The sequence below is a fragment of the Syzygium oleosum genome, unplaced genomic scaffold, assembly GCF_021117445.2.
Source record: "Syzygium oleosum isolate NSW1041296 unplaced genomic scaffold, Sole_v2.1 Sole_v2.47, whole genome shotgun sequence".
NCBI classification, from domain to species: domain Eukaryota; kingdom Viridiplantae; phylum Streptophyta; class Magnoliopsida; order Myrtales; family Myrtaceae; genus Syzygium; species Syzygium oleosum.
In genome coordinates this window covers 456,462-527,531 of record NW_026607531.1, presented here as the reverse complement: position 1 = coordinate 527,531, position 71,070 = coordinate 456,462, and the positions used below count along the sequence as shown (strand labels likewise).

General features: G+C 39.3%; 5 protein-coding genes and 3 pseudogenes across 8 annotated transcripts in view; 2 read left to right on the top strand and 6 right to left on the bottom strand.

Annotated features, from left to right (window-relative positions):
• Window positions 1-1,183, bottom strand: part of LOC130136617 (equilibrative nucleotide transporter 3-like) — a 2,784-nt gene extending 1,601 nt beyond the window's left edge. The window contains exons 1-4 of the mRNA XM_056306723.1: window positions 1,097-1,183; window positions 967-1,018; window positions 728-832; window positions 43-198 (exon numbers count right to left, since the gene is read on the bottom strand). Of these exons, the coding sequence (XP_056162698.1) occupies window positions 43-198; window positions 728-832; window positions 967-1,018; window positions 1,097-1,107 (324 nt within the window). The 5' untranslated portion in view covers window positions 1,108-1,183. The remainder of the gene's footprint in view (window positions 1-42; window positions 199-727; window positions 833-966; window positions 1,019-1,096) is intronic.
• Window positions 1,184-7,190: 6,007 nt separating this feature from the next.
• On the top strand, window positions 7,191-9,145 carry LOC115688005 (uncharacterized; annotated as a pseudogene).
• Window positions 9,146-9,579: 434 nt separating this feature from the next.
• LOC115688006 (DExH-box ATP-dependent RNA helicase DExH9-like) lies at window positions 9,580-15,661 on the bottom strand (annotated as a pseudogene).
• An 11,262-nt stretch (window positions 15,662-26,923) lies between these two features.
• Window positions 26,924-33,953, bottom strand: LOC115665549 (cysteine--tRNA ligase 2, cytoplasmic-like; annotated as a pseudogene).
• A 3,672-nt stretch (window positions 33,954-37,625) lies between these two features.
• Window positions 37,626-59,728, bottom strand: LOC115687992 (leucine-rich repeat receptor-like serine/threonine-protein kinase BAM1). 2 transcript variants are annotated; one of them, XM_056306755.1, is made up of 3 exons: window positions 56,792-59,728; window positions 55,672-55,955; window positions 37,626-37,958 (listed from the first exon to the last, which is right to left on the bottom strand). In XM_056306755.1, the coding sequence occupies exons 1-3, from the start codon at window positions 59,364-59,366 to the stop codon at window positions 37,848-37,850; spliced, it is 2,970 nt and encodes a 989-aa protein (XP_056162730.1). In that variant the 5' UTR covers window positions 59,367-59,728; the 3' UTR covers window positions 37,626-37,847. The 2 variants fall into 2 exon arrangements, with proteins under 2 accessions (XP_056162730.1, XP_056162729.1); XM_056306754.1 differs by lacking the exon at window positions 37,626-37,958 and having other exon boundaries at window positions 55,546-55,955.
• On the bottom strand, window positions 41,806-44,791 carry LOC115666890 (equilibrative nucleotide transporter 3-like). The gene is made up of 9 exons (XM_056306756.1): window positions 44,719-44,791; window positions 44,480-44,584; window positions 43,792-43,947; window positions 43,519-43,662; window positions 43,292-43,397; window positions 42,783-42,946; window positions 42,533-42,687; window positions 42,176-42,434; window positions 41,806-42,086 (listed from the first exon to the last, which is right to left on the bottom strand). The coding sequence occupies exons 1-9, from the start codon at window positions 44,758-44,760 to the stop codon at window positions 41,976-41,978; spliced, it is 1,242 nt and encodes a 413-aa protein (XP_056162731.1). The 5' UTR covers window positions 44,761-44,791; the 3' UTR covers window positions 41,806-41,975.
• Window positions 52,486-54,391, bottom strand: LOC130136655 (uncharacterized). Of its 2 annotated transcripts, XM_056306758.1 has the most exons (4): window positions 54,276-54,391; window positions 54,027-54,182; window positions 53,849-53,917; window positions 52,486-53,137 (listed from the first exon to the last, which is right to left on the bottom strand). In XM_056306758.1, exons 1-4 carry the CDS (start codon window positions 54,382-54,384, stop codon window positions 53,064-53,066), a joined length of 408 nt encoding a protein of 135 aa, XP_056162733.1. In that variant the 5' UTR covers window positions 54,385-54,391; the 3' UTR covers window positions 52,486-53,063. The 2 variants fall into 2 exon arrangements, with proteins under 2 accessions (XP_056162733.1, XP_056162732.1); XM_056306757.1 differs by lacking the exon at window positions 52,486-53,137 and having other exon boundaries at window positions 53,153-53,917.
• Window positions 59,729-65,036: 5,308 nt separating the features above from the next.
• On the top strand, window positions 65,037-67,063 carry LOC115687993 (uncharacterized). 2 transcript variants are annotated; one of them, XM_030613728.2, is made up of 3 exons: window positions 65,037-65,394; window positions 65,983-66,449; window positions 66,817-67,063. In XM_030613728.2, the coding sequence occupies exons 2-3, from the start codon at window positions 66,138-66,140 to the stop codon at window positions 66,958-66,960; spliced, it is 456 nt and encodes a 151-aa protein (XP_030469588.1). In that variant the 5' UTR covers window positions 65,037-65,394; window positions 65,983-66,137; the 3' UTR covers window positions 66,961-67,063. The 2 variants fall into 2 exon arrangements, with proteins under 2 accessions (XP_030469588.1, XP_030469589.1); XM_030613729.2 differs by having other exon boundaries at window positions 65,038-65,394; window positions 66,013-66,449.
• The last annotated feature ends 4,007 nt before the right edge of the window (window positions 67,064-71,070 follow it).

Sequence of the window (71,070 nt, the reverse complement as noted above, 5' to 3'; positions counted from 1 at the left end):
GATCACCATGAATAGAAAGATTTATGCCTTCAGACAACTTACAACTATGAGAAAGAGTGTACTTAGAGTGAAAAGAGTGTATCCAACTATATTCCTCTTTCTTGTGTCAACTCTGGATTCATGGTACACTAAGATAGCCATCATCCCAATTGCGAATGGTTGATAAACAACTGTAAGCACTCTCGAATGATGATAATACTTCAGCCAACACGAAACATGTGTTAGAATAGCGCAATCAACCAATGAATTCATATTACACTAAGCAAATTACACAACGAAATAATTAGACGAAAAGATATCAAAGGACAAGTAAATAGTTTGCTAGTTCTAAAATAGCACTCGTAAGATAATTATGTTAATTACCCATCCGGACGTCACCCAGCATAGTGATAGTTATATCAACCATATAGCAACAAACTCTTATTGCTACGAGTAACGGATCAAGAAGATGAACCTTGGCCACGATGACAATGGTGAAATCACGGTACAACAAATCAACTTGATCAGCAAAATTCTCTAGACACACCTGTTTTATAGTCAGACTGTGTTGAATAAACAATTATAGAACTACAATTCTCGGAACTCAAACAGAGTCAAGACTCTTCCAAATCAAATCAGACAGCTAAAGAGAACAAAAAGTTCACTAAATATAGATCACAAAACAGAGAAATCAGGGTATTAACTTTAAAAGAACGTGGGAAGTTGGGAATAATCCGCAATTGATTACGGGGAACACTTTATAGTAATAATCTCCAATGGTCAGAATACTGTTCCAAGCCACAAGAGACCCAAGTCCAAGCACCCAACAGAACACCATTGCCTTAAACTTCCCCTGAAAAACAATTTGGTACATTGACTCCAACATGTCATCAAACAGGCGGAGAGCATCGATCAAGATAATACCCATGTACCAGTTTTCCTAATAAAACTGTAAAACAAGACAAACGAGCGCACGGAGACACAGACCTCAAGTCGAACTGGAAGCCCCGTTTCAGCAGCATTGATCATTGTTGCTTCCCTGCAAAACTCACCAAAGAAAACAAACTCAGCCCACAGAAAAGTTACTTTTGAGTCTGGTCAATCAAAAGCTGTATACCTAAGAGACATTGAACGGTGATCACTTGGGGAGCGACGTGCTTACACCGAACAGCAACTTAGACAAAAGGAAGAATCTGTCTCTTTTTTCTGTACGAAGAAGAGCGCGCGGAGAAACTAAAGACGGCTGGGAGGAATTCAAGGAGGATTCTTTGCCTCTTTGAGGTGACGGAATTTGAAGTGCATCGAGATCATCTTCTCTATTTTTGAAAAACCTTATTCAATCAATAGTCTCCAAGAGTGTCTAAAAGTTCACTTCCTTGTGAATAATGTTTAATCTTTTAGGCTTAAAACAAGAATTTGATAATGAAAGCCACAACTCAACCCACCCTCACTTCCCTTCATCTAATCCGCAAAAGGAGGCCATTAGGAATATAATTGTAACGAACTCACCACGTAGACCTAACATGTTATTTCTAATTCAAAAATATGAGTATCTTATCTATTTTGAAATTTCGGACTCGAATTCTGTAAAATTGGGAAGATTAGGTTATAAAAAGCACGAGACATTTTATAGATAAACATCTAACTATCTTATTAACTTTGAATAACGACACTATCAATTAGTTAGGCATAAATCATAAATTTATCTGATGAATGTATATGAGTTTTAGCGAAACCTTTTGAAAGAAAATTCATGATTAAAATCCTCTTTCAACTTTTCTTTTTATACTATAAAGATATCCCTTTTGGAGTTTCCTTCATGTCAATCTCTCAAGTCTCTGGAGATGTGCATATCTTCCTCTGAAGAAGAAAAATCTTCACGAGCATTCGACACTTTGTGTATCGTGTAGGAGAGAGCAATGTGGTGCGCATACCGTTGGAATTGCGCCCAGGTCAATAATCTAGTGTCGAGGATTATCGCCTTTCGTTCTAGTGTCGACATGAACTCGGAACCCGAGACGATACGCACGTCGCTCGATGCTCTCGGTCCGAAGTAACAGCGAGATGGAGAGATTTCGATTGGGCAAAACCGAGAAAGAAAGCAAGCTCCGCCGTGGAAGGAAGGAACCGGAGCGTCACATCTGAAGGCCAAAGGCAGTGATATGGAAGCAATGACGATGACGACGGCAGAAGACTCCAAATGCGTCATTGTCTTAGCGCCGCGGTGATGCCACGTCATTTGGGTGATGTGGCATTGGCCAACAAAACATCGTCACAATCCCACAAAGTGTGCCCCAAAATATGGATAAGGTAATCTTCGACTTCCCAAATAAATTGAATCGAATTTGCGCTTGGTAATGCAAGGTCTGGACCTAATGACTCAAAGCCTCGCAAGCTTAATTCGAGTGGCTATGATGGTTCTCTAACTTTCTTTCGGTCGAAGTGCCTTTTAACTTAGACTATTTATTGAATCGAACCCACTTCTTTGCATGTTAAAAAATACATGATAGCGGGCTGTCTTGAAAACCTTACAGGCCTCTAAAATACTTACTAGTCTAATGAGGATGCGACCCCTTGAAAAGGTCACGATCGATGCCGAGAGAGTTTGGAAAAACGAATGGCATGGTGAATTAAGTTTGTATTCTTATTAGAATGCTACATCTAAATATGATCAAAAGAAAAGCGTCTGAAGTTTTTTTAGACGAAGGTGAGAGAAAATAATAAAGGAAGGCCGGGTCCCCTTTTATTGGGTCTAAGTGACAGCCCAATGGTCTTACCAAATGGGCTAATAGAAAAGAAATGGGCAGATGACCGAATTGGCTGGTTTTATGGGTCTGGGTCCGCCTTTTTATTGAGTAATTTGTTTTTTAGCTAGTCTTTCTTTCTTTCTTTTTTAAGAATAAAAAATTGAATTGTTCACAAAATTTCATGTGTCAAGACTCCTGGGTCTAAATTGGAACAATAAGTTCCTTACGTGTGGATATCGTTGGATATTATTGGGGAAAATTTTCAATATAGCCCCCTCGACTTTTGGTTCTGTGTTAGCCGAGCCCTTATATGTTTTGATTCTTTCGAATATGTGTCATATGTTTTAGGATTTTATCAATTATAAAATTACTAACACTATATGTGCACCACAATGAGACCTTTGGTACGATCTTGCAACTCTTGGGTCTAAATTAGAAAAATAAACTCCTTACGAGTTAATAAAAAGTTCGATATGATTAACGAAATTTTTCAATATAACCCTGAACTTTTGGTTCCGTGTTGGCCGAGCCCTTGCATTTTTTTTATTTTTCGAGTAGGTGTCATATGCTTTAGGAATTTGTTCCAAAACTTCCTATATACTCTTAGACAAGTTTGTAGACAAAGTTTTGTAAATGGCATGCACAAAGCAAGCAATAGGTCTCTGTATCACTTGGCAGGTTCAAAATGTAAGCAAGTCATGATTAATCCCATTTACCAAAAGTTTAGAAACCAGATTTTGTACCCTTCTCACCATATGGACTTCATACTCTCATCTTACATGCTCCCTCATTCCTATTCTTTCCCTAAGCTCTTTTCTATTTTGCCTAGCCTTCTCACATCCCTCGTTATTTGGAAAGTATTCATCGTGAAATAAGCTACTATCAGACTCGCTCTCACTTTAATTCACATGTTTTTAGTTCATGGAGGTCGCTAGAGTAATCTTGAGATGCAAGTTCACTACTTTCCCTCCAGCCCATTTCTCTATTCCTCCTTGTAAACAAATTTGTTATTGCACGTAGATCACAGTAATGGTTAAGGTTACAATGTAATAGCTATTTCGATTGTAACGTAACTAAGCTATAATACCTATTGCGCTGTTTGAAATAGAGAGAGAGAGAGAGAGAACAAATGTTTACTTTTTTTTCCCATGATTGCTTGTTCAAACCAACTACTTCAGCCAAACCAACGTCCTTTCCTTATCATTGTGCTGGAAATTTCATGTGCAATGTTCTTGAATGCTACAAACATGCGTTTTTCTCGGACATATCAGTTCAGTTCTTTTGGAGAAAGCAATAAAGGAAATGTCTCCTCAACCATCTGAAAGCAAACGTCTGTTAACTGTATGTCAAAAAAGGAAACTTCGCTTCAAATGCCTCCGACGTGGGAACAACATGGACGTTAAAATAGAATATCCTCATAATCTTCGACTTCACATCACGCACAGATCACGGCACCGGAAACAAACTGAAGTCGGTTTAAACTGCGAGCCAAATGCCAAGAAGCAATCCGCAATCAAAAGAAAGTATCGGTCTTGTATGATGCCCGGCGTGGAGGATTGAGAATTTTCCCGGAAACTGTCGCGATCTTCTGGGTTCGGACGGCTCCTCCCATCGTAAGCGCCGGAATTTCTGCTGCTTTGAAGTGCATTGCCATTGCCGGTTGCAAGACGAAAGGAAAAGCTCAACGCAAAGAAGACCGACTAAAAACCATCATTTGCTTTGTTTTTGCGTGCTTGAAAGTGGTCCCCCCAACATCACTATGACCATTTTGTTGAATCATTTAAAAAGCTGATTTCGAATAATTTACTGTATAGGTATATATGAGAGTATCATACTTTATGAAGATCTAAGATCAATATGCGACAAAGAAAAACGTTATAATGTTAAGTTTTCACTGCGCATAAGATATAAATACAAATGATTTTTCAGCATACAATTATGAAAGCCAAGTTTGGAATATGTCAGTAAAAGTGAAAAATTAAATTTAAATAGAATATAAATAATCTCGCTTTAGCCAAATCGCAGTGTAATATCTTTTTTATTTAAAAATTTAATTGCAAGTTTGAAATAAATATTAGCATTGTTGTAATATTTAAAGTAAAGGGAGCTATTTATTCCGTTTAATACCCTTATAATAATTTAATAATCTTGTTAAAGATTAGCAATAGTTTAATATTGGTATTGTTGTAAAAATTTAAAATTTTGTTCAAATTGTTTTATTTATTTCTCAATCTAAGTAAATTACGTTATTCGGTGTAATTTTTCTATTGGACTAAATCAAACTACTTGAAGAAAATCAATTACGCTTTAGTTAGCATTAATATGTTTATCAATAACATATATACCTAGAGTGGGATTTAAATGCTGTCAGTTTTTTTTTTTAGCTTTTTTTTAACTGATTTGACTATGAGATATTAATTAAGAGAGATAGATGTAAAGAAATAGATTATATTCAATTCTAAGCTAAACGAATTTTTTTAATTAAATTAGTAAAGGTAAAGACATAGGCTATATTCGAAATCTTTAAGGTATTAATGGAATTGGTCAAAAAAAATAAAAGACATCAAGTAAAATGTAAAGGTATCTTTATCAATTTATCCAAGTTTAAACTCAAATATTTGAATTGTAGATAAAAGAAAATATAAAAGTTGTGTTACTAAAATTAAAACTTTGTCTTCATCCATTTTTTCAACATACCAAATTAATTGAATTCATTTATTCACTAAATCTAATTGTTAGTGCATGAACTTCTCTCGGTAATCACCCAATGCGTGTTGCGGACACTTGGGGCGATCACTTTTAGGGTTGGTAGGTTCCAAATCAAGAACTTGGATTCTACCATGTTAGTGGAACCTAATCGAATCGGTTCCTAAGGGAACCGATCCGAAACCAAACCAGTCTGTTCTAGAGTCAATTCGAAAATCAAACCTTAGCTTAGAAAAACATATCGTGTAAACAATTTGTGGTATAATGATTAAGGCATTGATGTATTTCCTAGAATTTCCGAGTGGTTAGGAAAATCGACTCAAAATCAGCTCACGACATAAAATTGAGAATTAAAACGGTCAAAGCCGGTTCCCCAATTTTTTACCTAGTAACCCACCTGGTCCTTGTCTTAACTGGCTAGAACTGGTCGGATAACGCTGGTTTGGTTCAGTTTGGATTAGTCTTGGATTGAACTGGCCAATTGCTCACCCCTATAGACACAAGTCTGAAGTTAAGCCAAAGCATCATTTGTTTCACTTTTGTGTTTCTCATCTAGCCCTTATGTATGTATTACTCTGGTTGTTCAACGAAGAGAAAACAAGGTTAAATTGGCCAGAGTAAAAAGACAAAAAGGTAAAAGAAAGAGATTAACCACCCACTTTCTGTTAAGAAACCGCACCTAATAAAATTCTTTCGTTGTCATTGTAGTGCAATAACCAACTTCGTCTTTCTACTCCTTGTCAAGAAGTTCCTTCTAGCTTGTTTACCTTTGTAGAGATTCTTCCGGCTTATGACATCGTCATTCTCAATATCTTGTTTACCTCAAATATCGGTAGACCTGTTAAATGGGTTTTAAAACCCATATATAACCCATTTAAAAGATAAATGGGTTAATATAACTTTGAAGAGCCCACCTTAAATGGGTTTTAAAATTTTAAACCTATCATAAATGGATCTTAATGGGTTGAGTGCGGAACCCATTTTCAACCCACCCATTAAGCCCACACACACTTTCCCCCTTTTTTTTAAAAAAATTAAAATTAAAATTAAAATTATTTTTATTTTTTTCATTTTTCTTTTCTTTCATTTTTCTTTTTTTTCTTTTATTTTTTTCTCTCTCTTTTTCGACCAGCCACCGGCTATTGCCAAGGACGACCTCGTTGGAGGTTGGCAAGCCTAAGGCCTCGCCGGCCTCCGGCGAGGTTGAGCTCGCTTGATTCTGACAAGCCTGAGGCCTCATCGGCCTCCGGCGAGGTCGTCCTCGCCTGTAGCCGGTGGCCGGCCATCGCCATGACGGGCCACCGGTCTAAAAAAAGAAAGAGAAAAAAATAAAAGAAAAAAGAAAGAAAATACAAGATAAAAGAAAAAGAGAAAAATAAAAATAATTAAAATTTTGATTTAAAAAAATAAAAAAAACATTAAAATCATTAAAATGATTGTATGAAGTAAAATCAAATCAGATTTTATATATCAAACGTCGGAAAATATTTTCTGGTTTATTTTTAGGTTTCGGCCAAACACGGGAAATTTTTTTATTTTCTTGGAAAATGATTTCATGGAAAATATTTTATAAAAATATTACATTTTTCAAGAAATAAACGTAAACTCAATTTTAAAAAAAAATTATAAATTTTTTTATTAGTTTTGTATTGTATGAAAATGTTTTAGTAGTATAATTTAAAAAAAAATCAAAAGAAACAAGTTTTCCTATATTGAGTTAAATATATAAGTGTTTTAACAATATGAATCAGGTCGAATATGGGTTGGGTATGGGTTGGGTATGGTATGGGTAGAAATATTTACATTACAAATAAATGAGTCATAAACAGGTTAATGGGTCAATTTGGATCGGACAATTTATGACCCGACCCAAACCCGACCCATTTAACAGGTATAGATATTGGCAATAATCCTTCCACATCGACAAAGTATTGTCGATTGTGACAGACCACTCAACATATTAGGATCACACCCGAAAATAATTATAACATCATTTGTGCTGTGGCTTGTGTATATATCACCTAGTACTACTCAATCAATAAACACATTAGTAGCCTTTGATTATCTCCAAAATAACATAGGGGATTTTCCCAACATGCTAGTTACGGTTTTTGGTTGGGATCTTCATGGGGATAATATTTCCAAAAGTCTTAAACCTATTTTACATCGGCTAATTCAGGAGTAAACTTTTTATTTTTGCCAATTTAATCACAAACCTTTTGACCATTTATCAATATAGCCCTCCTGACCAAAATTGACCGAGAAATGCTTACATGGATACTCAATCAGCGCCAACTGTCCTACGTGATATGACACGACCGGTGCTGATGTGGACGATTTTCGCAATTTTTTTTAAATTTCTTGAATTTTTTTTTCATTTTCTTTTCTTTTCTTTTCTTTTTTCCTTCATTGGATTTCGCCAGGGCCCCGGCTACGGCGAGCAAACCTCGTTGGTCACAGGCAAGGGCCTCCGCGACCTCCCCTGGATCTCGGCAAGGGCATTGGCCGTCGCCGACTGGAAATCTATAAAGGCAAAAAAGAAAAAGAAAATAAAAAGGAAAAAATTAAAATAAATAAAAATTCATAAATTTTTTAAAAAGTTTTTAGAATTGTTCACGTCAGAGCTGGCTGTGCCACTTTGGATGGCCGTTACTGATTAGGTATCCACGTAAACATTTCCCAACCAAAATTGAGCAAGAGAAGTACATTGATAAATTATCAAAAGGTTTTGGACTAAATTTGCTAACTTGAAGAGTTTAAGACTGAACTGACTGCCGTATAATAGGTTTGGGACTTTTTGGATAATTTTCCCGATCTTAATGTGTTGTTTGAGACACTAGTTTATTTGTGTATTAGAATTATTCATCAATGGGAAGAATTAATGGATCTTTACTCATTAGGTACCTTTGATGAATCCTTTCAGCTCGAGCCACTACACTAGGTAGAAGAACGTGAGATATGTTCTAACGACATGAAGTCCAATTCACCTGAATATAGCAGAAAGGTCGTTATGTTAGGACTGATGGAACCTCTGAAGTTCACACGATGGTGGAGTTGCACAGAAACTTGATGAAAAGATCGGTCGATTGAGTTACCCGAGAATTCTCAGTGTCCCGAACTCTTGGAATTGTTTCTAAATTGAAATTTGCAAGCTCAGAACCATTAGACCATCTTTCTTTGATTGCTTGCCTGCTCTTGCAATCCTGAATTTACCTCGAAATCCTGAATTTATTTCAAACTCGGATCAAGTCCTTGCCAGAGCCTATTCAAATTAAGCCATCTAAAAAGACTATTCTTAAATCATTATGAGCTATTAAGGGTGTTATCTCCAAAATTGGAGAACTTCAAAGGAAGTTGCGAAGCAAACAAAGTTCACTTGCTGAGACATTATCTTTTCGTCCACGCAGAAATTGTGGCACAAAATCGGAGAAAGCGAATGCATTGATTCCTCAAAGCACTCTTTCGGCCTCATCTTAATTAGAAGGGTTAAATATTGATGTAAATGCAGAGGATGAGAGGTGGAGACTATTGTGGAAGCTATTGTTGACGATATTTGTGGCTTTAGGCTGGATACACTTAAATTGTTATCAGCACCAGAAAAACTGAAAGACAACTTACATAGTGCAAACTGCAAAAAAATACTACGTAGAAACAGAAACACCCACTGCATATGCGTGCATATATCTCATCTTCCTCAAAACTATCTCGTTTAGGGTAGTCCCCAATCTATAATCCACATAATGATGAGAAAATTCAAGTTTAAGGACAGTTACAGTTCACCCGTGCAAAGGCAACAGAACCCAACTCTGGTTAACAAGGCCACTTTCTTTTGGAATTTTCTCAAGCATTTCTACCAATCGCTGAAGGAAGAAAACGGGACACTTGGAAGTTGTTGCATCGCACATAAAATACATGTCTCAAAGCGTGAACAATAAATTCGAATGCAACGAATATATTTCAAGAGAGATGTGCAGACATCCATAGGAAATGATGCCTCACTTTTCGCAATTTTTCCAGTTCCACAATTGGCTAATAATTTACTCCTAGTAGTAGCAGTAACGCTATGTTTCATGTATCAGATAAGATAACACCATTGAACTATAGTAGTCGCTGCACCTTTACTTTGTCTGGTCTGACCATTGCACCATCAAGTGAAGGACACTTGAAGTAGCGTGTCCCTTTTACCCTACAACGAAATGTCCAGTAAGAATATAAATGCGCAAGGCCAGCCACGGGGAAAAGAACTTACTCATGTTAGCACAAGCAGATGACAGCAGGCACTCACGAAAAGAGTAGATATAACTTTTGCACACACCCAATGTACTTTTACTGAAAATTTCTGTAACCAATCACGTTTACCACTATTTATTTAATGAAGAAGAACCATTGATACCTTGCATTCAAGCAGTACTATGGCAACCCTCCGAGCCGTATCTTGCTTACGAAAAAAGCAAGTCAAGTTCTTCCCTTGCCTTTGTAGCATCCTGAAGTTTCTTCCACCATACAAAACAAGAGAGTAGGGACACCGTTTCTTCCACCTTCACATCCTCTAGAAAACCGTTAAACATTAGCTCTGTCAGGATCAACTCATCTGCACTACTGATCTCGCAGGGAACCTTCCCCTTCAACTCAACTACGTCATCACTTGTTATATATCTACAGTAAGTACAGTCAAGCATTAAATGCTGTAGTAGAGTTTCTGAAGGTGGAAACTAAGTTGAATAAAATCTCAGTAATATTCAATATTGGAAAAGGGCACTGCTAATACAACCAAACACAAATACATAGAGCATTCACACCACCGATCTTTTTCTTCCATTTTCCCACCCCAAACCCAGTCCCCTATAGACAGCTTTACTTAGCATTCTGCTGAATTTCACACCCAGGATTAAGAAAGAAGCCGGTCTCCACTTCATAACAAAGATACAGCAATGACATAAAGAACTTTGATAGGTACCCATAAATCATCATAAACCAGAAGGCCAACAATGACTGCAAAAACAAACACATGCGCCTATAGGAGATGAGCTGCAAAAAAAAAAAAAACAATCGAAGATAAATTTGACATGAATTCAGGAAATAATGGTAGCAATACCATAGGAGAACACCATTGCCCACATCCTGCATTAATCGTGTTTGAGAAGATGGGGGATGGTCTGCTTAAAGTCAAGCTGGCTTTCTGTTCAAGTTATATGATCAATGAAAAGATACTCTGGAAAGTCCTCATGTGCTACGTACAAAGTATGCTCACAGTCATGTCACCAGAGCAATCGCTTGCACATCCGGCTAAATTATGCCAGCAACACCTCTCCACATGTAATGATTCTCAAAGCATCGCATATGGGTACATACGATAAGCAAAATTAAATTTTGAATTAAAGTATATTGTAAGCAACCTGAAAGCAACAAATTGAAGGCAAACAAACAGAAGAAAGAAAAAGGTTACATAAACTATCATGAAAGTTTGTCAAGCTCATTTAGAGCCGCTTTTTTAAGGATATGATGGGACCAATAATTAGATGCAACTCAGCATAGAAAATGATTTTCCTTCCTAAATGACTAGGATCCATATAAAATAACTTTTAAGCTTCTAAAGATACTGGACGCCATCACAAAGAGCCAGAAAGACATTTTTACGAAAGGAAAAAAAATCAAAACGGCAAAGATGGTAAAAGAATACAAACCCCAGTCTAGGAAGAACCCGCTTTTGCGCTTTAAGTTCACCTTTGAATGCCAATACAGAGGACGAAAGCATGGCTTTCTTAATTGAGCTAATCTTGGCTGTCAGCTCTCGCTTCCTGTTTAACACTCTGAGCTTCTCTTCAATAAGTGGAGACTTTGCAATCTCATGCTTGTCAAATAGGCTTCTAGGGCCTCTATCCTCCAAACCGCCTTTCTATACGAGTCACTCTGGACCTGAAAAAGACAAAGCAAATGCAACATGAAACAAAACAAATAAATGATAAGTAAGCTAATTTGGCAGTGTAAGCTGTCCTTGCAGATGTATATGGCATCTTATGACATAATGAAAGCAACACAACCTCAAGGATGATGACCACAGTAATATTATGATGCATATCATATCCGTCGGGTTCTAAATAACTGCTTTTAGTTGCCTATATATAAAAGGTAGGACTATCTATATCCTATATGGAAAACTGCCAGCAAATAAGGTAAGGGCAGTCATAACCCATAGACAATCGTACAAGATATAAAGCCCCAAGAAAAAGACACCCACATATGCCAGCACAAACCAAGTCAAAAAAAGGAGTTTCAGGATTCCTCTTCATACAGACCGTGGCAACAAGTTAACTTAAAGAGGGGAAGGAAAGGGCAAGGTCTCCTTAAGAGGAGACGAGAAAGCAGATATTGAGATATGGCAGTTTCTCGTTGGCATTCACTAAAGTAGTATTTGGGATTTTTCTGGTAGTATGGCAAAAGTATCAGGCAAAGAAGACAGCAATCTGCAGATGTTAAAGCCAACATAGATCTCATGTCATGCGATTGTTTTTCTGTACAAGGTCTGCACACCCTACTTTTGTTGACCTACCCAAAATATAGAACCAAACAGGTTACTAAAGATTTATACCATCATGTCTTCTTCAGGATCTAAGAGCGGCATCCCCCTCCTCTGCAAATCTTGAAAGAACTTCTTCAAAGTGTTTTCCTGGACTTCCAATGGCAAAAGATCTTTTGGTATGATCAAACGAACACTACTTAGACGATTAATCTGTTGGTTATGGACATGAAAATGAGCTAACAACAGACATTGCTTGAGAATGGAATGTCAGCTAACAAGATCTCAACAGGCAAAAGGCAATTACAAAAGCAAATCATCATGAGCACCAACAAGCAAAATGAAAAATGAGAGAACAAAATATGGATGCAGATAAGGGCAATGCCTGGGAAAGAGGGACAGAAACAACAGCCGGTTCTCAGGCTCTTTCAGTGGGACAGCATTTATCGAATTTTTGCAACTCCATCTCGGCTCATGACACAACTTGTCAGAATGTCAACTTTATAGTTTGAATCTTCTGGTTTTGTGCTTCCACTATCTGGATAATGCATAACAAATACATAGTGAGATATCTGCAGAAGAAAGCAACACTTTCACAAAAATCCTGTGTTACTCACCCTCTGAAGCGCTTTTCACCCTCTCGAAATTGATTATAACCCCCAGGTCATCTGGTCCTCCGTCGAGAAAGATGAGCCATTTTTATCACTGGTAGTGCACTCAATACTCACCAGTCGACCGGGCTGCAAGAAGGGCAAGCTATACTTTGGAGAGAGCACAATGTCATGGACATCTTTCTTCAAACTCCTGTATTGCTGTAACAGATCATAATAGCTCTTCAAACTTTCTTCTTTTTCAATAACATTTGAGTCCCTCTCTTCTTCAACGTCCTTTCCTTGTTTCTGCAAATACAACATCCCTTCAGCTTCATGCCACTTTGCATTATCAACTTATCCATATACAAATTGAGATCCATTAATCATTTCAAAAGCAGTCAATCAAACATAAGTTGGCTCATGGGAAAAAAACGTAAATAAACTATATCCATAAACAAGCAAGAACACAAGCTTTTCAAAAGAAAAGCTGAGATCAATAGCAGAATGTGCACTATATGATTAAAGTTCAAGCTATTTTAAAAAGTTTGTGATAGGTCAGTGCCTCGATAACACCAAATTAGCAGTAGCATTCACATTAAATGGTAGTAACAACCAATTACTTGGACTCCGGTACAGTTTTTATGAATAATAACAGTGTCGTCAAACAAATTGCTCTAGTACATCAGTCCCCAGAATGGTTCCTTCTGCTTGTAGTATCGATTATCAGTTTCAATGCACCTCTCTCTACATTCACTCATGTATCAAGACTTAACTGATCTAGTCTTTGATCCTTGAAAACAGAGTCAAACATTGGGAAAATGCTACTATCAGAACTTCTTGCTATTCTAAACTTAAACGTTTGGAAGTAGCACCACATGAAGGAGTTTCCTTTTCCTTTTTCTGATTCTCAGCATGACCTACGAATACTAATGAGGACTAATTCATTCCTTTTTCTCGTTACCAAGATAAACTTTCAGGTTTGGGATCAACTATAACCATCTACCATGCAAATGTACGAATGGTCCCGTGAACAAGGACATCAAGCATTAAGACCCTCAAATTTCAGACTGATTAGTAAGCAGAACGAACTCGCCAATTCTGACGCTATGTCAATCAAAGATCAACCAAATGAGACATCCATCCTTACCCCCACATGAAAAATAAAACGTATCAGTCCGAAAATTGTTAATATAGGCTGAGCATAACGTGCTACCCACAATTAAATTGAACTAATACGTCCATATAGAGCATAGGTTCCCAAATGACAGTACCACTAGCAAACACCCTAGGGATACTCAACAAATAATAAGAAATATATATACCGAGGCATACTTTACACTAAAAACTCGCCTGAAGATCAGGAATGGCACTGTCTGCTTGAAACTGATAAAATGAATTTTGAAGCAAATTCTCGGTGGGTCACCATCCTCACAATGCATTTGATTTAAAAGGGTATTGTAACTTAAATGAAACACACTGAAGCACGAGCGAAACATGCGTCAACAGAGATCTCCAGCAGGCGCCAAAACGACAAGCTTCTGACACCAGGTTTAAAAAAAGTACTTGCAGAAACAAATCCTTTCAGTTAAACGCGGCATTATCAGATTGAAAATATCACAGGCACAAGAGCCAAACTCTATTCAATGGGAATGAGAGAGTATGTAATAAACAGAATGTGCAATCAATTTTGGAAATAACAATCTACTAGTCATTAGCCACGCGATAGAAAAACACTGAAGCATGAGGGATTTCTGAAACTATTTATACAAACTGTTACATTTACGTTAGCAAACGAGAGTTCCAACACCAAAACTCACGGCAGAATTAAATATACCTGTTCAGACTGTCAGCACTTCCTTTAAGCATCATCTTTGCAGTGGAAGGTTCCAACTTTTCATCTACCAAACGAATGGCGATCCCACCTTTGTCAATACCTCGACGACCAGCTCGGCCGCTCATTTGAATACATTCTCCACTACAAGTCCATCTAAACTTACCCCCATCAAACTTTCGAACATTTGTGAACACGACGGTCCTTGCAGGCATATTCAAACCAATGCTAAAGGTCTCGGTGGCAAATGAACACTACAGGGAGCAAAAAAGAAATTAGATATTGAGTGGCTCAGCCACCATAAAGCTTTTTAAAATGAATACCAGGTGTGAATAGATAACAAATTGATATGAAATGAGAAGCCATCTAAGGAGCAGAAAACCAGCTGCACGCAAAGAGCATAAAGTGGAGAGGCAGGTCGAGGTTCATTCATCTTCTTGGCGGGACGGACGCCCACTTGTTTGGGCTTCGGCGTGATAAGCAGCAGGTTCTTGCGGTTCGCGTCATCCGTCGCGGTATCGGAGGAATCGAATCGGGTGATCTGCTCGCGCGCCGATGACGACGGCCGAGTGCAAGGTGGTGGAGAGGGGGCCTGGGCGGCTGGCTTCGGGGGCTTCTTGGAGGAGGTGTTGCTCGAAGATATCTTTATTTCGCATTCGCGTCAACTTCTGGGGAATTGACCAAGTCCAAAGTCACGAAGGAAGGCAGTACCCGAGTTCCTTCCACAGCCTCTTGCCTTCGAAGATCACATATTTCTTTTTAGCCACTCGCAATCGCGCACTTGCAATCTTCTCGGTATTGTCTAAAACAAGCATCAATTTGGATGGAATAATATTAATCAATGATGAACGTTTATCTAACCACTAGTGATTTTAATTGCCAAGATGACTTGATGGGATTAAGTTCGCCGTACCATTTTCCAATCATCTCCGATTCATCATTTAACGTAAACTCTTAGTTGGCCAAAAGCAATTACTTAATTGGTGATCCAAATCACCCAATTGCACAAAATTTGATAACTAATGGATATCATTTCTTCAAACCTATTTTGGATGGTGATGTCGAGATTCCCCTTTCGAATTCACGTTGTTGTTGATACATGTACTCTCTCCAGATTTGGCGCGTCTATTGGTCCCTTCTTAGAGAAGAACTTCATGCCGGGACATCCCCTCGCGATGATATCTTTCAAGGGAGGGAACATCCAAGTGTATCCACTTGAGCTAAAACATCTCGACTCTGTCAACCCATCAAGCTGCATGTACTTCAATTGATTGAAAAGCCGCTCCATGCCCCCTCCTTACCTCCCTCGTCACAAGTGACATTTGTCAACATTTTACAATTTCTTATCCTCAATTACGTGAGTTCTACCAAATTTTTAGCCACTGTCGATGTCAACATATTTAATGTGAAACATCTAGAATCTTTGGATGTTGAAAGTATCTTGAAAAGTGTAATATTGCATTTAGCGATAACCCATCTCAACATGACACACTCTGGGTCATCAAATGTTGAAATTATATTGAAAAAGGGGTGATAGATCCCAGGGACAACCACTTCACCTTCCAGTGCTCCGACATGAAGCTCGTGATGAAGAAGCTTGAAGGGATGAACATCGAGTACGTGACCACAGTCGTTGAAGAAGGCAACATCAAAGTCGATCGGTTGTTCTTCCGTGACCCGGATGGTTACGTGATCGAGATTTGCAACTGCGACAACTTGCCGGTTTTTCCCTTGTCCTCTTGCCCTCTTGCCCTCTCAAACTCCCCAAAACCAGCCGAGACCCATCACCATCCATATAGTATGGCAAGTATGAGAATCGGAGTTTGGACATACAAAGTGCCATAGAAGTTGCGGAATTAGACGGACAACTTGGTGAAGAATATGTTCGACATCTCAATATGAGCCAAATCTAGGATTCGATGTCGAAGCGAATTTTGCCGAGAAATTCGAAGCACCCTTTTGTGTATAGAATTTGACAAGTCATGCTCTCTCTCAATGCAGGTTGCAAAATGAGTGTAAAGATTCGGCACCAGGACTAAAGTTTCTTGCCTATACCAGTTTATGGTTAGTGACCAAAAAAAAAAATACCAGTTTATGGTTTAAAAAATGTACATTTTATGTAAAATCGATGAAAATCTAATCGTGCTTGAATGACTAAATAGGTGGAACCCAAGAGAAAAAAAATGACTTGTCAAAACCCGATGATTTAGCATATCTAGTCGATTGGGCTGGCTCGATCTTAGCAAGCTCCATGCCCACGATTATTTCAATATGATAAGAAATTACAAAAGTTCTTACGGTTGTAATTACCCAAATGGCTTTGCCTTGAAGCCGGCAATTAGCAGAAAACTTTTGTTTTAAATACTTATAACATCGATTGAATCTGTATCAAGGAAACTTCTTGAATGAGAGGGGTAGATTTCACGTCGGGTCTAGAATTTCTTGCCTAGACCAATTCATGATTAAGAAATACATAATTTATGTACGATCGATCAAAGTCTAATCAAATTTAAACAAACCTAATTAAACACATGGAACCTAAGATAAGAATGACGTGTGTTAGACCCTGTAATTATGCAAATTCAGTCAATCGCGCTAGCTCAATCATAGCGGGCCACCATGCCCATGATTGTTTCAAGAATCGACTTCATAAGCATCCCGACATACCCGTACATCTTTTTCAAACGTTCATGTGAATGTAATCACCAATAATTGCAGCTCTATATTATAAATGAAATCACGTTCAACGCAGCTGCTAACTCTCATCTATTGAAATGGCTTTGGTCAACATATCCAACTTATCTCCAAAGGTCGTCAATAGTTTATATGGAGAATGAAAATTGACGAAAGCAAATTCATAGAAAAACATTAAATATCTTCAAGATCTGATTTTTTATTTGTGGTCGAATTTCGAGATCTGATTCGTCGCCCCCACCACTTATCACAAAAATGACAAAGGAGGACTTCCCTCTTTATCACGTGGCGTTCTTGATAAGCACCGGTGGCTCGTCGGTCCTCTCTCCTATACCTTACCAGACAAAATTTTGCCGTGAAGTTGAAATCGGGCTCAAAGATGAAAGTAAACACAGATTTTGACCGTTCAAATTTCCATTGGAAGAGGAAATTTTGTTATATATTATCTTTATTTACTTGAACTCGCGAGAGTTTTTATATATATTTATTTTATATTCAGTTTAATATTTTTTTGGGTCGAAAAAATATTATATTCATTGTTCAAAAGAATACATGAATGAGAAGTACAGTGACTTTCATGACAAAGAAAATAGAAGTAGAGCAAATTCCAGAATACAACAAAACAAAACCAAATCCGGAAAACAATAAGGATCAACAGGGCAAAGTTAAGCATATACTTACTCCTTAAAACGAATCTGTCAAGCAAAATAATCGGCGGCCGATCACTGGATCTCGAATCATCATCAGTGATGAGCACACGCCGGAAAGTCCTTCGCCAATAACTACGGCGTTGCCTATTGGCGGTGCACGCCTAAGTTTGGCTTCCTCTACACCATCGCCGGATGGAGACAACCAAAACGGGTTGAAAAAATGCAGATCCAATTTTTGGAAGAGCAAATTTTCTTGGTTCAGAGAGAAGCCAAAAGCTCTTGCGATCATCAATGTAACTAGGGGCAGAGGACCTGTATATAGATAGAGCATGGGGGTATCGAATCCCCGAAGACATTATTAAACTCCCAAATCTAAATCGGAAGAGAAAGCTCTCAGATCTAAAACTAAATTAGGAGAGTTCAAACTCTCAGATCGAGAATTAGACCGAGAGAAGATAACTCCCTAAATAAAATCAACGGGAGGGGAGGGTGAGACTAGCTCAAACCCTACCCCATGGCAGAAGCTTGAAGAGGACGATGGAGAGACAAGAGAGAGAAAAAAAATTTCGGCTTCTTATTCAGTTTAATGCAACACCCATTTTTCGTTGCATTATTTTTGCAAGTCCTTAACAGATGCTCGGGGCCGCCCATTGCAATCATCCGAAAATTCTTGCATTGCAAAAATCATAAACTATACCCACCGCAATGCAAATATCCTTTTTTTTTAAGGAAAATTACCAAATCGATCATAAATTTATTGTATGGATATTAGGTCAGTTCTTAACGCTTCAATTTTGCCGATTTAATACTAGATCTTTGCGCAAGATTTCTAACGTAGTCTTTCCGGCCAATTTTTGCCGGAAATCGCCATTTAGCGTGGCACAACGCAACATCGGCAATTCTTTGTGAAAATTGACCGAAAGGACCGCATTGAAATCTCGCATAAAGTTCTAGTATTAAATCGGCAAAATCGAAAAGTTTACAACCAAACTAGCATTTAGATAATATGTTTACGTCTAACTGGACAATTCCCTCCCCCCCCCCCCCTTGCTTCACCGAAACCCCAAATTTGTACCAACACGACAAAAATTAAGGAATTTCTTGATCATGCTGTTTTGAGGGTTTAGGTGATGGATAAATTCGGATATTGATGTTACGGTGGGCATGATCTAGAGTCTTTTACGGTATTTTTCGAAAAATGAGGAAAAAATAAAAGCTGTTTGAAGTGGAGCTCTATTATGAACAACGTATGGACAGTAGAGGTGTTAAAATAGGTCTTAAACCCATATATGACCCATTTAAAAATAAACGGGTAATATATGTGTCACTTTAATTTTAAAAAGTCAACTTTAAATGGGTTTTAAACTTTAAAGCTTAAAGATAAATGGGTTGAGCTTGGAACCCATTTCCAACCCATCCACTAGACTCATCCACACACTCTCTCCCTCTTTATAAAAATGTTTAACAAAAATCAAAATTTAATTATTTTTATTTTTTTCTCTTTTTCTTTTTTCTTTTCTTTTCTTTCTTTTTCTTTTTTTTTTATTTCAGCCGGTGGTCGGCCACGACGACCGACCACTGGGACGGGACGACCTCGCCGGAGGTCGGCGAAGCTCGAGCTCGCCGGCCTCGAGCGAGGCTCGAGCCTCGCCGATCTGGCGAGACTTGAGCTCGCCGGCCTCAAGCGAGCTCGACCTCGCCAGATCTGGCGATGTGGAGCCTCGCCCGAGGCTGGCCTCCAGCGATCTGGTAAGGCTCGGCTAGCCGGAATCGGGCGAGCTGGAGCCTCGCTTGAGGCCGGCGAGGCGTAGGCCTCACCAGATCGGCGACAACGAACTTCGCCGACCTCCGGCGAGCTCGTCCTCGCCTGTGGTCGGTCGCCGGCCACGGCGGCCAGCGATCGGCCAAAAATAAAAGAAAAGGAAAAAAATAAAAATAAAAATAATTAAAAATTCGATTTAAAAAATAAAAATATATATTAATATTATTAAAATGAATGCACAAAGTAAAATCAAATCAGATTTTATATACCAAATATCGAAAAAATATTTTCTAGTTTATTTTCAGGTTTTAGCCAAACATCAGAATTTTTTTTATTTTCTTGGATAATGACTTTATGAAAAGTATTTTCTAGAAATGTCGCATTTTTTGCGAAACAAGCAGAACCTCAATTTTAAAAAAAATTATAAGAAACAAGTATTCCTAGATTATGTTAAATATAAAAGTATTTTAGTAATTTGGATCGGGTATGGGTTGGGTATGGGTCGGGATATTTACACTACGAATAAATGGGTCATAAACGGATTAATGGATCAATTATGATCCGATCCGATCCATCCGTTTAACAGGTCTAGTGGACGGACAAGGGACGAAGAGTGATCATTATGCCATGCCGGAGTACACTTCTCACCACACTCCCCCCTTTTTCGCTTTATTTTTTTCGACAGAAATAAAAATATTCAGGGACTCGGCGGTTTTATTTAATTTAATTTATCCGTACAAGGGTAAAAAGTTTCCAAATTTCAAAATCAATTTTCATTTGGTCCCATCTCAATCGCGCACTTCTCCCCGCGAGGGAGAGTACCCCCAAAAAAACTGTACTTTCACCTGCCCTGACCTTGGACCTACCTCTGCTTTTTCTTTGCGGTTGATGGGACAGATGTGGGGGCCCGCGGCCGAGGGGGGTAGAGCCACGTGGCGTCCCCACGCCCCACCCAGTGTTCAGTATGAACGGTCGTGATGGAGGCTGCCCCGAACCTTGTCGTCGCCCCCATCACTCGAGTTTTTTTTGCCTCGGGAACCTTCGACCCGTCTTCTAATAAGCATAGATTTGGTTCCGTCGTTTTATGTTCCTTGTGTTGTTTTCTCAATAAGGTTCTCGAACTTCTTTTTCTCAATTGGCAAGGTTCAACTTTGCTCCCTCTATACTTTTATTCAATTTCACTTGTATAGACCTTCTTTTTTTTGAAAAAAAATTACCCAATCAGTACTAAATTCATTATACGGATGTCGATTCGATCCCAAACATTTCAATTTTGCTCAATTAGTCCTACACCTTCCCGCGAAAATCTAATATAGCTATTCCAACCGATTTTTGTCAGAAAATCGACGGTTCAATCATCACCGGCCATCTTCCGTGGCACACCTCCCAAATTTGTACTTATTAAGGATGAACTTGCCACCGTAAGATCCAACCCAAGTTCGTCTAACACGATCACCTCTGCCTCGGGCACCAACCCATGCCTTTTAGCGTTGCCTTGCCTTATCCCAAACCTCTACTTTTTACTCGCGCGAATTGACTGGCCAGATGCGACAGACATATGAGAAACTAGTATTCATTAGTTTGGTTCGATTTCGACATATACAAAAAGGAGGATAAAAACGGAGGGATGTGTGTATGAGCGTGGCCAGACAAATCAACGGCCGAGAATAGAGAGGAAGGGAGCAAAAACATGGGAAATGGCTCGGATATGTTGACCTTCCCAACCCATCTCAATGGGATGACATCCACCTGAGCGTTTGAAGAAGACAGATGTCCGTCCGGGGTACGTCTGAGATACGGCGGTGGTGACGTCAGCCAGGCCACGTGTTCGTGTACATGGAAGGGGAACTCGGGAGGGAAGAGGGAATGTTGTCGATCTTTTTGCATGCCACGAATGAAGCCACGTACGTGTTCTCATTTTAATAGCATCGTCAAGGTCCGATTACCCAAGCTAGACCCGATCGTATGCACGGCGACCCACGATCCGAGTCACGAGAGATCGAAGGACACAATTTAGGCGGGCTCGAGCAATGGTATTAATTTAGTTAAAAAGGCATAGAGAACCCCGTCTCCATATTTGTACGTTTTGGGATGAACGGGGTTTGATTACAGAGTTAAGCATCATCGTAAAATCCGATCCAAGTCCGCCCAAGGATCACCTCCGCCTCGGGGCACCGCGGCGACTTCCGGATATCTTTCCATGTGACCGCGACAAAATGCTCTATAAATAAATTGTTTTTTTTTTTTTTTATATGAGCCAGCGATTATTGCTTTTTATTTTTTTTTATTTTTTTCCGAATATATTTTCGCATTGGGCTGTCGCGTGATGGAGGCGTGTCTCCGATGTTGACTCGGTCCTATCCTGGGTAGGGGTGAGCATGGTCCGGGTGGGCGGTTCCCACCTCACCTCGGAATCATGGACCGCCTGCTGAGGACGAGTTCCAAAAAATTGAAACCAGGAGCCGCCCGTCGGTTCCATTGGACTGCCCGGGAACTGGACCGCCGATTTAGTCCGGTTCTCAGGCGGTCCAATAGAACCGGTCGAGAAGGAGACAGGGAGGTTTGAGAGGTCCAATAACAAATGAAAAGCTGGGCAGGGTTGCATTTGTAATGAATTTTGCATTTCGAGCTCTGAGTTGGGACCTCTCTTCAGCATGCGGCTTCTTGCTCGTGCCTTCTCTTCGGCCTTTCGCTGTTCCTTGCTTCTACCGTATGCCATCATTTTCTTTTGCTTGGGTTTCATTTATAGATGAACCGAGTCTGCTCCTTTTTCCCCCTCTTTTTGGTCAACGATTAATGAAGTCCGTTACTGTTGGTTACACTAGAATTATAGTTTTTTCATCTGATCATACCAGAAATACGGTTTGGAGTTTAAAAAATAAATAAATAAAAATAATCGGTCTGAGCGGTCCGGTCCGGTCCGGTCCGGTTCCTCCCTTGGAACCGAAAATCGGACCGTCCGAACATCAATTCCGAGCCGGTCCGATCTAGCTACGGGCGGTTCGGGCGATTTTCGATTTCTTTGCACGCCCCTGATGCTGGGTGCATCCCACGGATCTAATAAGGTACATTGCCCCTGCTTATCACTTATCGAAAGAAGGCCAGGTGACAAGGAGAGGGAAGCCCTCTTTTTGTCTTCTTTTGTTGTGATAAGTAATGCCGCTACCTATCACTTAATCCCGAGCGATGGGAAGAAGTCCTTTTCAATGTGTCTTTATATTGAATGGGAAAAAAAAAAAGAAGAAAGAAGAAAAAACACAGGACCACATGTGGAATTTTTTTCTTGAACGACAACTGCCGACACTTGTTAATTATCTAATCAAGAAAAATTTTGTAATTTTTAATGGGATATATATTTTTACAGTAACGTGTGCCCACTGCGTTATATACTTAATTTGGATCTTTATTTGTGATTAATTTGGCTGCTCTTAACCTTTCTTAAGAAAATGGTTCTATTTCAGGTTTAAAAAATTAAAAAAATCAAAAAAATCAAAAATACCATTTGGGCACCTAAAAAAAAATCAAATTTCACTCAAAGTAGGTGGCTAGAGGCATTTTAAGTCATTCTGTGAAGTTTTAAAATTTTTGATTTTTGATTTTTTTTTCACCTCCAAAAATTAAAATTTCACTCAAAGTGGGTGACCACGGGTATTCTAAGCCATTCTGTGAAGTTTTGAAATTTTTGAGTTTTTGAATTTTTTTGGGCACCTTAAAAAATTTAAATTTCACTCAAACCACCACATGTATTCTAAACTATTCATGAAGTTTTGAAATTTTTGATTTTTTGATTTTTTGGGCACCTAAAAAAATTTAAATTTTCACTAAAAGTGGATGGCCACAGGTATTTTAAGTCATTCTATGAAGTTTTGAAATTTTTTATTTTTTGATTTTTTTTTTGAAAAAATTCAACAAATTTCCTAATTTCCCGAAATCTGAATTTTTTTTTATTTTTTGGAAATTGTGATGAATTTTTCTAGAAATTTTCAATTTTTTTGGATTTTTTGAATTTTTTTGATCATTTTTTAAAACTAAATACGAAAAATATACGTTTCATCTAATTATAAATCAATTTACACATTTCATCTGTAAAATTGAGTTTTCTGCTAATGAGTTTCAATTTCGATGTAAAGTGTTTGATAAATCACTTTATTGGCTAAATAAAAAAAAGAAACTATCTTTAATTAATTATTGTAGTCAATCTAACTAACAAGTTAATATATTTTATTTTCAAAATTTAAAGACGCGATATACTCTTAATGACCCTCGTAATCGATGAACATCCCGTTTGATATACCCTTAATACAACTGCCAAACAAGAACTCTAAAAACTTTCCGATTTCCACAGATAATATAAATGTCTCAGCAATTTTGCATGCGTGGCTTGGACATTGCAAGCACACATAGGTGGGTCCCCTCGTCCAAAGTTCCTGCAAAATTGTCCTTTAATTTCAGACGCAATTTGAGAAACAGTGTCAAGAAAATGTGAAATACTACTACTACTAATAATAAGATATATACTCGTTTGGGATAAAATTTTTTCTATTTATAGTAAAGACTTATTACTTAGACGTTTTCTCTAAGTTCTAAAAATAAATCAGTTGTACAATTCAGTATTTGATGTTGAATATTTTTGAAAATTTCCAAATATTTTGGTGATAAATAAAAGTCAAGATGTCATAAATGGACCAATTGTACGCTATAGTATTTGATATCTCAACATTTTCAAAACTTTCGAGTATTTTGTGACGACGTTTGACAAAGTTTTATTGTAACAAAGTGCAACAATGAATTTTTTTTAATATTACGGTTATGACAGTATACGAAGACTTTCCAATTTTATGGTGTAAGTGCAAAACTTTCTAAAATGTGAATATCTTTATTTACAATATGTAAATTTCTAACGTTTGACTACGTGATATTAATTTTTTTAATTTTGGACCAATATTGACCGTCTAAAATTGCATGGACTTACGACTTTTTACTAGCAAGGCCAAACAAAAATATGGGTTATTTCAAATTTTCGATACGGAGGAAATTGTGTCCACAGTTACACCGTATTAAATCTCGGTTGATTTTGTAGAGAACCCATGACATTCGAAAATCGACATTTCAGGTCCCTAAGTTTGTTGTACTTATACCATGCACATAATGCAATAAGTCCGAATTTTATTTGGCAACACCAGAAGTAAAAGCAAATTACAATCCTGCAACCATGTCTATAAATAAATCATCACCAGCACGTATTTGCAACATAATTGCTACGAACAGACCCCCATTTTTTTTTATTAAAAAAAAGTAGTTTTGAATTTTCGCACAGATTAAAGGATAATAATAGAGGATGAAATTGGTTTTACGACTTGTTTCCAGTAATTTAGGGCTGATAAGAGGAAACGGGACCGTTGCGGTTAAAAAAGGCACCGTTATTCTTAACGGTGCCGTAACTGCCGTGGGATTTATCCCCTTGTCCAATCAACGTCTCTCGCTTTCTTCACAGTTCACACTCCTGAAGCCCTAAGCTAGCGAGAATCCTCCTCCCCATGGCGTCTCCTCCGCCGCGTCCCGCCCCAGCGAAGGCGACCGCCGGCCGCTCCGGTCCTCAGCCTCCGCCGCGTCCCGCCCCAGCGACGGCGGCCGCCGCCAGCCAACCCGGTCCTCAGCCTCCGCCGAGGGGACGTCGGCCGTTTTACAAGAAGGTTTTCCTGATGGTTTTCTTGGGGATCTGTTTCATACTGGTTTTGGGTTCCATCTTCTTGTTTTCCGTTGTCCCGCCCAGTTATCCGGCGTTGACGGTGGCCGGCCTGACCTTGTCCAACCTCACAGTCGCCGCACCCACCGGCGCCACTTGGAATGCAGCCCTCTTGGCGGAAGGATCATGGATCTTCGGGAGGCTCTTCTTCACCGAAGTGGAATGCTTCCTCTACTATCACTGGGACGCGGCGCAACGGTTGGCGGTGGCACCGGCGAAGCCCTTCATGCTGCGGAGAACGGACAGGACCGTGGTCAAGGTGAGGATGACGATGGGGAGGCCCGAGGAGGCGGCGGTGGCCGAGGACATGGACCGAGAGCGGAGGTCGGTAGGGACGGTGGTCGTTGGGCTGGGGCTGAGGATGCGGGGCGCGTACGCGTATGCCTCGTGGGCGAAGAAGAAGGACATTGGCCACATCGAAGTGCGTTGCGACAACCTCAGGATCGCCTTTGCGAACTCCACGACTGAGGGAAGCTTGGTCACGGGCACTGATATAGCAACCGAAGATCACCCTGCGGTCGACAATCTTCCCTCGTGTTCCTACTGACTGAATCCATCCATCCGCGACCCCCACTGCTTAGGAGCTTGCTAGGTTCTTGGCCATAATGGTCTTTTTTCTTCTTTAGTGATCCATGATTTAGTGATCATTTCTAGTTAGTCTATTGTCAAAACTGCTTAGGAGCTTGCTAGGTTCTTGGCCATAATGGTCTTTTTTCTTCTTTAGTGATCCATGATTTAGTGATCATTTCTACTTAGTCTATTGTCAAATGAATGTAGCGTCGGAGCTTATGTGGAATTGTTGTGCACATGGTTGATGAACAGTTAGAATTATAATGCAATGCACAGTGTATTTGTGAAGCAGCAGATATAGGAAGGTTAAAAAATCAAGATGAAATTGCTCGACGTTTCTACTTATCCTCTAAGTGTGTGTGGCCGACGCTTTGTTAAATGCGTAACTCAGATTAACAAAGATTGCGATTCAATAATTGTGATGCGAACAATTTCGAACACATCCACAAATTGGAGCACCTCGAAAACTCACAGCGATCCAGTACTATGTACTATACTGTCAAGAAGAAACTCTCGCTCCTCACACAAGCTAACAATCACTGGTTCACTAGATTTAGACGGCTCTTTTTCCAGGCCACCGTCCACAAAATTCAGATCCAACATGCTGTTAGACAAGTTTGCAGACAAGTTTTGCCAATGGCATGCACAAAGCAAGCAGTAGGTCTCTCTGTGTCACTTGGCAGGTTTAGAATGTAAGTAAGTCATGATTAATCCCATTTACCAAAAGTTTAGAAACCAAACTTTGTACCCTTCTCACCATCTGGACTTCATACTCATCTTATTTAGTTGAATAAGAAGTCTTCATCACCTGAAAGCTTATATGAGGCAGGTCAACTAAGGTTGATTTAATAGTTTTTGGGGTAGTCATGTATATTTTAGCAATTTTTGTGCATGTACATTACCAAGACATACAAACATCAAAGCGTGCAAAATGTCAAAGAACGAGTCTTACATATTTGGAGCAACATCAGCCATCAGATGAGCAGTACCAAAATGACAAAATGAAGCCAACATAGTATCCACTAACAACAATGGAATGAAGAAATCAGATTTCACGGGTAATATACATATTTAATGTTACTCCAAAAGACTACAAAAAATGCGAAGAACATCTTCCCGTAAAGCTCCTCAAGTTGAAACAACAGTAGCTAAAAGAAAAGATTCAAGCACTGGCCCCAAGAATACGTCCAAAACAACCTGAAACATCACTATCGCTGATGAGTTCACTGGTAAGTTTTGGACTTCAGCTTCCGCCTTTCGGAATAAAGGAACACACGGTCTCCAAATAGTTTCCGTTCCAACATCCATGAGCGCAATCCCCCTTTGCAGTTAAGTCGGCCCTGATTCGATCACTTTTTGCAAAATCCTTCTGCCTTCTGGCTAAAATTCTTTCCTCAATCAGACGCGATATTTGCTCTTCTGTCAAGTCAGCCCGTATCAATGCCTTGCCTTTCAACTGCTGCAGAATCTACATTGAAGAAATTTCACATTTAAATCGAATTTGATCCAAGAAAAACTCAATAAGTACTCATAAGAACTTGCATCACCTCAGAATAAGTGAAAGGGGGCAGCAAACCCAGAATATCTAGAACACCCTTTACTTCTTTCTCTATCTCAGTAAGGGATTGAATTATTGCTGCTTGCCGTTGCTTCTGTTGCTTCTTCTGAAGTGCATTAGAGAACCAACCAATTTTAAAAGTTAGAGAAAGTAAAGCACAAAAGATACACAACAGAGAGAAGGTTTGAAAAGGTGCAGCTTCTTTTATGGAAAAGAAACAGTACAACTAATTACCTTAAGGGTGTTCGCTTTATTGTTTATGAACTTCAAGGCATCCTGAAAAGCACCTGTCAGCACATGTGAAGTGTTCAAGTCATCGGTCATTTTGTCGTGCAAATCCTTCCGCAAGCCTTTGATGCATTTCTCGGCATCAGGAAGAACCCGGACCGTTTTGCCTTTTGGTTCTGTACCCTCACTGGGAGTTGCCTCTCTGAAGGACGACAGAGTATCTTACCAGTCTTGTAATGTCTAACATCGAGAAGACATCCCAAGTTGATTTTCTATAATTTTATATCAGATGGCAGACCATGCTTGCGCGCATGTCACTCATACATATACATCCAACATAATCAAGAAAGAGCAATTCAGAGTGACCCAGACTAGTGGCTGCTGGCAACTAGAACTAGGCCAAAACCGTCCAAACAATTCATACAGGTAATTACAGAGACAATAGGAATGGTTTCTTTTCTAACAGCATCAAATCCCTAGCATTTCCAATTAGTTAAATCAAGCAAGCCCACCCTTCTACTAGTTCCACATGAGTCTGAGACCAAGTATGAGTAACCAGCCAGAAAGATGAGAAGTGATTCGCAGTTAACCAAACATGATTTATACCTGATATACATAATAAACAGCCTCCGATGCACCCTCCAACTGTAAGACTGAATAGTTGAGAGGAGATCTATAGTGTGCACTTATCAAGAAGTGTCTCAAAGCCAGTGGATGGTAGCGCTCTGTAATCTATAGTTATACAAATCGAGGAATTTTAGACACCAGGAATGATGAGAGCTCAAGATAAATGTTAACACATCAAGAAAGAAAGCGGAACAAATTTGCAAATACTACCTGACGGATCGTAAAAAAGTTACCCAGTGATTTTGACATTTTCTCATTGTTGTTGGTCACATGGCCATTATGCATCCAATAACTCACACAGCTCTCCTGGCATGCAGCTTGACTCTGGGCGATTTCATTCTCGTGATGGGGGAAGATCAAGTCAATTCCACCACCATGGATATCAAATTTAAAAGACAGATAATGAGCACTCATTGCACTGCATTCTATATGCCACCCTGGTCTGCCAAGACCCCACGGGCTCTCCCAGCTTGGCTCGCCAGGCTTTGCAGCCTACAATAACCGTTTACCGTCAGAGTTACATACCCAGATAAAATAAGAATTCACTGGTAGTACAATGCAATGCACACCTTCCATAATGCGAAATCAGCAGGATTGCGCTTTCTAGAGTTCACCGCAACACGTTCACCTGCTCTGTGATTTTCTAGCTTCTGCCCCGACAAGCAGCCATAATTTGAGATCTTATCCACAGCAAAGAACACATCTCCATCCACCACATAAGCACAATCATTATTAATTATCTGCAAACAGCCATAAGGAATTTCATTAGTTAAAACTCTCTCTCATGATCCTAGCGACTTTTAAAATGTGAGGTGCCGAAGATGCTACATGTAAAACTAGAACTTTACAATAAATATATAAATATAAAAGAGACATAGGCAGACATTTTCATCTGGCTGTCACCTCTAAATACCTTATTACATGGGAATATACAGTCAAAAATTAAATGTATGAAAGTCAGTTGTTTCCTCTTCTAATTTATTACATGGATTATTATTATAGGTTTCCAGCATATCGGTGACTCAAATTACCAAATCAGTGAAAGTATCTAGTTTTGAATATTCTTGTGAAATCATTTTCTTTAGGAAATGTATGAACTCAACTTTTTTTTTTCTTGGAAGTACTTAACTTCAAATTGTTCCTCTTTATACGTGCATCCTTTCCATGTGGAAAATAATAACATTTTAGAGAAAATTAAACTTATGCATATTGGTTACATCTCTGCATATTCATGATTCAATTTACCTAATAACAGCGAGAACATCTAATACAGTATCGAATAGCTCTGAAATCCTTGTCTTAGCCAACATCAACCAAATACCACTATTCTAACTTCAAATTCATCTCTCCTCAAATTTACATACGTTCATATAAAGGAACATTTCTTCAAACTAAAGCCATACCTTAAGATACACGCGAGTAAATGAAAGATGGTAACATTTGTTCTATGACAAATGGGAGAAGAAATTACCGAATCAAACGTGAACAATTAAACTTCAGAATTCTTCAGCGACATCATTTTTTCTCAGCAATAGCAGCTAAATTGGTAACACAATTATATAAAGAATTATTTCATATAACCTTACCTTCTGAAGTTCACCACAGAAACCAGAAAGTAAGGACATTTGCACTACAATATCAGAGAAATTATGAGAGAAATATAGAAAGGGTGTAAACTACATACTGTAGCAACAGCAGCTCCTTTCTACATACTCTAGCCTATGTTTATTCTTGCGCTTATTGAACCCCTCTAAAATTAAAGCAGCAGATCTAGAGTTGAAACTAGAAACCTGGGTTATCATGTCCTTAATCTGTTCCATGTGATCAGAAACCCGTGGTTGGTGGGTAGGGAGGATACACTGCAGATCGGCCATGTCAATTAAATACTCTTGGCAAAAGTGGTTACTTAAATCCAAGGGATTCTCCCCGGTCTCATTTGCCCGACGAATAATCTGCAGATATCCACATGTTAGCAATGTCCGACTAACTGATTCGGAAACACCAAGAACAATCCAGGTATCCTCAGCATCCACACAAAATGATGGAATCTCTAAAACAACGCATGAAAATTACGAAAGTCTAACTTTAACCATAAAATGCCAGAATTTCATGATAACCACAGAATTAAGTAATAACTTGAACACTACACTTCAGTGAAACGGAAATGCTTCTCTCCAACATAAAAGAGCGCTACTTCCATTATTGGAAACTGCCAGAGTTAAGTTGATGAAACAACATTCTTCTAAAGCTACTTTCAGCGACTAACACTTCAACAGGTGGCCACTCGTCAAACTTAAGAGAAGTAAATCCCCTTTACTTGTAAAATGGTGAAACGTTATGCAAGCGTTAGTAATGAAATTTTGACTAAAAATCTGAAGGATCATACTTACTTGCCGATAGCATGACACATATTCCTTCAAAATGTGCATAGCTCGTATCACAAGATTTTAAAAGTATAAGAAATAAAGAAATGAATTCAGCTAGTTATCCAGTGTACCTAATCAGGTGGAGTTTCCTCGCAGTTTCTCATCGTTAAATTTCCAATGTTCATATAGCAGTTCACGAAATCAAAGTCACCTCGGAATTTAGAGTAGATCATAAAATCTATTAACAGCATTTGATGATGCACCGAACAGTTGTGTAATGTATAAGTTGCTAGTAAAATGAAGGAAAGAAAGAGAGAGAGAATCAAATGGCAACCACTACAACAAACCATAGTTCTACTGAGTTGAAAAGCATCCAAACCAATTAATTCTATATGACGTAATAATTACTTAACTCTCATGTCCATGTATAGAAATGTCAAAATACCAATTTTTCCGGGTTGAAAATTGCATTTCCACACCATGAAAATTTTAAAATAATTTTTAAATGGTTGATCATGATTTTCCCCTCACGCCTACTCTATTTGATACTTGACTTGTTCGACAGGTAATTCTCCGAAGTTGGTCATATACCAATATTGATATATTAAAAGTCGGATACTTTCACAGACCACGTTGTTCCTTTACATTGAACAGATCTGTCACTTTACACAATACGCAGGATATAATGTCCTCGATGAGAACCAAATCAAACTCTCAATTCTCCACAAGAACAATGTACAACTCTGATTTTCCTGTGCAAAGCTAGGCAAGTAAAGCAGACAAAACTTTAGAATATATAGATGATCCTTTGATCTTCTGATAATAGCCTCTATCTTCTCATCACATAATAATTCCTATGGCAACCAGTCAATTAGCTCCCTCACTTTTCAAATGAAATGTCGGTAGTCCATAAGAAGATTTATATGCATGCTTATGAGAATTACTTCAAAAATTCATGTCTGCATATTTTTTTTCACGTCAAAAAACATCGACAGAAAGACAAATAAAGTTAAGCATGATCACAATACCATATCACAAGATCACGCATGAAGAATCTAATTCAACCAAAAACACAATGTACAGCCATGAAAGAGTTTACTTCTGATATTTATATGGGCCAACATTCAGACCTTGTCATCAACATCCGTAAAATTGCGTACATAGGTGACTTCATAGTCCAAGTGTAGGAGATATCTGCAAGAAATCATTTCAAACAATAGAAAGTTAATATTCACCAAAACCCTGCAAGAGACAGCATGTTATGCTACAAAAGTAAACCTGCTAGGTCATGAGTTCAGTCAGCAATTCTTCATTTCAACGAGGGGAATCGACCAAGCATGACCTCCACCTGTACACAACTAATCTGATGTACGAGGTGGAGTTTACTTCAGATATAAAGAAACGTCCTTTCTATTTCATCTTCTCCACAATCCTCGATAAGGCAACCAGTAAAGGAGAATAATCCGCCACTACTCCTGTATATTCATTCACTCAACCCTTTCCCCATACCCAAACAAAGTGAGCTTTCCAACAGCATACTATCCTCGTGCTATCGAGCATGTCAATTAAGCTTCAGCATGAACCAAAATGCGACAGCTAAAGTGATCGTTCGGCATTTATGAGTGAAACCTCTCACCTTACTAAACTAGGATATATGATAAACCTACATTAAATCTTTGAATCAAGATCTTCACTAAATAAACCCCACAAAAGGGTTAAACATACCGGCAAAGACCCATTACACATAAATCTCTGCCCGTGAATTTCTCTTTTATGATACCCCCATCTTCTTGCTCCTTTAGTCGAAAAAATTCCACAACAAGCAAACTTCAATCAATTCCGCAAGAGACCCAAATGGCAAGAGATGGCTACCAATCCAATAAATTGTGCGACATCATGAACCCTACACCACAATCGACCGCCGCCAAATCGGAGAGACCGGCGGTTTACCTGTAGAGGACGTCGAAGGCGACGGCGGCGCGGGCGTGGCCGAGGTGGCTGAAATCGTAGGACGTGACGCCGCACACATACATGCCCACCTTGCCCTCCATCGCCGGCCTGAACACCTCCTTCTGCTGCGTCATCGAGTTGTACACCCTAAGCTCCTTCCTGTCGGCCATTGCTGAGCTCACCTCTCCTCGATCTCTCACCCGAAGCTCTTGTCGAGGGCGGTCACCCGGTCCTCGGCCTCTGCCTCACTCCCTTTCGGGCGAGCGAGGGGCGGCCTTAATGTGCGTCGTCGGCGACGGCGAGGAACCGCCTCTTGACGAACGCTGGAGCAGAAACGAGCGGAGAAGTAAAATCTGAGAGCAAAAAAGGAATTCAAAATTTGAAAGCGTGTTTGCCGGAAAGAGAGACGCTGGAGAGGAAATAACAGGGGTGAGCCGTTCTAGGTTCATCAAAGGTTTCGCCTGGAACCTAAAAGGTTAACCAGCTATCGGAACGTAGAACGTGGAACCTACCCTATCATAAGTTTCACTATCGATTTCAGGTTCCAATAGGTTTTTTTTTTTTTTTTTCACTTTTAGTTAAGCAAAATGAAAATGAACAAGAATCATAATCCACAGTTGCATATGTCCAAACATTTCTTAAGGCGATCTGAAAGTAATATTCCAAAGCTAGAAGGTTGCAAAGAAATCATTAAAAAATAATTGGGAACAAACCTAATTGAAGTTCTCCTCTTCCTTGAACATCAAACGAATCTGATAACCCCGGAAGCACATTTATTGCAAGATTTGTTATTGCTTCAGCCATAAATCGGTCCCCAATTCTTCAACCAGTCAACTAAGAAAAAGCAGAATCATCTAGTTAACGTTAAAAAATGCAAGAGAGAAGGGTGTAAAATCTGGATACTCAACATCTGGCCCATAACTTAGAGAGTCCTGAAGAGGCTATCACCATAATATAACTATATACAAGAAAATGAGACGACAAAGTCCTCAAAGGGGAAAAGAAGCATCTACAGCCTCACCTTCCACATCACAAAGAAACATGTATGACAGTTCACACAAAGAACAAGATATAAAGCATCTTTTTTTAAAAAGCAGCTTAACTTCTCTAATCAACCCAGGTAGTACTTAACATTGTGGCAATCTCTGCATGACAACGTGTCGTATTAGAGTTAGGCCCCGTTTGGTTCAGCATTTGGGAAAAGCCTTTGGCCAAATGCAAAGGTCTTTAGCCTAAAAGACTTTGGAAAAATGCTAGACTGTTTGGTAAACTATATAACTGAAAAGAGCTTTGGGGAAATACTAGACTGTTTGGTAAACATATATTTGCAAAGCTCTTTGGTGTGACCAAATTAAGTTTTTTAATTTTTAAATTTTAAAAATTGAAAAAAAGAAACAATGATCGTAACTTTTATATTTTCGCGTTGAGAGCAATGTAAAAGATACATATTAACATTTATAGAAAAAAAAATCACATCCTACAAATTTGATCGTAGCTTGCACACAACTATTATGATATCTCATCTCATACAAATTTGATTAGAAGAGAGTTTAGTCTGCTTCCTAACAGTCAACTTGTGCTTCTTGTAATGGCTAGGGAAGGAACGTAATGTGCGGGTGCTCACTCTGTCTCTATTTAACCAGTATAAATTGTCTCATTGCTACTTAGTGCTACTTCTTTCCTATGAAATGGTGAATCACACCCCACGGACACAACGTTTTTGTAGTTTTACATGGAAATTCAAGGCTACCAAAAACGTTGCAAGACATTATTGTACTTTGCTCTGTCACTATTTAACCACCAAGTGTGGATTTTTTTGGGACGATTGGGTTGTGGCCGTGTAATTTGATTCATTCAGGAAGGTAAAATTCATTTGCAAACGAAACCAGGGAGTCATTTTCTTTGTTCTTACACAAAAACCCCTACAAACAATACCGTGGCTATCTTACACGAAAACCCCTGCAAAAATCTTTCACTGCTGGGGGAATTTGACTAGAAGAAAGTCCTTTCATTACAAGACTAATGACCGGAATACGTAATGAACATGTATTCCGTATTACGAAATACACGACCCTGAAGCAAATTTTCATGTCTCAATCTCAAGCATGTATCATTTCCAGTTCATCAAGTTCATATATCTCCGGTACAAGAAAAAGTTAATATTTCTCCAAGGTTCCACAGGGCCTGTATAAATTTGGTCACCTCATACCATATTCAGTTCTATATGCAACAGGGTACCTCATGCGGTGAAATTTAATGTGGAGCTTGCAGAATGTGTTTCACTCTACATGAGGTGAAATTTAATGTGGAGCATGGTTCTCTATCTTCCACAACTACTCATGCACCAGAAACCCATTGAAAAAGACGAACTTCCCCAGAATTTGCGTTAGTTTTGGGGTCATCCTTTCTTACCAATACAGGAAATACCAAGCAAAGCACATAAGCAATTGAACATATAGAACCGATTTGAGCAAAGCGAATCAGCAACAATACGTCTGAATCTTCTGATAACAACACACTCTCAATCCGTCTCGCTCAAGAACTTCATTAAGAACAACAACAGTAGGCAACGGAATCAAAATCAAGCTTTTACAAGTTATGCTCAACACGAAGTTATCCAAAAATCGGAGAAACTACCATACCTTTAGGGAAGAGAGGCGAGCGGCGAAGAGTGGCGAGCGGCGTCGCGAGCGGGGAAGAGAGGCGAGCGGGGAAGAGGCGAGCGGGGAAGAGAGGCGAGCGGCGTCGAGGCTAGCGGCGTCGCGAGCGGGGAAGAGAGGCGAGCGGTGTCGAGAGCGTGGAAGAAAGGCTAGCGGTGACGTAGCGAGCGGCGTGAGGGAAGAGAGGCAGCGACGAAGCGGCGAGCGGCGTGAGCGAAGAGAGGTGGGTGGCGTCACAGCGAAGATGATCTGTGGAGAGTGAGAAGAGACGTGAAAGAGAAGAGTGGTCTTGAGGGTTTGTTTTTGGGAAAATTCAAAAAAGGGACCCGAAGTGAAACATTTTATTTCAAATAAGTACTTGAAGTAGCTGTTGAGTCTCAAATAAGGGCTCAAAATGACTGATGAATCTCAAATAAGGGCCTGAGCCCTCCAATCGGCCAAATGTTCACCGGCCGGCGAGCAAGTGAATTTTCCGGTGAACGAAACAAGGGCACTTTTGTCCAAAAAGAAATCAGAATTTAAAGTTACCGTCCCTAAAAATAAAAAATCTGTTCTTCCCGTCTTCTTCGTAACCTTAGGAGACAACCCTAATCCTCCTCCGCCATACGCACGACCTCGTTCACCACCGTTGCCGGGTCTGTCCAGGCACTTCTTGACCGGCTTCGGATTCACCGCCGGATCTGTCCAAGTAGTTGCCGGCGAAGAGGTCGCCGAAGTGCGACCGGCTCTCCTTCAGTTTCCTCAGCACCTTCGTGGACGAGACCCTCAATTCCCTCACCAGCCTTTTCCGAGTCTTCAAGGATGTGCAGATGGCCGACGCAGAGACCTTCACTTTTCAGGCGGAGATCAACCAGCTCCTGAGCTTGATCATCAACACTTTCTACAGCAACAAGGAGATTTTCCTTAGCGAACTTATCAGCAATTCATCTTATGTACGTCTCTCTGCTTATTCCTTTTTATTTGCCAATATGTGTCCGTGATTGTACGTGTGCCCTGCATCGCATTGAGCAGTGAATGGGACACCTGGTGCGGAATGAATTTCAGCAACCCACAGACAAAAGCGGAATTCCCATTCTATCAGAGGGGAGATGCGAGACAAGAAAGAAGCCACACGCACCGTAAATCATCGACCAACTTCCAGCGCCGGTCGTACGCATTGAGACCTCTGGTGCGAGCTTGGTATTGCCAGGAAAAGATAATAAAATAAAAAAAAAACGAAACAAGATAGCACATGAGAAGTGCACGAGCACGAGGACGAAAACCCAACATCGGAGGAGGCAGAAAGTAGTGGGAAAACATACTGCTTCCTCTCTTCTCTGTCGAATGTCTGCGACTTGAGAGAGCCAAAAGACGACCATCTTGTTTCTTCTTCCTCGGTCGCTCCGAATCTCGTTCATTCATCGCGAGAAGAACAAAAGAATATCTGCGAATGTCGAATATCTCCGAGGATCGAAACGTACGATCTGCCTCATCAACGCCTTACACCTTCTCGTCATCTTGAACGGAAGATTGGGATACGGCGATCCTCTGCTCCTCACTTGAAGATGAGGGACCAATTTATCCAATCTTTCTTGTTTTTTGGGGGCTGATTTGAGAATAAGAGAGGTGCCTCTTCTAAATTTTAGACCCCATATAGATTTTTTTTCTCCCCAATTTAGCCCTTGAAGAGAAGGTTTTCAAGGCATAAAAAATTACTAAAAAATTGTCACGTTTAGCGTTTTTTGTCACTCGAATTAGACGGGCTTAACAGAATTATTACCCATTTACACGGAATAAAAAAAATTTATAACTTAATTACCAGATTTATAAATTTGAAGAGCTTAATTGCACTTTAATTACAATTTTTAGGACTTTACAGGATAGAAGAAACGATTTTATCAATAATTATTGCCGTTTTCTTATACCTTTTTATCCGTTGACCGACGCTATATGTGCACTCTGATGAAATATTTGGTACAATATTGCCACGCCCGAGCGCACATTAGAAAGATAAATTCCTTACGAGCGGATAAAAGTTCCATATAATCGAGGGAAGTTTTCAATATAGCCCCTAGAGCTTTTGGCCCCTTGTGATCAAATTGACGATGGTCGGTCTACATATCTTTGGACCGACAATTGACGTTCCTCATGGTTTTCGTTCAGGAGCTCATCCTTGGAAAGTTCATACATGACTCTGCTCTTCCCGTCTCTGCTAAAGTTGCATAGACTATGAATGATTCTAAATGGTGTTCTCCTGGGGTTTGATCTGATGATTTGGTGAATGTATTGGCTGCCATTTGATGGCACTCTTTGACCACATTCTGATCTGGAGGACGGAGTTCTATGTACAGCTTCTGTTACTCTGGCCATCGCAATTGCCCGACTCAGTTCGAAAAAAAAGGGATTAAGGTGGATTAGTGCATAGAAATATGGTTTACTCTCAATGTTCGGAGATCTGTCCAAAAAGTAAAAGAAACGAAGACTGGATCTTGTTACTCATAATGTTGAGAGCTCACATAATTAGTGCAGAGTAATATGGTTTACTCTCAATGTTCGGAGATCTGTCCGAAAAGTAAAAGAAACGAAGATTTGATCTTGTTACTCGTAATGTTGAGAGCTCACACACTTGGTTATACAAAAATCCCACATTGACGCTCTAAATTAGATGAACAGATATTTTCTTTTTAGCTCGTGAAGTACTTGGCAAAGGCTGCTGAAGAAGAAGTAGAGCAAGAAGAGGAGGTGAAGTGATCTTGAGGCTGGTGACGAGGGAACTCCGAGAGCATTTGAACCACCTCCCTCATCGTGGGACGCTCGGTGCTGTTCTTTTGGACGCACAGCATGGCGACGATTCAAATCTGTCAGCTCGAGCGAAACCACGCATACCCTCGAGCATCTAATCCCGGACCATAAACCAACTGAGCTCGAGTTTGAAGAACTCCAAGTGCTTAAAGCCGGTTCGGGGGACTGGAATCCTTGCTTCAGCGAGAGTGGGACATCAACATCGCTTACAGAAGAAGATGATCCAGGAATCATAGTGCACAAGAGTGCAATTCCTAGAACAAGGAATCGGACCCTCATTGTTTCTCAAAGAAAATGTTGCTTTCAAACATAGGTCACGAGTGTTTAGACAAAGTGCTTGTACGTTGCTGGGCTTGAAGAGAAGCTTCAGATGGGTGTGTGATCAAAGCATAAAAAAACTGAGTTTTATCGGGTGTGTAATCCCCCCCTTTTTTTTTGCTTTCCCCATGCCAACTTAAATATAATTCTTTATAGTTAATTAAAGTTATCAATCTTATTGTCAATTCTTTATGGCGTTATGGGAATTGAAAAATAATCGAACCATAGTGAAATCTTATTGGACAAATGTGAATTCTCTGCTCCACATAGCCAGGGATGCCAATCGAGACGCGGAATTAGATTGACTCTCTTTGCCCGAATTGGCTTGGTAGGCCTCCCCAGTCTCTTTGGTCTTGTAATGTTTCGACTTTGAACCCTCGTTTGATTTATGTTTCGATTATTAATGAAAGTTATGCCTTTTACGACAAAAAAAAAAATGAAGGTGTCGCAACCACTGATACAAAAATCATTTATATACCTTGCCAGTTGATAATTGATTAATACACCAATAAAATTTCAGGGCAGATGATCTCCGTTCTCATTGGACATGTCAATGAAGTCTTTTTATCTTGTGCTTGAAAGTTGAAATCACCCTCTAATCAACAACCATCAAAGTCGTGTTACATAACAATCCGTGTAAAATAAATTAGTAGCATTGCCTTTTGTTCCATGGACGAAAGGACTCGCACATTTGGAAAGAACTAAAGGATTCAATTGCACACGTCAAGAAAATTAGAGGACTCAACCGGGAAAGAGACCGAAAAACCCAATTGCCTGTATACCAGAAATTATACGACCATTGCTTAGCACGACTAGACAACATAACTTAACTTAGGATACTGACCATAAAAGTGTTGACCGTTGATCTTTTATGTATTTTGCAGACATTAACTTTTCCACGTTTTAATTAATGCAAGGAATAGTAGCAAATTATGCAAATACATCAAGGTCGATCTCTAATTTCTAATGCATTACATCCTAGTTATCCTTGGGGGCAGTGAGGCCAACCGTCCTTTGATAATTAACTGTACGGTCGAGCTATTTCTTTTTTTTTTTTTTCGAAAACGAATTTTATTCAAAGAAAAGAGTTAAACATCAAAGCCCACATATTGAGATTCATGATTAAGCAAATGCAAAAGAGCTGTGGATGTGTGTAGCTGGTGTGCGCACACACTCTTCACCTCAAATACAATGGCAAAGCATATTCATAGGTTCTATTCCTTTTTCCACACCACCCCCGCTTGATTATAAATACTCAATATCTTCCCAAGCTTTGTGCATAGAAGCGATTGCACTTAACTGCACTACAAACTATGCTGTGCACTTTCGCTCTTGAACCACAAAAGATTAGCTATCCCCATCAGTCCGTGAGATCTGCATTGTCTTTTTAAACCTGTTCAATTATGACCAATAACTCATATTTGCATTTCTTAGTTTGTTATCCCGTTCATTCACATGCTTTGCCTTTTGTGAGTCCTCACTTGTGGTCTGGAACCAAGTTTAGGCAGCAGAAGTGCAAGAGGGACATTCGAATTTGGGAGGACCTCTGTGGTGAGGCCGAAAGGGAAACAACAGGGCGCAATCTTTGTTTTCTCGAGTGGCTAACCTTAGTTTTATTGTTGTGATTGCTCAATTGTACTACATGATTCTTGTTCTCTGAGAATTATTTTGGCTAATGTAAGGGCTTCACCGCTCTTCTCGAGAAAAAAAGTATAATCATTTCGTTTGAGTCATGTTTAATGCTATGTTTTTTACGGTTTCAAGTGACTTGAGAAATCTCATATCAAATTTGCAAGCTCAATTCAAACATCTCAAGGTCGCTTTGGGTCACGCATTCTCTTCTAGGTATGTTGAAATATGCTTCGTAATGATGGCATGAGAAGTGTTTGATAGAATTATTCGCACTTGGTGGACTTTTGCCTCCAAAAACTAGAAAAAAACAAAAGGGTACGTGACAAACTCAATTTCTTGGGAATTTGCATGTTTTGTCCTTTTGGGGTGCCGGTGGTCCATGCTAAAGTTTTTCACTCACTTCCTCTTCCCAATGTAAGCATGGAATATCATCTATTATTTATGAGCTTACGCATCCTAGTCTGGACACATACAAATAGTATTGCAGCATCAATAAGTGAAGGAAAATATCGATTGACAGGAAATGGACTAGGAAACATTACACGTAGTTACTTTATTTTTTTGAACAAAAATCATCTGAGACACGACAGATTGCTTTCCAAACGATCAATAACACAAAGCAAACAATCACAAATCTAACAGATGCATTTCGTCAAACAAATGGTGAGCATCTCGGAAAATGATTTTATACGCAATATTAATGCAACGTTTCAATCCAGATGCTTCTAGAAAAGGTTTAATTCATATCAGTGAAAAGTAGTTTCAATCCCGATCACTTTCCAAGCAAATAGCGACATCGACTTCAAACTCAACTTTCATTTAGTGAAATAAGCAATGCAGAGTGTTTCGAACCTTACGCTCATATATCATACAAACAGTTTACAGGTAAAAATTCACACAACCAGCGAACACAAACTTCAAACACGAGAACATGTTTCAATGACTTATTTGCACATGAGTTTCGCTCAGGCATTTCAACGAACATATGGAAGGCATCTCGGTTTAGTGATCGAGATGACAGAGCGAAGCAGCGATTTCAAACCATACGACCACAATATCATCAAATGAGGCTCAAATCAATAAATGGATCGTCAATTGGAGACTATTTTCACGTAAAACACAACTAGAGTTCTCGGCCTCAGTCTCGCACACATAAGTAACGGAAACAGAGCATAACCAATAATACCTTGAAGAAAAGCAGCAACAACAGACCATGTTGAACGGACGATCAAATCGGAGGGAGAAGTCGTTGGAGACAATGACGATGGGAATGAAAGATAACCAGAGACTTGGCTTCCTTGCAGCAGTCGGAAGATTAGGAGCTTCAAGTGAGGAGTCGGAGTCCGAGGCCGATCGAGCTTCAGCCATTGCTGATTTTTCTCAACTCAAGGTAAGGTGTGTTTGACTGTGAAGTAACAGCGATACGTACAAACTTTTTTTCCTTACTTTCGACCATGACATACATCGCTAATCAAATGAACTGAGCTAGAGGCGGGCCAAAAGCAGAGTGGGAGGCACAAAGATGGGAGCATGTTGTACTTTGACAAATAAGCTAGAAATCAAGCTTTTTCTGTGCATGATCGATTCATCTGAGCTGTAGGAGAACTAGGAAGGCTGAAAAGGCTGTCATACATATCGCATCCAGTTGAAGAGTGTTCTAGGCGACTTGTACTAAAGTTCAAAGCAGCTATAAGATTTGAAATATACCCCAAGTGAGGCTTTTCAAAGATAAATACTATATAATGACAAAAGAAGAAGAAGATAAATACTTCAATGTAGTGAAGCTATAGGGTTTTCCTTCCAGAGGTTTGAGTGTGAAAGTACAAGCAGCATTGTCGCCGTAACAAAACATTTACTATAATTGATAAATTCAAATAAAATACCATTGCATTCTACTTGCAAAATTAATGGGCATTTACATATAGAGAAAGGAAAATGTGACTTGTACTTAGCCTAACAACTAAATGTGTCCTTTTCAATATATGCGAATCGAAAGAACCTCGAGTGAGATCATTTCCTTCCCTAACGAAAGTCATCCTCATGAAAGTGATGACTGCTCTCTAAAACTTGCCGTTGCCTATCATCCACAACCAGCCTAGAGCAACTCCCGTAAATGTCCCACCCAAGAGAAACAACACAAGCAAGTTGCCCAAGGTATTTTGCTCCGGTCCCTGAAAAAAGAGCTCGACCCATTTTGAATTGTAAGAAGAAATTTTGCTAAAATGAACACAACTCAAAAGAGATAAAGTTCGGGTCAAACCTTGTAGCCCTTGGGTGCTATTGTCATAACAGAGACAGTAAGATAACCATGGGTCAAGCCCAAGAAAGAAACGAGCATTATCATCCACCCCTGATCACCATACTTTGCTGTGAAATAGAATGCAGGGACAAAAAGGAAACGTGCAAGAGTCGCTAACATGAAGCCCTTTCGGGACTCTAACTTGAGCCAACTGATAAGGGGAATGTACTGAGCTATGAAATCCCATACATTGTAAATAGCAATCAAAACTAGTGAGTACCTGAAACGGAAGTGATGAAGCAAGATTCTAGTGAGTGCACAAACCTTTGCAGAGGGCGACATTCATTAGAGAAATCGGCCTCTGTTACTAGTACTCACCATGATCCCAATTGGTGTGTTCCGGTGTTCTCATAGAAAAAGCCCGGGAAGATTGTCAATGTCAAAACATGTGTAAGATATAGACCAATGGCATAATCTATATTTTGAAACAACAATTGTTTGTTGCTCAATAGATCATCTTTAGAGCCTTCATCCTGCCAAAATTTCAAAATTTTCAAGGTTTCAGATACATTGAAAGGAACACAAATTTAAGAACTACAACAGAGAAAGTTTCACCGCTATGATGCACCTGTCTTTGAATTCCAGCAGCAGCAAGGTCAGCCGACACAGATTTACACCCTTCCGAGGCCGCCTTGGAGCGGCAGGACTTTACAACTGGAATCTTAGCGAACCAAGTAGCATACAGAATGATGCATATAAACTCGAAGAACGTAGAGATTGCCAGAAACAACACTGAAAAATAAATTGAAGATTGATGAGAATAATTCTGCATATTGCTTTCACTTGACAAAGCTGATTATTGCACCATGAGTTTCCTCAGTGTATAGTCAAGGCACAACATAGGAAAGTGGGTTTTACCTACTTATTGATAATTCCTTAAAAAATGAGATAAACCATGGTATGACATAAAGCCTAGGTCCTTAAGGATTACATGATATACGCACGTGATCACAGATGCTATCAAGTCAAACCAGACTTTCTCGAGTGTTAAAATTCCACAAACAACAAGACTTCTACATGACCGGAAGAATTTAGAAATTGATAAAGATTTTCTAGTGACGACAAGGAATTACATACTAGCTCCCTTGCGAAGACCGTCATGAGTCTTGTCAAAGGCTGCCTTTGTCATCAACCTCAAAGCAGATGTTAGTGCTCCTGATGCAGCTGAACCAGCGAAATACGACTGCATAAATGAAAATCCTTCATAATTTGAGGTAGAAAGACCAAGATCCAACTTGAAAAGATGTATCTTTAAGGGAATAATTTGCAGAAAGAATGAAATAAAACAGTAGGAGACTGCCCACCTGCATGAATTGAGGACACATGAAAGACAGATCGCCGACCATACCACCCTGAACTTGAGCATTGGCCACTCCAAAACAGGCAACGAGCACACATATACCGAAATAAAGCCCAATTCCCCCTTTCCCTGATGTGGCTAAGTCCAACTATCATGTATGAAATCCAGCAATGGAGTTAATGTAAGATACCAGAATTCATGGAAAATAACATGAATTAGATAATTGCGCTAGTAGGATCACCAGGAATAGAAAGACTTATGCCTTCGGACAACTTACAACTATGAGAAAGAGTGTACTTAGAGTGAAAAGAGTGTATCCAACTATATTCCTCTTTCTTGTGTCAACTCTGGATTCATTGTACACTAAGATAGCCATCGTCCCAATTGCGAATGGTTGATAAACAACTGTAAGCACTCTTGAAGGATGATAATGCTTCAGCCAACACAAAACATGTAGTTAGAATAGCGCAATCAACCTATGACTTCATATTACACTAAGCAAATTACAAAACGAAATAATTAGCAGAAGAGATATCAAAAAGACAAGTAAACAGTTTGCTAGTCCTAAAATAGCACTTGTAAGATGATTGTGTTAATTACCCATCCGGATGTCACCCAGCATTGTGATGGTTATATCAACCATATAGCAACAAACTCTTATTGCTACGACTCAAGGGATCAAGAAGATGAACCTTGGCCATGATGACAATGGTGAAATCACGGTACAACAAATCAACTTGATTAGCAAAATTCTCTAGACACACCTGTTTTCTAGTCAGACAGTGTTGAATAAACAATTATAGAACTACAATTCTCGGAACTCAAACAGAGTCAAGACTCTTCCAAATCAAATCAGACAGCTAAAGAGAACAAAAAGTTCAATAAATATAGATCACAAAACAGAGCGATCAGGGTATTAACTTTAAAAGAACGTGGGAAGTTGAGAATAATCCGCAATTGATTACCGGGAACACTTTATAGTAATAATCTCCAATGGTCAGAATACTGTTCCAAGCCACAAGAGACCCAAGTCCAAGCACCCAACAGAACACCATTGCCTTAAACTTCCCCTGAAAAACAATTTGGTACATTGACTCCAACATGTCATCAAACAGGCGGAGGGCATCGATCAAGATAATACCCATGTACCAGTTTTCCTAATAAAACTGTAAAACAAGACAAACGAGCGCATGGAGACACAGACCTCAAGTCGAACTGGAAGCCCCGTTTCAGCAGCATTGATCATTGTTGCTTCCCTGCAAAACTCACCAAAGAAAACAAACTCAGCCCACAGAAAAGTTACTTTTGAGTCTGGTCAATCAAAAGCTGTATACCTAAGAGACTTTGAACGGTGATCACTTGGGGAGCGACGTGCTTACACCGAACAGCAACTTAGACAAAAGGAAGAATCTGTCTCTTTTTTCTGTACGAAGAAGAGCGCGCGGAGAAACTAAAGACGGCTGGGAGGAATTCAAGGAGGATTCTTTGCCCTTTTGAGGTGATGGAATTTGAAGTGCATCGAGATAATCTTCTCTATTTTTGAAAGACCTTATTCAATCAATATAGTCTCCGAGAGTGTCTAAAAGTTCACTTCTTTGTGAATAATGTTAATCATTTAGGCTTAAAACAAGAATTTGATAATGAAAGCCACAACTCAACCCACCGTCACTTCCCTTCATCTAATCCGCAAAAGGAGGCCATTAGGAATATAATTGTAACGAACTCACCAACTAGACCTAACATGTTATTTCTAATTCAAAAATACGAGTATCTGATCTATTTTGAAATTTCGAACTCGAATTCTGTAAAATTGGAAAGATTAGGATATAAAAAGCATGAGACATTTTATAGATAAACATCTGACTATCTTATCCACGTTTAAATAATGACACTATCGATTAGTTAGGATTAAATCATATATTTATCTGAAGAATGTATATGAATTTTCACGAAACCTTTTGAAAGAAAATTCGAGATTAAAATTCTATTTCAGCTTTTCTTTTCATACAATAAAGATACCCCTTTTGGAGTTTCCTTCAGGTCAATCTCTCAAGTCTTTGAAGATGTGCATATCTTCCTCTTAAGAAGAAAAATCTTCACAAGCATTTAACACTTTGTGTATCGTGTAGGAGAGAGTGATGTGCTGCGCATATCGTTGGAATTGCGCCCAGGTCAATAATCGAATGTCAAGGATTATCGACTTTCATTCTGGTGTCGACATGAGCTCGGGACCCAAGACAATATGCACGTCGCTCGGTGCTCTCGGTCCAAAGTAACAGCGAGATGGAGAGATTTCGACTGGGCAAAACCAAGCAAGAAAGCAAGCTCTGCCGTGGAAGGAAGGAACTGGAGCGTCACATCTGAAGGGCGGAGGCAGTGATATGGAAGCAGCGACAACGATGACGGCATAATACTCCAAAATGCATCATTGCCTTAGCGTCGTCGCGGAGCCACATCATTTGGGTGATGTGGCATTGGCCAATAAAACATTGTCATAGTCCCACAAAGTTTACCCCAAAATATGGATAAGGTAATCTTTGACTTCCCAAATAAATTGAATCAAATTTGCGCTTGGTAATGCAAGGTCTGAACCTAATGACTCAAAGCCTCGCAAGCTTAATTCGAGTAGCTATGTTGGTTCTCTAACTTTCTTTCGGCCGAAGTGCCTTTTAACTTAGACTATTTATTGCATTGACCCCACTTCTTTGTATGTTAAAAAATATATGATAAAGGGTTGTCTTGAAAGCCTTACAAGCCTCTAAAATACTTACTAGTCTAGAGAACGCGACCCCTCGAAAAAGTCATGGTCGATACTGAGAGAGTTTGGAAAAACGAATGGCATGGTGAATTAAGTTTGTATTCTTATTAGAATGCTACATCTTAATAAATATGACCAAAAGAAAAGCTTTTGAAGTCTTTTTAGACGAAGCTGAGAGAAATAATAAAGGAAGGCTAGGCCCCCTTTTATTGGGTCTAAGTGACAGCCCAATGGTCTTACCAAATGGGCTACTAGAAAAAAAAAATGGGCAGATGACCGAACTGGCTGGTTTTAAGGTCTGGTCCGCCTTTTTATTGAGTAATTTGGTTTTTAGCTAGTCTTTCTTTCTTTCTTTTTTAAGAAAAAAAATTGAATTGTCGACAAAATTTCATGTGTCAACACTCCTGGGTCTAAATTGGAACAATAAGTTCCTTATGTGTGGATAAAGTTGGATATTATTGGGGAAAATTTTCAATATAGCCCCCTCAACTTTCGGTTCTGTGTTAGCCGAGCCCTTATACTTTTTGATTCTTTCGAGCAGGTGTCATGTATTTTAGGATTTTATCAATTATAAAATTGCTGACACTATATGTGCACCACGATGAGACCTTTGGTGCGATCTTGCAACTCTTGGGTCTAAATTAGAAAAATAAACTCCTTATGAGGGAATAAAAATTTTGATCTGATTGAGGAAATTTTTCAATATAACCCATAAACTTTTGGTTCCGTGTTGGCCGAGCCCTTTCATTTTTTATTTTTCGAGTAGGTGTCGTATGCTTTAGGAATTTGTTCCAAAACTTCCAATATTCTCTTAGACAAGTTTGTAGACAAAGTTTTGTCGATGGCATGCACAAAGCAAGCAATAGGTCTCTCGGTATCACTTGGCTGGTTCAGAATGTAAGCAAGTCATGATTAATCCCATTTACCAGAATTTTAGAAACCAGATTTTGTACCCTTCTCACCATCTGGACTTCATACTCTTATTTTACATGCTCCCTCATTCTTATTCTGTCTCTAAGCTCCTTTCTATTTTGCTTAGCCTCCTCGCATCCCTCGTTATTTGGAAAGTATTCATCATGAAATAAGCTACTATCAGACTTGCTCTCACTTTAATTCACATGTTTTTAGTTCATGGAGGTCGCTAGAGTAATCTTGAGATGCAACTTCACTACTTTCCCTCCGACCCGCTTCTCCTCCTTGTAAACAAATTTGTTATTGCACATTTGGTTTGATCACAGTAATGGTTAAGGTTATGATGTAATAGCTATTACAATTGTAACGTAACTAAGCTATAATACCTATTGCGCTGTTTGAAAGAGAGAGAGAACAAATGTTTACTTTTTTCCCATGATTACTTGTTCAAACCAACTACTTCAGCCAAACCAACGTCCTTTCCTTACCATTGTGCTGGAAATTTCACGTGCAATGTTCTTGAATGCTACAAACATGCATTTTTCTCGGACATATCAGTTCAGTTCTTTTGGAGAAAGCAATAAAGGGAATGTCTCCTCAACCATCCGAAAGCAAACATCTCTTAACTGTATGTCAAAAAAGGAGACTTCGCTTCAAATGCCGCCGACGTGGGAACAACATGGACGTTAAAATAGAATATCCTCGTAATCTTCGACTTCACATCAAGCACAGATCACGGCACCGGAAACAAACTGAAGTCGGTTTAAACTACGAGCCAAATCCCAAGAAGCAATCCGCGATCAAAAGAAAGTATTGGTCTTGCATGAGGCCCGGCGTGGAGAATTCAGAATTTTCTCGGAAACCGTCGCGATCTTCCAGGTTTGGACGGCTCCTCCCATCGTAAGCGATGGAATTTCTGCTGCTTTGAAGTGCATTGCCATTGCCGGTTGCAAGACGAAGGAAAAGCTCAACGCAAAGAAGACCGACTGAAAACCACCATTTGCTTTGTTTTTGCGTGCTTGAAAGTAATCTCCTCCCCCCCCACAAAAAAAAAAAAAGAGGGCGTGATCTAAATTCTAGTTTGACAAGAGGAAGGGGGAAAGTTAAAGAAAAATTTGAGAAAATTTCCGTATTTATATAAATTTTTTTGGAAGGTTTGAATTTAGGATAAAAATATTTCGAGATTTGAATTTTTTTAGGAGGCTAGGAAAAATTAGATTACAATTATAAAACATGTGAGAGATTAGAGAATTATAATTCACACATTTGCTCACAAAATCAATATTTGCAAAATAAGTGTTCAAGGCTATTTAAAATCCTTTAAAAGTAGAAGATTTTTTTCCCCACTTTGTATAATACTATAAATCATGACTAACACCAGAGAATCTAATGCATGTGGCATTGCATAGGCAAATTCAAGTGAAAGAGGCCGCACTATGACGGAAATAGCAGCTAGCTCTACTCTCAATGACAATCACGGGTGCGTAATGCAAATTGACTTTGGTATTCTACGAGCTGAAATTGTGAAATGTTTGCCACATTTTCAGTTCCAAATTATGGTATGTTAGGACAATATCGAGAACTCTTTTAGAGAATATTTAGCTGCTATTTCATCAAGGAGTTTGTCTGATCATAAGGACAAGAAGTTTGTCAGATGATAGAAAAACAATTCAAATAAAGTATTCTAAAAAGAAAGACGCGAGTTAGAAGACTGATATAAATTGAAGATACAATAGATTGATATAGTGGAACACTATCATAAATACTATAGTGATAACGACATTTTCCTTAGAACTCTGATTTATTTGTAGAGCCTCACCTTCAAAAAAGAACCTAAAAGTGAAGGCTACTAGACCAATCATGCTGACGATAACATGTGTGTTACATTTAGATCTACAAAAGACTAGAGTCCTATAATTTGTAGCCACGCAGGCATCATAATGTAGGCTCATATGGTATTATGCACACAATCACATCTGTGGCGCGTGTGCTTGGGAGACATGTCTTCACTTCATATGCTTGAAAAACGACGTGGAAACCTTAACTTCGCCCTTAACATCGAGTTCCGATGATATGCTTAAATCAGATGCATTGACCCCCAGACTACACGGATCACAATGTCAAGAGACTCCACAGGCAAGTAGCAACATCAATGAGAATCATAATCGTCAACATCACACAATAGGTTGGAACTTGCATTTTGGCATATCATATGCCCAATTGTGAACAGGAGAAGACTGACGAGATGCCATTTCAAAGTTCAGTTTACAGGCATTTGCTCCTGCAGCAACAAACGAATGATGGAGCTGATGACTTCATTGCTAGCAAACATATCCTGAAAAACATGGAACTGCATCAGCACGATGTGTATTACCATGTGCAGTAATAAAGAAGTAGAGATAAGAAGGATACTCTACAATCTGCATCTATGCACATCTAACGAAACTATATGGTAGATTCTGAGCACAAAATATGCATATGCTTGCAACTAATTCTTCCAATTCATGTGAAAAAAATGTATGATGCTCTTATGTTCGTATCTTCAGTGAAACATCTTTAGCTTTAAAGAAAGCAATAACGGTCATTTCTTCCGACTTTTGGTGCAATAGACCAAAAACGAGTGTTGTCCACATTTTGCTACGGACTTCATTGCACAGGTTTCTTGTGCAATGATTTAACTGTGTAACGGCCAATCTAAATACATCTTATGAACAGTAAAGTGGTCGATGCTATACAAGGCAAATGTGGTCCACTTTGTCACGGTCAGCATCAGGATAAGCTTCCAAATTCAGACAAAACTCATTTTGAATGAAAGGCCTGTTCTATCGAGGCTATCTCCTATGATGAACTAAAGAAGTTGCGAAAGTCGATGCATCAGTATGGTCTTGGCCTACAACTTTACACTGAACTCTTGCCTTTAAGAATAATGATGTGCTTATCAGATTGTTGAGGAAAAGGACAAAGCAATGAGGAAAAAGGAATAAGCCATAATTTCATCTTTGGCATTATTGCCCTAAGAAAAGAGAGGTTTGTGGCAAAGGACGGAGTTACTTTTATCAATTGTACTTTTAAGTAATGTGGTATCAGATTGCTTACTTTTTCATACGATTTTATTTTGGAACTCACTAAATCTTGTTTGAGCATGCTTTGAAACATGAGAATTTTGGATAGACTTAGAAGCATAAGTGAACATTCCACACAGATAAATTCATTCAAAGGCAGTGCAGGTAATGACTTAGAAGGTGGTGACTTAAATTGAAATTACGTCTCCAGTTCAAAGTAATCTCGAATTGGAGGCCACACCGACCACTCTTTCAGAGCCTTATTCGATCTACATGAATGTATTGATTTATGTGCATTTAGGCCTATTCGATAATATTGAGGAATCAATGCTAAGAACTTAGGAACTTATCTTTAAGTGTTAATAATCTTTAAGTGTTAAAATAGAAAGAAAGAGTTGTTTGACAATCACTAGATATCTATAATTTCTTTCCAAATATAGATTTGCGACCATGATTGGAAGGTCCTAACCATATAGTTGACAAGATTATAATTATCACCAATTACATCTTCTACTAAATGAATTAGGTGACCCCCTTTTTTTATGTATTAGATAAGTCAAATTCTAGCTTAATTGAATCTTTTAAGTCTAAACTAATTAGAGTTATCTAACAAGCTGAATAGCATTAATTGCTAAATCTTTAATTTTCAGCACAAGGGCTATCAGCCGGTTGACAAGTCAAAAGTTTGAATATCATGTGTTCTTGAAAATAATAATAATAAATGCCACTAATTTGGTATGTGGTTTCTTAAAGAAGGTTTTGTATTGATTAATCAGGGAGTAGGTACTGTTTTATAGTTTTGCTCAGTAGTCGTTCGATGGCCCGTTTGCCTTGATAAACACATCCATAAGTCTAATCTAATGGACAAGGTCTCTTATGTACTTTGCTTGTATGTATTCCTTTGTTATCTTAGCTATTAACTAATGTTTGAGCATTTAAAAAAATAATTTATAATAGCTATTACACCAGGTGAGGAGGTTCACCACTTGAACCGATTCGTCGGCGCTTTTCAGCCGGAAAAGCGCCAATCGCTCGGTTCAGGGAGCCTCAACTCACGTCTTTCGCTCTCTCTCTCCTTCTCGCGATCGTCCTCTCTTTTCTCTCTCTCTCTCTCTCTCTCTGTGGCATTTCACCAAGCACCTTCTATTCATAATGATCAGTTTTTTTTTTCTTTTTGTTCATTGATTTCCCACCAAATTCTTGTTACAACCGACCTCCAAATCGGTTATGATGAATAACCGATGATGGCTGGAGATTCTCCAGCTGTTAAATCGGTATTTCGCACGTGTTTGTGGTGGGATTAAGGCCGGTGAAGTTGTGGGCATGAGCTGACTTTTCTGGGTTTGTAATGCTCTAGGTAAGTCGGGTAAGGAAGAAGACTGACCCGGGTCGGGTTGGGTTGACCCGGTCGACTCGGCAGACCTGGGTTGGTCTAAATTCGCAAATTAAGCTCAATTTTGACCCAATTTTCAAAATTAAACCCCAAAATTGAATTCCGTACCGCATTTTGAACCCAAATATGTAGTTTTCCCCAATTTTCGACAAGATCATGTCCTAGATTTTTAACTTTTTGTAATCGGGTTATTGAGGTTTTGTTCAATTCGATGTCCTAATGACCTGATTAGGAAAAATTGGTGCCAAAATTGAATTACCCACATCTGATTAACCCTAAAAATGATGATCTCATGGTTCGACAATTTCATATTGGGCACGATTTCCAATTTGAACTCAAAATGTCTAATTTTTAATTGAATTTTGGGGTTTTCTTATTTCTTTGACAAATTATGCAATTGGACCGACCATTATGTAATTCAAGGTCCCAGAATCATTTGTTGTGAAGACACTATGACTTAAAAATGACTAGAAAAGATTTAATTGCATTTTTGGTTCAATTCGGGTTTGATTTTGCCCAATTTTGGGAAAAGCCCATACTCGATTGAAATTTTTCAAAATTGATGATGAATTAATGAAATTGGAGTTAAAATAATACTAATGAATATTTTTATGGAATTTTCTGATTCCATTTGCTATTTTTATTGATTTTCTCACTTATTTTGACTAAAAGAAATTAAAGGAAAATGCAGGAAAATGCTAAAAAAATTATTTTTGGTTTAGAAGTAGGTTTCTAGGCTTGGCCAAGATTCCTAGTCCTAATTTTGAGATTTTTGAAAATATAAAAAAATGAGCTAAAAATCAGGTTTCAACAATAAAGAGCGCCGAAATCGATAAATGCATACACTGAAGTGCAAGAGAAGAAATGTCAAAGATAGTTGAAAAGACCATACATATGAACCGAGCAAACTCCCAATTAATAGCTCATGATTCATAGCAAACTGTTAAGGGATACCAAATGGAAGAACCAGTAGCAGTTCAAAACATCGCTTCATTCAATCTAACCTACATAGCATAACAACATCATACAAGACTTGCACAAATGATACCATAAGCTTGTGAACATCAGTATGCATCAAATCCCCAAAAAAAATAGGAAAGAAAGGAGAAAAACGGTTTACTTATACAGTAAAAGTCATCGGCAGTGGTACGTTCTATGTAGCCTCTGATTCACTGATGAGGAAAACGAAATTTAAGAACCATGAGTCATGGATGAATTTTTATAAAGATGGAACGCCTGCCAACATTGATGCGTTTCGCTTTGATCATATGCCCTCTCTCTTAAGTTATAGTCCTCAATAAAGGTATAATTAGTGCTTCAAAACGAAATAAGCATAGCTAGCGCTCTCTGGCTCAAAATAGAAATATTGCATATACAAATTGCTATAAAACGTATAGGGACACAAGATGAAAATATCCGTAGCCTTATCGTAAAGTATCTTGATCAGTTTTTACTGGCAAATTAGCTTGTGCCGATCTTTCTTTGCCATAGAAAGTAACTGCAAAACCCCGTAAGATGGTAAGCTGGGACTTTGCCTACGAAGAAATATCAAGCATACCTCCACAAATTGGAATGCTCGAATATGGCGAACACCCGTATCACCATAAGAATTAACATTGCTGAAAATAAGAACCTAAGATGAACTCTACCCAAAAGAATTAATATATGAGGATAAGTGTAGACACCTTCTCCTTCACAAAAAAGGACCATTCTTCATCCATTTTACTGTAGGACACCATGAACCTACAAATAAGGAGCTCGATATTTGCACTCTTTGTTGACATCCAACTTCAGCAGACAACTAAGTACCACTCAACTAAATCCTCACAAATAATTATCGTAGATAATAAGGATAGAAGGCCAGTCGGAATTCCATCGACATCGAAGACGAGGCTACGAGGATGACTGTAGTAGTCCCCATCCTTCTAATTGGAGGGGACTGTTCATCATCCTATTCATATAGGACCACGGGGATACCACACATCAATAGCTCTCAATGTGCATCGTTTCATGTAGTCCCAACTCCAGAGCAAAGCATACGGCTAACCCAATCCCACCACGAACTGAAACTTGAGCTGTAACTAGCTTAGTACACAGAGAACTTCCGCGGACACGACATTACCCAGCAAATTTCAGCAACCCACAGACAAAAGCGGAATTCCCATTCTATCAGAGGGGAGATGCGAGACAAGAAAGAAGCCACACGCACCGTAAATCATCAACCAACTTCCTGTGCCGGTCGTACGCATTGAGACCTCTGGTGCGAGCTTGGTATTGCCTGGAAAAGATAATAAAGAAAAACGAAACGAGATAGCACATAAGAAGTGCATGAGCACGAGGACGAAAACCCAACGTTGGAGGAGGCAGAAAGTAGTGGGAGATCATACTGCTTCCTCTCTTCCCTGTCGAATATCTGCGACTTGAGAGAGCCCAAATACGACCATCTTGGTTCTTCTTCCTCGGTCGCTCCGAATCTCGCTCATTCATCGCAAGAGGAACAAGAAAATATCTGCGAATCTCGAATATGTGCGACTTGAGGTACTCTATGTACCTCAAGATGAGCAGGATGGTTCAGCTTCTTCAATTCTTTCAGAACCGCAAGCCAATCGGCTTTAACCGGGCTTCATCATCCTCACCCCAAGCAGCCAAAACATCCGACAAGCTCGCCCTCCGAGGATCGAAACATACGATCTGCCTCATCAACGCCCCACGCCTCCTTGTCATCTTGAAAGGAAGATTGGACATGGCGATCCTCTGCTCCTCACTTGAAGATGAGGGACCAATTTATCCAATCTTTCTTGTTTTTTGGGGGCTGATTTGAGAATAAGAGAGGCGCCTCTTCTAAATTTTAGACCCCGTATAGATTTTTTTCCCCCAATTTAGCCCTTGAAGAGTATTTTTAAGGCATAAAGAAAATACGAGAAAATGCAACGTTGCTTGTCACTCAAATTAGACGGGCTTAACAGAATTACCCATTTGCACGAAATTAAAAAAAAAGCTATCACTTAAGTTTGAAGAGCTCGATTGCACTTTAATTACAATTTTTAGGACTTTGCAGGATAGAATAAACGATTTTATTTATAATTATTGCCGTTATCTTATACCTTTTATAGATTGACCAACGCTATATGCGCACTATGATGAAATATTTGGTATAATCTTGCAATGCCCGGGTGTAAATTAGAAAGATAAATTCCTTACGAGTGGATAAAAGTTCCATATGATCGAGGGAAGTTTTCGATATAGTCCCTAGAGCTTTTGGCCCCTTGTGATCAAAGTGACGATGGTCGGTCCACATATCTTTGGACCGACAATTGACATTCCTCATGGTGTTCGTTTAGGAGCTCATCCTCGGAGATTTTATCCATGACTCTGCTCTTCCCATCTCTGCTAAAATTGCATAGATGATGAATGATTCTAAATGGTGTTCTCCTGGGGTTCGATCTGATGACTTGGTGTATGTGTTGGCTGCCATTTGATGGCACTCTTTGACCACATTCTGATTTGGAGGACAATGTCTATGTGTAGCTTCTGTCACTTTGGTCATTGCAATTGCCAGACTCGGTTCGAAAGAGGGGATTAAGGTGGATTAGTGCAGAGTAATATGGTTTGCTCTGAATGTTCCTAGATCTGCTCTGATCTCTGATCTCTGATCTCTTCTTTGTTTTCTTCTTTTGGTCGAAAGAAAATCTCTTCTTTGTTTACTTTGCGAGTGATGCGATGAGTCTTGAGCGCACCTTTTGCTTTGCCTGTGGTTTCTCTTGACAGCTGCGGAAAGAAAGAGCGCTTTAGCTTATATTAAAGAAACGAAGACTTGATCTTGTTACTCATAATGTTGTTACTCATAATGTTGAGAGCTCACACACTTGGTCATACAAAAATCCCACATTCACCCTCTAAATTAGATGAACAGATTCTTTTTTAGCTCTTGAAGTTCTTGGCAAAGGCCGAAGAAGAAGAAGTAGAGGAAGAAGAGGAGGTGGAGTGATCTTGCGGCGGGTGACGAGGGAACTCCGATAGCATTTGTACCACCTCCCTCATCGTGGGACGCTCGGTGCTGTTCTCTTGGACACACAGCGTGGCGACGAAGAAGACGTGCACAGCCTCGTCCTTCGGCACGAGGCTCAGCCGTGGGTCCACCACGCGGGTTGCCTCCTCTCTCCGCCAGTTGGCGGTGGCTATCTTCGTCCACTGGACGATGTCCACCCCGTCCCCGAAGTCGCCCACGGGCCGCCGCCCCGTCAGGAGCTCCAGGAGCACGACCCCGAAGCTGTACACGTCGCTCTTCTCGTCCACCCGCAAGGTGTATGCGTACTCTGCAATAAGAACGGATTTTTCCGTTATGAAATACGTTCAGTCAGTGACCTTGAAACATTGGTGGGGACGATTTTAATGTTATTTTGTGTTGTGCTGTGTTTTCTTCGAAGCTTTCAACGCTACGAATGATGATAATCATGTCAAATAGGCACGTTGTCAAAGTTCCACTCCATTTGGGTGGGTCTAAGTAGATGGAAAACGGCCACTTTGGATAAGCTTTTTGCTAGTCTTGCCGAAGTGAATCAACATGAATTGGCACGCATTGATGTTTCTTGATCTTTTGTCGTGAACTGTATGATTATAGTTAAAGAAACCACACCCCACATAGCAATAAAGCAAAAGGGAGTCAATTAATTCAAGACAAAAGCCAAAAAAAAAGGGAAAAATAAAGAAGAGAAAAGCAAAAGGAGCCAAAATCATAAATTATTGTTCTTTTTTAAAGGATTGAGTTGGATTGCGCAATGCGCATGTCTGTTTGCTCTCACTGCACTCAATGCTCTGTTTAACGTTAATGATACATCAGGTACCTAAGTTGACGCACTTAGATTCCGATTTACATGAATTTGACTGGACCATGGATCCCGCTCTAAGTACTACCATTGACTAAAGATTTTGAGTGACTGTGTTGTTGAGTGACAATTTCCATTTCCTCTCTTCTTCGGGTCAAACATATCAGAAATGTTGCGTAGATTTCAGAACTCAAGACTTTAACTATGCAGAGACTTTGGGTCAGAGAATTGTTCTGATAGTGTCAATGTGGTTGATCCGTAAAAATGAATACTCTAGTGAATTGCCAATCAACGAATGATAATGAAAGATTTTAAGCGTGGCATACCAGGGGCAATGTAGCCGTAGGACCCCGCGATCGCTGACATGCACTCCGACCCTCCACTGTCCGCCAAGAACTTGGCCAGCCCGAAATCGGCGACATGCGCCTCATAGCTGGAGTTCAGCAGGATGTTGTTCGACTTCACGTCTCGGTGAAGGATCAGTGGGCAGCAGTCATGGTGCAGGTAGCACAAGCCTTTTGCGGCTTCGACCGCGATCTTGTACCTCAAGCTCCATCCTAGGAACGCGCCTTTCTTCCCGTGCAGCGTCTCACCTAGGCTCCCATTTTTCATGTACTCGTAGACGAGGAGATTGGTTTCTTTGTTCGAGCAGAATGCCAGGAGCCTCACGATGTTCCTATGCCGGATGTTGCCGAGCGTTTGGATTTCTGCTCGGAAGCCACGGTCATGGCTAGTCGTGCCAAATCCTAGGAGTTTCTTGACGGCGATCTCAGTGCCGTTTGGCATTTTTCCGTGGTAGACGATCCCGGCTCCACCTCTCCCTATCTCATTGCCGTCTTTGACGCATTCCAGGACGTCTTGCACCGAGAACTCGAGCTTCTGAAATGTCGTCATCTTCCACGAACCGGCGCCAGCCTTTCTTTTAAAAGACCTGGCTTTGATTATGGCCACCGTGGTGAAAGCTAGGGAGCATATCAATAGGCCGACCGCGAACATTAACTTGAAATTGAAATGACTTCTGGCGGATGTGCTTGTGAATGTGGTGAGATTGCATCTGATGTCTAGGATAGAACCACAAAGCCCTGGATTGCCCACGAAGGAAGAGGCGTTGAACAAGGCAAATTGCCCAGATTCAGGTATTTTACCCGAGAAATAGTTGAAAGAGAAGTCTGCAATCGTGAGGCTCTGCATTGTACCAATCTTTTTGGGTATGCTCTGGTTTAAGTGGTTCCTAGAGATGTTCAGGTAACTGAGGATAGGAATCTTGGAAATCGTGAGCGGGATCGGACCAGAGAGGTTGTTCTGGCTGATGTCTAGGTACGTGAGATGGTAACAGTTCCCAATATCCGGTGGAATCTCGCCTGACAAGAAATTCTGCCTCAGGTCGAGCTTAACCACCTGCCTCAAGCCCCCTATAAAAGCCGGGAGCGGACCTGAAAATTGATTCCCACTGATGAGTACGATTTGGAGGTTAGAAAAGTTCGAGAGTGAAGACGGAAGAGGACCCGAAAGGAGATTGTTCAATAAATTGAGCTCGTTTAACATCTCAGGCTTCGACGACCTGTCGCCATTCTCTGGCAAAACTCCTGACAGGTAGTTGTTCTGCAATTCCATGAGTTTGAGCCGAGGCAAGTAAATGAAGCCATTCGGAATGCTTCCATTCAAGTAGTTCTGCCCCAATCTCACCTTAACTAGGCTAGAGCATGAGCCTAGAGCTTCCGGGATCGGCCCAAAGAGGAAATTGTCAAACAGGATTAAGATCCTGAGCCGGTTATGTGAGCACAAATCTCGAGGGATCGTGCCAGTGAGCTTGTTGGTGGACAAATCGAGATCCTGAAGCTTCCCATTCCTGCCAAGATTCTCAGGAATCACACCAGTGAAGTTGTTTGTCCATAGGCTTAGAGTTTCCAGGTTCGGAAGGTCCGCAAGGAACTCAGGAATCGACCCATGTAGCTTGTTCAAGAAGAGGTTAACAAGTTTCAGCTTCCGGAGACTCGCAACCTCCGATGGTATCTCTCCGGTGAGTGAATTGAAAGAGAGATCAAGATTCACCAAGCTTGTCAAGTTGCCAACTTGCTTCGGGATCAGACCCGAGAGAAGATTGAATTGTAGATACAATGTGTATAGCTTCTTCAAATTCCCCAACTCAGGTGGTAACATGCCGTCCAATTCACACGAGGAAAGATCCATGTGAACAAGATTTATCAGATTGCCAAATTCTCTAGGAATGCCTCCTTCAAAGACATTGTAGTAGCCCAAGTAAATCTCTCTGAGCTCTGTCAAATTTCCCAACTCGCTCGGTATTTTTCCATTCAGCCCATTCCCCGCGAGTGACAAGTACTCCAGAACCACTAATTCCCCGTAACTTTCTGGGATTTTTCCCTGAAAGTAGTTGCCTCCGAGGCTCAGATACCTGATTTTCTTCAAGTCAAGAACACCCGTTGGCAATAAACCCGTGAAGTTGTTATTATATGCATCGAACACTTTCAAATTCGCAATACTAGAGAAGTTCCAGTCCAAGTTCCCACTGAACTGGTTGTTGGAGATGTTCAGGAACTTCAAACTAGTCAAGTTGGCGATCTCGATCGTGCCACTGAAATTGTTCCCAGCGAGCGAGAGCTCGACAAGGCTATTGAATCTTGAAACAAGAGGAGAGACGGAGCCGCCCAAATTCAAATCCGTCAGCTCGAGCGAAACCACGCGCCCCCTTGAGCATCTAATCCCGGACCACAAGCAAACTGAGCTCGAGTTTGAAGAACTCCAAGTGCTTAAAGCTGGTTCAGGGGATTCAAATCCTTGCTTCAGCGAGAGTAGGACATCAACATCGCTAACAGAAGAAGATGAACCAGGAATTATAGTGCACAGGAGTGCAATTCCTAGAACAAGGAATTGGACCCTCATTGTTTCTCAAAGAAAATGTTGCTTTCAAACTTAGATCACAAGTGTTTAGACAAAGTGCATGTATGTTGCTGGGTTTGAGGAGAAGGATATGGGAATGACATGATACTGAGTAGCTTCAGATGGGTGTGTGATCAAAGCATAGAAAAACTGACCTTTATTGGATCAAGTGGCTCTCTCTATCTCTCTTACTTTGGCTTCTCTATCTATCCAGCTTCTTTAGACAGAGGTTGAAGGAAGCAAATGCAGCAGAAATGAAAAGAATACCAAAAGCGGAGCTGCTGGCTAAATTGAAGGTGAAACGAGAGAGAACATAGAGTGAGGTAATTGATTGGGCATGAAAAAAGAAAAAGGCAGGTTGGACATCATAAATTTAAAGTAGAGAGAGAGAGAGAGAGAGAGAGAGACAGTGAGAGGGAGAGATTACAGCATTGCCGTTTTAGCTTTTGCTAAAGGGGGTATCTTTATTCCTTTGAGTTGGATGAGGGACAATGGACTTTGCAACTTTGATGCACCTGACACTTTTATTTCCCAACGACCCTTTAAAGCATTCAATCCCATGCCAATGACACTGGGGAAGTCCCAGTCCCGGAGCAAGAAGATGCTTTCACTGATGGCAACCTACACTAGATAATGCCATGCTTTCCTTTTTCCTTCAATTTTCAGTGATTCAAACAAGGGAGTTGATTTTGGAAAACAAAATAAATATATAAAAAAGTGATAAAGGGTTATTTTTAGAAGAGGATTTGACCAAGCTTAAGCCAAGGTACAATTAATAAATCAAATTTGAGGACCCAGCTGCAAGAACCATACAAGTTAAGTATAAAATGTAGCTTTATCCCTATCTATTAGCTAGTATGAGGATTACAGCAAGAGTCATGGTTGAAAATAAGTACTTACTCAACATATAAACTTACTTCTTTGACCAAAAAAAAACATATAACTTACTTTTGTTAAGAAAATCATTTTAATTATGAATGAAAATAATTATAGATCAGACAGACTAAAATTGATAAAAGTTGAAAGAAAAATGAGAGAAGGGAGATGTTTTGTGCATTTGCTTATGATTAAGTCATTTGTACCCACCCAGTCATCTTGTTCACGCACAAACTTACGGATTTAAGTGGGGTCGTGGCGGGATCGTCTTTGCATGGCATCACCGCCGGTTTGAGCCCTCCAGCTTCGCGACACCTCGATTATCAAAAAAAAAAAAAGTCATTTGTTGCACAATTACTGTCTCTTGCATCATCAATACTTAATCATGATTCATGAAAATGTCTGGAGCTTTAACTTGGTGATTCGAAGAAAATTGAACGGCAACTTCAGCAATAGCAATGAAGAAAAGGATAGAACTTTATATACCATCGATGTGTCACTAACTGTTCTCAAATGTGTATACGAAGAAAATCATTTCACTTTTACTAAAATAAAGTCCTGAACACGTGTCACATTGTAACACACTACTTGTCAGAAAATCAACATATAAAATAATAATGATAATCTATTATAATTATAATCATTTTTTTTTGGTAAAGATTATAATTATTTTTATAATCATTGTTAGTCCAAAAATTTGTTTTTGCTGCGGGTCACATGGAAATGTAGCAAACAGCGTGCATGGAGAACCATGATTTCACATGGAGTAGAATTGGGACACCCATCATCATTCATAATTCATCCTCCATATCATAGCACCATGAATCATTGCCGGCGACATGTGTATACAAGAAGTGCACGTAGGAATCAATCATATGTACGCAACTACGCACGAACAGACTAGGCATTGTCTGTCAAGTGATGATGAAATTTGACTCTAAGCAAGTCATATCACATTCTAAACCTCCGACAGAGGAGACCGGGTGCTGACACATTTTACTTTTCAAGCGATCAATCGGGTCAACTTGACTTTTTAGGTCGGGTCTGATATCCACCAAATTTAGTCCACATCCTTCTATCATAAGCAGGTCATTCACGTTAAACCGATGATAACCAACTCTTTGGTATCTCCCTAATCCTTGTAAATATCTCCGAACATAAGTCAAGCTTACTCAGGTTTATGTCATAAACGTATATTTGTGTGTTTCGACGTATCTACACAATGGAATAATCTTGCAAAATAGAATGCTCTTCTAACCTTCCCTGGCCCCAAAAATTCTCGAATGACATGGAGATCCGTTGCCTCCAACCAGAGTGATCTAACTAGCAATTACAAGATGATCATTATATTAGTACGGGAGAATCTCACCTATTGTTGTTGTGTTAGGGAAGGACACTTAAAAAGAAGGGTTTTCCTTCACCGGACAGGACAAGACAATGCTTCTAACTTTTTTCAATTTTTATGTCTTTATCCTTATAAACAATTCTTTCTAGCTTTAGTAAAAGAAAGAAGTGGTCTCAAAGGCAGTGCTGGGAAAAAGAAAAAGCAGGGCACACATGTATCTTTGCTTTTGATCCTCCACTTCAATTCCAATCCTGAGAAAAAGCTCAAGGGAAACAACTCCATGCGTGAGCCTGTCGTTCTTGGAGAAAAGTGCTGGGTATTGAAGTTCTTTATAAGATTCATTTTTCTCATAAGCAGTTATTTGCGCATAGTACCCGTAGTTAGCACTATAGCTTGTTTCCAATATTCAGAGGCCAGATCGAACCAAGCCTCCGCAATTTTCAGAATCTCATTGCCGAGTGGCCTATTATCCCTGATCTAACAACGCAATTCAAACAAAAATGGAATTATGATTCTGGGATCTTGGGTAGAGTGGGGCGATATTTCAATAGGTAAATTATGTAAAGAGTGATATACATATTGCTTATTCTAGCAAGACCATCTGTTAGAGCCATTGTTAACCATTAGTATCCAACTTGTTATTTGAGGTGCAAAACAATCGATGAACAAGTGAAAACCGTCTTGTCCAAACTCATTTTGGTTATCATAGTAAACTAATTTCGAGTAACCGTGATGGGCCCCGTCAAAAGTCACCTTCTTCGAGACTACTTCATTCATCATGATTGATTCATTCCCCCGTATTGGTTACGAAATAAGATCATACGACTCAATGAAGATCATCTATAAATTCTTGTCTCTTGGGTAGCTATGCGTGATTTATGCAGACAAGAGATCACCAATCATGGGCATTCCACACATTGGGCCAATCGACCCATGTTTTAGTGGGCTGGTCCATTTCTACTTTTTGGGGTCAAAAAACCCATTTGAGTTAATTAAGATTAAGAAGCATAAAAGCTATTTCGCACTATAGTAATTTTTAGAGTCCAGTAAAATATCCGAGTCCGATAAGGAAGAGGTTAGATTCTTTTTCGGCCATAAGAGAAAACTGTCCCATTTCAATAATTTATCAAATACCAAAATAGAAATATGGGCCATGGGCCTCCGGCCCATCTCTTCGTAGGGTGGAATATGGAAAATTGGTTTTTATTTCACATTTTATATTCGTATTTCTTAATATTATTATTTGAAGGGGTACATTTTCTTTCACGCAAATAGGCGGAAACTTTCCTCCCTTTAGTTTGAGGGTTGCAAATTATAAATATCATCATATGCAAACTTGAATACAATTAAAAGTGGGTGATGTCCATATTTGTAACCCACCAATCAAAAATATGATTGGATAAAAATATGACCCTTACTTAGAACATGTAAATCTAGCTACATGTTGAGGTAAAAAATTGTGTGCAGTTTCAATTGCAAACAATCCAAAATGAAGTCTACCTCTCTAGTCAAATCAAAGGCATACCATCCACTCTAAAATTAGAGAATTCACAAAGTATTACTTTTTCGGAGACTCCCTTGGAATTACTTCACAGTGTTCTTGGCACAATGACCCAAGGGGCTTGTGTCAAGTAAAGAGTGGAACATGAAACCTCGCTCTAGTTGAGGTGCCATATCTCGATTAGTTTACCTCGACCAATCCTTTTGGTTACCATGTGCATTATCTATTACCGATTAACCTCGAAAGCAGTTTCAACTTCAAATTTTATTAAAAAAATTCCATAAAAATTAATGAGTATTATCAAAAGAAGAATTATGATCCTACACTATGTTATAAGGGACCAGACCAGATTCTAAATATGTCCGGAAGACAAAAAGTTGATTACTTAATCTTTTTCACTTTCTAAAGTGGAAGTCTGATAGTTATTTTGTTACCCAAATTAAGTTCATTGTGCAAAACAAACACAATGTTCAACCCTTTTTCTTTTTCCTTTAAAGCGTTACTTTTTTCACTTTTTCTTGTCAGAGACAACAGGCGTACCCTTCTGCTGGTTTTATTAACTAAGCTTCTAGCAATTCAAGGACCTGCGCATGCCTAATCAAACCTAATAAATTCACTTGAAATTATAAGTACATGAGTAATAATAGGTCAACTAGTGTTCATAGAAGAGTCAAATAATCTCATAACCTAGGACCAACCATCCTTTCATCCAAAGTCAAATAATCCATCCGACACGTATGGCAAAACAAACCCCAATCTTGTAGCCACCCTCTCTAAACCAAATTTCATAACGACAAACATCACTTGATAAGCGATGATTTAAGTGATATTACCTTGAAATAGTTTAATTCCTTGAGCAATGAGCCTTTACCTAAGTCTCAGACAAGAACAAAAATTTGGGGAACAATAATTGTGCGAAAGAAATTACAAAAATAGGTAAATGATTGTGTGATCGTACACAAACTCACCTATACACCTTCTTTTATAATGTCTTTTTTCACGTGCCCATTTTCTTTCTTGCAACTAATCATATCATTTCTGATAGTGCATAGCTGGAAAAAAAGAAAGAAATAAAAAGTACCCAACATTGATTCTCTCTCCCCCACAAAATAGCGACCAAAATAGATAAATAAATAAATCTGTAAATTCATAATTTACCATAATAGATTATTAGTTATGACTGTGGCCTTCTATAGAGGTCCATGATTAATAAATATATTAATGCCACTATTTTATCCTTAATTAAACACATGTTTATGTACATTACAGAGAGCCTTTAAATATTTAGTTTAGCTTGAAGCTGAATGCTATTTGGCCATATTAGCTTTTCCTTTCTATTTTCCTCCTCTCTTTTTCTTTTTTTTGGCCTTTTGATGCAGTGGAGAGAGAGTAGATAATTGGGCAATGTTTGATTCTGCCACATATCTTATGATGATACCCTAGAGATTATGCCGGATTTGGATTCGATAGCCATTAATGGCCCTAACCAGCCCTACAATCCAAAGAAGATTATAATAAGGAAGTTTCACAGCATGGTGATGATGATTCATTTCAGCTCATAATGAACTGTAACTATGCTTATTCACCATCACACAAACCACCCATTAATCCCTAATGATACATTAATCATACTTTAATTTTTCTGTAACTACATAATCAGTAAGGTGTCTGCAAAAATAGGTTGAATTTAAGTGAGTTAATGACCTTAATTAGTCCTAAGGATCATGCAGCTTTTGCTTTATTGTCATTTCGGTTGAGAACTGGTGGGGATCATGTGGTCTGAATGCTATGAAGTGATAGTTTAGTTGACCCAATAATGTACTAATTGAATTGTCTTTATAATAAAGGACAATATGTATTATATCAAACGTAGGATCATTCGTGTTTAAGGATTTTCAGACAAGAAGGTCCTCGGCCCAAAAAAAAATAAGAAAAAGAAGGAAGAAGAAAGAAGTAGAAAAGGTAAAGTGGTTCATGACTTGGGGCATAAAAAATTAATTTGAAAATTCATATTTGACATAAAAAACATAAAAAGAGGGAAAGTGCCTCGCTGGGGATTATAATGAGACTTTGTCTTTACATTTTGTGTGTGGTGTAAAGCTACATGGGCTGAGTCTGCATTTCCTAATAAATTGCAGCCATAGTTGTGTTTGCCCCTCTTTTGTTTTATTTATATTGTTCTCTTTTTCCCTGACATGAAATGACAAACAATTCCTCCTCCTCATCCTCCTCCTCTTCTTTTTCTTCTTCTTCTTCTTCTTCTTCTGAGAAATGAAACTCTAAGGCCCAAGAGCTTTCACAGAGATGAGGTTAGCTGATCATGTCTACTCTTATTGTTTGAGTCGGTTGCTAGTTCTGAGATTTTCAGCTGACCAGGAGCAATGTGCAGTAATTGTCGTATAATTTCAGATTAGTTTGTTCAGTTTTGCTTTGGGATTGGTTTTGTCTCAGATGTAATCAGTTGTCATTATCAGTATTTTTCAGAATGAGAGGTGACAGATGTTGCAGAATTTGATTCTGTTCTTAAAATGGAAGTTTTTGAGATTGAAGCATGAACAATGTGCAAGAATCTGTCTTGTAATTCCAGATTAGCTTGTTCATGTTTGCTTTGTTTGGATTTCTCTCATCTCAGATCATAATCAATTGTCATGGTTAGTATATTTCAGAATTAGAGGTGAAAGATAGCAGATGTCAACATCTAGTTGATGATCAAGTTTTCAGTAAGCAATTGAGTTTGATGCTATACACTAGCTAAAAACAAAAATGAGTTTGATGTTGAGCTTATGAATCCCCACATAGACTCTGGCAATTTTTATTGCTATGTAACATGTATGTCTAGACAGTGTACTTCGCATGAATCTAAGTCATACGGTCATCAATTATCTTATGCCTTGCAGTGTTAACAAGTATCCACATTGGTCATTTAGATGTCGTCTGGTGTGTTCCGGTTTATGATCATCAGCATTGGTGGAATGCCTAAGTTCCATCAAGACATAAATTTTTGAAGAAGAAGACCCATAAGAAGAAAAAAGGAAAAGAAAACCTGCTGGCGATGAATGGGTTCGTCCCGGAAAGATCAACGCCCTGGAACGTGTACGCAGGCCCCCACTCTAGCACTTCGTCGCCAGGGGAACTCGACACCGAAGCTCCGTGGAAGAGCCTCGGAGCATCCATCAATGCGATCTCTTTCGGCTTCGTGGCCACGGCCATTCTGGTTGCGATGTTTCTCATCATGGCCATCTTCGAGCATCTTTTCAGACCAACAACTCCCTCTCCCTCTTCATCATCTCAAGAGCATCAGGCGGCTGAGGTTTCACTGGAAGCAGGACAACCTCGGAAGCTTGTGAACCAAGACCAGCACATGGTAAGTCTGTCTTATTCACTCATATACCATTGTCCTCAGTTGTTCTGTGGGGGCCAAGTCACTAGTTAACGTGGGTTCTTCAAATGCTGCCATATTTCTTCAGATAAATTTTCAAGAATGATAAATTATTTTTGTGCAGTCAATGCGATGGAGAGGGCTAGCTTGATTGTTTTCTAGATACATAAATTTGACTGCTACTAGGATTCATACAAGACATCTAAATATGGACTAGTCTTTTGGACTATCATGTCAAGCTTAATTCTTGTTTGTCTTCTTGCTGTCTTAACATTTCATTAAACTGAAAAATGACCCTCCAATTTTCTTCTTCTGATCTTCTCCTGTGATTCTTTTCCACTTCAACTTGCAGGTGACTACATCCAATGCTTCAGACTACACAGTATTGATGCCTGGAGAGTTTCACCCCACCCACATTGCCCAACCTGCTCCTTTATCCTGTCCAAGAGAAGGCATTTTTTGGCCTTCCCATGAAATTAATTTTGTTTGCCCTTAATTAGTACTCTCATTCTCTCTTGTATCTATCTTCGGGGAAATCTTTTTTTAACCTCTTTCTCAACAAATTATTCGCGAAATTATCATCCCGTGATTGAGCATTGCATCCTGTGGTTTATGTTAATGAGCGGGACGGGCACTTGTTGAGCGTGATTCAGATGCATGTTTTTAGCTCTCCAGAACTGTTACAGAAATGCACTCCAAACAAGTCTCAGGATCAATTCATGTAGTGCATTCCCGTTTCGGAGATCTGATAACCCCAATCCAACTGCAACAGTGTTTCCACAGAGTAATAACATTAAAAAAAAGTGACTCCGAAACGGTATTTAAACAACAGATCAAGATTATTAACCAAGACATAAAAGCAATGATTGGACATGCATATATTAAATCATGTCCATTTACATACCTATGATGAAATATTTGGTACAATCTTGCAAGTCCTGGCTATAAATCAGAAAAATAAATTTCTTATGAGTGGATAAAAGTTTCATATAATCGAGGGAAGTTTTCAATATAACCCCCGAGTTTTTGGCCCCTTGTTATCCAATTGATGATGGTCATTCCACATATTTTTGGACTGACAATTGACATCCCTCATGGTGTTCTTTTAGAAGCTCATCCTCGAAGAGTTTATACATGACTCTGCTCTTCCCATCTCTGCTAAAGTTGCAGAGATTATAACTGATTCTACATGGTCTTTTCCTGGGGTTTGATCTGACGATTTGATGATTATATTGGCTCTCATTTGATGGCACTCTTCTGGAGGGCAAAGTTCTATGTACAGCTTCTGTTTCTGGTACATGGACCATTGCTATTGCCGGACTTTCGAAATAAGAACACTAAGGTGGATTGGTGCAGTCTAATATGGTTTGCTCTTCCCAGATCTGCTCTGATCTCTTGGATGGCCATTCTTGAATAGACTTCCCACTTTTGACAGGCTTTAGAGATGGTTGCCTGCTCCTACTTCTCGTCTGTGTACTTTGCGATTAATGTGACGTGTCTTGAGCACACCTTTTCTTTGGCTGTGGTTTCTCTTGACAGCAGCGGAAAGAGTGTTAAGCTTATATTCTATCGATAGAACTCCTGCAGACTGGGATTATGATAAATCTGTTCGAAAAATTAAAGAAACATAGACTTGATTTTGTTACTCATAGTCATAGTGTTGAGAGCTCGCACACTGTGTTATATAAAATCCCACGTTCACACTATAAATTAGATGAACAGATCTTCCTTTTTAGCTCGTGAAGTTCTTGGCAAAGGCTGAAGAAGTACAAGACGAAGGAAGAGGAGGAGGTGATGGGGAAAATTGTCCAATAAGTCCTAAATCACTTTTGCCAATTTAGTTTTTAACCTTTCAGTTTTGCCAATTGAGTCCTAAACATTTTGACAATTTGCCAATATAGTCTATCCGTCTAATTTTGGCTTGAAATTGCTGACGTGAATGCCGGCCGTCCTACGTGGCACGGTCTGAGTTGACATGGAAAATTTGTTTTGCATTTTTAATTTTTTATATTTTGATTATCTTTTTTCTTTTCTTTTTCATTTTTTCTCCGTGGGTCGCTAGGCCTTGGTGATGGCCACACTAGCCAAAGGCAACGACCGGCGAGAGTCACCCTTGCTGGGATCTAGCAAGGGGCGACCTCGCCAAAGGCCGGCGAAGGACGTCGACCTTGCCAGCTTTGGGCAAAGGGCAACCTCACCAACCTCTAACAAGGCTTGACCTCACCGGATTTGGCGAGGGCAAGCCTCGCTAGATCCTGACGAGGGCAACCTTCGTCGGTCATTGCTTTTGGCTAGTCGCTAACCATTGCTAAGGGCCAACGACTGGTTGAGAAAAAATGAAAAAAAAGAGAGTAAAGAAAAAAAGACATTAAAAATATAAAAACTTAATAGAAAAATGAAAAAATATTTTTAAAAAATTGTTCACCTCAGCGCCGACCGTGTCACATAGAACGATTAGCATCCATGTGGGCAATTTTCCACCCAAAATTAGTCGGATGGACTACACTGGCAAATCGTGAAAATGCTTAAAATTCAATTGGTAAAATTAAAAAATTTAGGACTGAATTGGTAAAAGAAAAATATGTTTAGGATTTTTTGGATAATTTTTCCAGAGGTAGAATGATCTGGAGGCGGGTGACGAGGGCACTCCGAGAGCATTTGAACCACCTCCCTCATCGTGGGACGCTTGGTGCTGTTCTCTTGAACACACAGCATGGCGACAAAGAACATGTGCGCGGCCTCGTCCTTCGGCACTCCTCTCTTCGCTAGTTGGTTGTGGCAATCTTCGTCCACTGGATGATGTCCCCACCGTCCCCAAAGCCGCCCACGGGCCGACGCCCCGTCAAGAGCTCCAGGAGCACGACCCCAAAGTTGTACACGAAGCTCTTCTCGTCCACCCGTAAGGTGTCGGTGTACTCCACGACAAGAATGGATTTTTTGTTATGAAATACGCTTAATTAGTGATCTCGAGACCTTCGCTAGGACAATTTTAAAGTTATTATGTGTAGTGATTGATTTTCTGCGAAGCTTTCGACGCCACGAATGATGATAATCATGTCAAATATGGAAATAGGCACGTTGTCAAAGTTCCACTCCATTTGAGTGGGTCGAAGAAGATGGAAAACGGCCATTTTGGATAAGCTTTTGCTAGTTTTGTCAAAGTGAATCAACATGAATTCTAGTTTTGTAAAACTGAATCAACCTAAATTGGCACTCATTTATGTTTCCTGATCTTTGGTCCCGAACAGCATGATTGTAGTTAAAGAAATCACTCTCCACATAGCATCAAAGCAAAAGGGGGCCAATTAATTCAGGACAAAAGCAAAAAAGAAGAAGGGGAAATCGGGAAGAATAGAAAAGCAAAAGGAGCCAAAATCATACATAATTATTTTTGTTTTTTTACCCAAAAAAATTAAGAAAAGGGCAAAAACGAGACAGTTGGGTAGTGTGTAGGGTCAGAAATGAATCCAAGAAAATATCCATCTTTACGTAATTTTCAGAGAATTTAGTTGACCCACTTAGGGTGCGAATGGTAACCATTCTGCTCCAAAAATTAAATTCTTGCCAGAAATTGATTTCTGGAGGAGAAATCTGTTTGGTAAAACATGACTAATTCTGCTCCAGAAATTGATTTCTGGAACAGAAATCTGTTTTGATTTGTTGATTTATTTTGCACCTAAAAAAATTTAAATTTTACTTAAAGTGGATGGCCACAGGTATTATAAGCCATTCTGTAAAGTTTTGAAATTTTTTATTTTTAAAATTTTTTTTGGGCACCTAAAAAGATTTAAATTTCACTCAAAGTGGGTGGCCACAAGTATTCTAAGCCATTTTGTGAAGTTTTGAATTTTTTTTTTATTTTTTTATTTTTTTATTATTTTTTGGGCACCTCAAAAAATTTAAATTTCACTCAAAGTGGGTGGCCACAGGTATTTTAAGCCATTTTGTGAAGTTTTGAAAATTTTTATTTTATTATTATTTTTCTTTTTTTTTTGGGCACCTCAAAAAATTTAAATTTCACTCAAAGTGGGTGGCCACGAGTATTTTAAGCTATTTTGTGAAGTTTTGAAATTTTTGATTTTTTTTTTTATTTTTTTAAAAAAAATTCACCAAATTTAATATTTTCCCGAAATCTGACTTTTTTTTTCATTTTCTGGAAATTTTTATGATTTTTTCTAGAATTTTTCAATTTTTATGCATTTTCTAAAAACAAAAATTTATGAGAAAATAGGGAGAATGCATTCCGGAATCAAGAAGCTACAAAAAGTAGCTTCTCTTTTTCTTGCAAAAAAACTCATTCTAGAATAAAAAATGCATTCCGGAATCAAGAATGCATTCTGAAATAAAGTATTTTTAACAAACGCATTTTTATTCCGTAACGCAAAAATCGCTCCGTAACGCATTCCGAAATTTTTTAACAAACGCTTTTTTCGAATGCATTCCTAATGTAATTTTTATTCCGGAATGCATTCCATGCGCACCCTTATATTCCAATTTATTAGAATTTGACTGGACCATGGACCCTACTGTAAGTACCAAGTCCCATTGAGTAAAGATTTTGAGGGATTGTGTTCTTGTGTGACATTTTCAATTTCCTTTTTTCTTG

Excerpts from the sequence above, each read along its gene's own strand:
- LOC115666890 (XM_056306756.1), bottom strand. The coding sequence starts at position 44,760 with ATGATCAATGCTGCTGAAACGGGGCTTCCAGTTCGACTTGAG. Across the intron at positions 43,663-43,791 it reads GTACACTCTTTCTCATAGTT|TTGGACTTAGCCACATCAGG; the intron begins GTAAGTTGTCCG and ends CATACATGATAG. Across the intron at positions 42,947-43,291 it reads CGGTCTTCGCAAGGGAGCTA|TGTTGTTTCTGGCAATCTCT; the intron begins GTATGTAATTCC and ends TTTATTTTTCAG.
- LOC130136655 (XM_056306757.1), bottom strand. The coding sequence starts at position 54,384 with ATGTCCAATCTTCCTTTCAAGATGACAAGGAGGCGTGGGGCGTTGATG. Across the intron at positions 54,183-54,275 it reads GGATGTTTTGGCTGCTTGGG|AGTACCTCAAGTCGCACATA; the intron begins GTGAGGATGATG and ends TGAGGTACATAG. Across the intron at positions 53,918-54,026 it reads GACAGGGAAGAGAGGAAGCA|GCAATACCAAGCTCGCACCA; the intron begins GTATGATCTCCC and ends TATCTTTTCCAG.
- LOC115687992 (XM_056306755.1), bottom strand. The coding sequence starts at position 59,366 with ATGAGGGTCCAATTCCTTGTTCTAGGAATTGCACTCCTGTGCACTATA. Across the intron at positions 55,956-56,791 it reads CTACGGCTACATTGCCCCTG|AGTACGCATACACCTTGCGG; the intron begins GTATGCCACGCT and ends TTCTTATTGCAG. Across the intron at positions 37,959-55,671 it reads AGCGTCCCACGATGAGGGAG|GTGGTTCAAATGCTCTCGGA; the intron begins GTGGTACAAATG and ends ACGATGAGGGAG.
- LOC115687993 (XM_030613728.2), top strand. The coding sequence starts at position 66,138 with ATGAATGGGTTCGTCCCGGAAAGATCAACGCCCTGGAACGTGTACGCA. Across the intron at positions 66,450-66,816 it reads TGAACCAAGACCAGCACATG|GTGACTACATCCAATGCTTC; the intron begins GTAAGTCTGTCT and ends TTCAACTTGCAG.